This window comes from Cyrtonyx montezumae, unplaced genomic scaffold, assembly GCF_038088225.1.
Source record: "Cyrtonyx montezumae isolate F1298 unplaced genomic scaffold, pur_monq_1.0 scaffold_3, whole genome shotgun sequence".
In the NCBI taxonomy this organism is placed as follows: Eukaryota; Metazoa; Chordata; class Aves; order Galliformes; family Odontophoridae; genus Cyrtonyx; species Cyrtonyx montezumae.
This window is the reverse complement of record NW_027072034.1, coordinates 137,695,707-137,766,806: the sequence shown is the minus strand read 5'-3', so window position 1 is coordinate 137,766,806 and position 71,100 is coordinate 137,695,707. Positions and strand designations below refer to the sequence as shown.

The 71,100-nt window shown below is 40.5% G+C and overlaps 2 protein-coding genes across 2 annotated transcripts in view; both read left to right on the top strand.

The window, feature by feature from the left end:
* The window catches only part of LOC136051474 (ankyrin repeat domain-containing protein 26-like), a 50,477-nt gene extending 15,044 nt beyond the window's left edge, over positions 1–35,433 (top strand). The window contains 26 exon segments of the mRNA XM_065740913.1: positions 2,155–2,309; positions 5,012–5,062; positions 7,433–7,466; positions 7,547–7,619; positions 10,693–10,795; positions 11,877–11,962; positions 13,608–14,371; positions 14,877–14,886; positions 15,046–15,280; positions 15,995–16,130; positions 16,749–16,782; positions 16,990–17,128; positions 18,033–18,246; positions 20,232–20,415; positions 21,493–21,639; positions 22,231–23,187; positions 24,862–25,014; positions 25,832–26,007; positions 26,201–26,294; positions 26,398–26,407; positions 28,527–28,624; positions 29,342–29,623; positions 30,267–30,502; positions 30,910–31,156; positions 33,741–33,786; positions 35,285–35,433. Of these exon segments, the coding sequence (XP_065596985.1) occupies positions 2,155–2,309; positions 5,012–5,062; positions 7,433–7,466; positions 7,547–7,619; positions 10,693–10,795; positions 11,877–11,962; positions 13,608–14,371; positions 14,877–14,886; positions 15,046–15,280; positions 15,995–16,130; positions 16,749–16,782; positions 16,990–17,128; positions 18,033–18,246; positions 20,232–20,415; positions 21,493–21,639; positions 22,231–23,187; positions 24,862–25,014; positions 25,832–26,007; positions 26,201–26,294; positions 26,398–26,407; positions 28,527–28,624; positions 29,342–29,623; positions 30,267–30,502; positions 30,910–31,156; positions 33,741–33,786; positions 35,285–35,433 (4,813 nt within the window).
* Positions 35,434–44,790: 9,357 nt separating this feature from the next.
* LOC136051472 (ankyrin repeat domain-containing protein 26-like) lies at positions 44,791–70,651 on the top strand. Its single transcript, XM_065740912.1, has 26 exons — positions 44,791–44,996; positions 46,699–46,813; positions 47,052–47,225; positions 47,333–47,439; positions 47,856–47,993; positions 48,750–48,886; positions 51,261–51,294; positions 51,378–51,447; positions 53,736–53,859; positions 55,121–55,182; positions 56,221–56,323; positions 57,060–57,145; positions 58,797–59,551; positions 60,057–60,066; positions 60,226–60,460; positions 61,175–61,310; positions 61,930–61,963; positions 62,171–62,309; positions 63,213–63,426; positions 65,412–65,595; positions 66,682–66,828; positions 67,420–67,466; positions 67,570–67,579; positions 68,756–68,908; positions 69,490–69,771; positions 70,415–70,651. The coding sequence occupies exons 1-26, from the start codon at positions 44,791–44,793 to the stop codon at positions 70,649–70,651; spliced, it is 3,939 nt and encodes a 1,312-aa protein (XP_065596984.1).
* Positions 70,652–71,100: the final 449 nt, after the last annotated feature.

The following is a 71,100-nucleotide window of genomic DNA, read 5'->3' as shown; positions in this document are numbered from 1 at the left end:
TTGTGTGGCTGCAGTTTCAGCAAAAAGTTTTTTGTTTTTGTTTTTCCTTTTTCTAAATTATTATATTTTAGCTCTTCTAAAGAGACTTGTTTGCCAGCTCTCCCTTTTTTTAAGGAGCTGAGATGCAAGCAGGAGTTCCAAAACACAGGAAAAACTCGTGCTCTGAGGCCCCTATTAAATAACACCCACAGGGAGACCAAGAATGAGCCCTGCCGATGCTTCAGCAGCACCAAGCAGCAAAACCAGGACGGAAACGCCCACTCAGCTCCTGACGCGACTGAGTCTGCGCATGCGCATACTCTCCTGCTGTCTGCGGGCGCGCGCCCACTGGCACCGCGTAGCTCCGCTTCCCGCCTCTTTTTCGTGCTCGCGGCGTTGCCATGGGGATCAACGGTCGCCCGGACGCCCAACCGCTCATTTGGCTGCGGGTTGCTGTTCGTGCAGCAGGGTTTCGCGTTGTGCTCTGGGCTCCTCGTCCCGGTAGCCTCCTGAGACGACATGAAGAAGATATTCACATTCGGAAAGAAGAAACGGGAGCCGCCGCCGTCCTGCAGCGCCGCTTCTCCGTGCCCCGCCGGTGCGTACGAGCTCCGGCCGAAGAAGCTGAGCAAGCTGCACCGAGCGGCCGCTGCAGGAGTGCTGGTCCAGGTGCGGCAGGCGCTGAAGAAGTGCAGCATCGATGGACGTGACAAGGAGCAGCGGTGAGGGTGGCGGGACGGGATGGGACGGGCGCGGCTGTAGCAAGGAGCTTTTGGGTGATCTGCCTTGGAGGAACTGATCTTGTGGAGGAGGCTCATCAGCCTGCCCGTGATGGGATCTGCTAGGGCGGGAGGGAACGGCCTCAGATTGTGCCAGGGGAGGTTCAGGTTGGATGCTGAAGTCAACTTTTTGTTCAGAAGAGCGGTTGTGCACTGGCACGTGCTGACCAGGGGGGCGGTGAAGTCACCGTCCCTAAGAAATGTGTAGGAGTGATACTAAGGGACACGGTTTAATGCGCAGCGTTGGTGATAGGTGGACAGGTGGACTGGATATCTTGGAGGCCTTTTCCAACCTTTAATGATTGTGTGAAAAAGAAAAACACTCCCTATAAATTCTTGACGAGTTGCAGGATTTTACGTGACCTTGGAGGGAGAAAGATGCTGACTGCTTTCTAGCTCATCTGCTGCTCTGCTGGAGCAGGTGTCCCATGCAGGAGGAACTGTGCCTTCTGTTTGTGCTGCCTTGCCCTGTGTTTTTAGGGGGGAAAATGCATCTGTTCAGCCTTCATAAAAGAAGCTTCAGGGGGGATCTGAGCCATGTCTATAAGTATCTAAGGAATGGGAGGCAAAGGGATGAGGCTGTACTCTTCTCTGCAGTGTGTGGTGATAGGAATAGGGGTAATGGCCACAAACTGAAGCATAGGAAGTTCTGCGCAAATGTGTGTGGGATATTCTTCGCAGTGCAGTGCCGGAGCACTGGCACAGGCTGCACAGAGAGGCGGTGGAGTCTCCTTCTCTGGAGACGTTCAAAACCCACCTGGACGCCCACGTGTGCAACCTAGGCTAGGGAGCTGCTTTGGCAGGGGGTTGGACTCAAAGAGGTCTCTTCCAGCCCCTACAGTTCTGTGATTCGGTGAAACTCCTGCAGGTACTGTTCGGATGACTGCAGCTTTGGATACAAGCACACTGAGTAGTTGTCATCAGACCCTTAGCAGTTTGAAAAAGCCCCTTTCTTTCTGTCTTTAACCTGAAGAAAAGAAGTTTAATTTTCTCATGCGTATTGGAAACACAGCTTTCCCTCTCAGAAGGGGACTTCCTCTGTGATATCCCATTTATATCATAGCTGTAAGCACCAGGAAGGTCAGGTAATATTTGTTTTAGTCAGGATACCAGTGTTCTGCCATCTGCTCTGCCAGAAGTTGTCAGATGTAGAACACTTTTGCACCAAACTGGTTGCAGTAATAACCAAGCTAGTGCATGAATATTATTCCTATATTTTTACTTTAGCATGTTACAGTCAGGCAATAAGTAGACTGTGTTACCCTGACTGAATATATCAAACATTTTGGCTATGGATGTGTCTAGAGTGGATAGTAGGAGGCTCTTACTATTCCATTAAGTGTTGTGTGCAGGTATGGGATTATTTTTCTCAAATGCATTTCCTCTCTTTCTATAGTCTTAGTAAACAACTGGCAGATGGGGAGAACACAGGGGAAGCTTCTGCACGTGATAGCCAAGACATCGCAGTACCTATGACTCCTGACAAGTCTAGTGCTACTGGCTTTACCTTGGGTGCACCTGCTATGGACCGAGGTAGGATTTTTAACTGTGGTAGAGCTAATGAGAAAATCATGATGGTTTCTTCCTTAGGTTGGTTTGTATCTTTTTAGTTTACAGCGCTTAGTATTGATTTTGGTGGAAGCATCAGTTCGACTGTTGCAAGAAGTTTTATGAATGTGCTTGCTTGCGGCTACTTTGAAATTCATTTCAACAGATTGTGAGGACAGTTGTGATTTGTGTTCATTACATCTATCCACTCATACAGTTGTCACCTTCAGCCCATCAAGTTGCTCCATTATTTGAGTTTTCCTTTTGGCAAGGAGGAGAAGGGAAGACGGGGAACAAACTAGGTTAGAGTGACCTTGTTTATTCAGGTGTGCAGTTTTACTTAGAGATGCTCTTTCAGATCCTTGCTCAGAAGATCAGATTGCAACAGCTGTAGTTTTGTCCTGAATTGTTTTATCTTTTGTAGCAGTGAAGCAGCAGATGACTTGCAAGAAGATGCATGTTTTGTTGAGTTCCACAGGATTTCTGTCACTTTGTTTTAATTGTGATAGTCTCACCCGTACTAAGCTCCTTGTAGAAAGTCACATAACTTCTCACCTTCAATTACAGTTGTTTTTGTGCTGTGGAGACATTAACAAAAATTGTCTTGGACAGGTAACTCCATCAGCAACAATGGTACAGTGTTTGTGTATACTGCATCTTTTTGGACATGGTTTGGTTTATGATAAAAGTGATGCTTTTCTTCAGCTCCAATCGGTTTTATTTAAGGAAGACCACAGGACTTTGTGATCCAGAAATACTGTAGCCTTGGCTCGTTGCTTTGTAATTAAAGGAAGGGAACTCCTTTAAAATCCAGGCAGCGTTTATATGCTCATATTGCCCCAAAGGAATCTTAGAAAACCACTGTTTTAGTATAAAGGAAATGTTTACCTTGCCATTTACATTTCAGGCCCCCCTAACATAGGAGATTTTATTTATTCCTTATTTTTAAGGGCTTTGTGTCAGAGTTATGTCAAACACAATTCATTATCTATTACACTTGCTCATCATTTATTATTATTATTGTAAGGTGTTGGGAAGTATAAACAAAGAATACACGGCATATTTTTTCTTCCCAGACTCTTCACAGATATAATAGATTTTAGACCCAAGTGATGTTGTCTTTGACTTAGGAGCAGTTGCTTTGAAATCGACATTGGTTGGAAAAGTTTCTCGTAGGTTGGTTTTGCAGATTTGTTTGCTTGCTCTTCGGTGGGGCTTGATACAGTTGATTTAATCATCAAAATCCTGTTTTCATCCCAAACCCACTCAGTTGCTACCTTCTGTGCATGTAGATAGTTTCTCTTTTTCTCCACAGTAAGGGCTGACAGGCCTGGATCACTTTACAATATGAAGGATTCTTATTCTGAGTAGAAGGTAGACTAAATATTAGGATGGAATTGTTTACTGTGAGGGTGGTGAGACGCTGGTCCAGGTTGCCCAGTGAGGCTGTGGATGCCTTGACCCTTGAATGCCCCAGAGGCATTCAAGGCCAGGCTGGATGGCGCTTTGAGCAGCCTGGTCTAGAGGGAGGTGCCTGTGCCTAAAGCAGGGGGGTTGGAACTCAGTTTAAATCTTAACGGTCTTTTCCAACAGACTCTTAGAGGTGACCCAGCAGGTGAACTGGAGGGCACAGAGGGAAACTTCAGTAGCATAGTAGGAACAATATTGGAATTAATTTTGCTGTCTCTGGCTTGCATCCACACTCTGCATCATGCGATTCCTTTTAATATGCCACAGTTACAGTCCTCAAAGTGTTCGTTAGAGGAGAAGCTGGGATTCCAAGGCAGAGACCAGAGAAATGCCCACTTTGGAATTATTTTCTTTTTTTTTTTGCTTTTCTCTGTTATTTTTCTGCCATTTAAAATGTTGACCTTATTCTTTCTGCTACATTTGTACTTTCTAGTTAGAAGACTGTGAAGAATGTTGAACAGGTCAGCATCTTTGAGAAGTTCGCTCATGATTATTTGAATATCAGAACATGAACCTTTTTATTAATCACAGGCAAATTGATTTCCAGAACTAACGTATTGAATGACCGACCTCTTGGATTTTAAGTAGGAGTTTATTTTTAAGAAAAATAATAATGGTGAAGTTCTTATTTTGAGTTATGTCTTCAGTGACTGTTTTTAGCCACTGTAGCACGTACTAGTGTGCCGTTCCTTCACTGTTTCCCCAAGTTGTTAGAGAATTAGTCTCGGCATTGTAAAGCTCTTAGAAAAGTACATCAGCACTCCTGTGTGATTTATATCTCCTGAGGTCAGATAAAACTTTTCCTATATTCCCCCGTTGAGGAAACAGAGGAAAACAGAAAGGATGAGAAACCATCTTGAGATCTTTTCAACCCAAGCCCATTCTGTGATCCTTTTTATCTGTTTCATAAATGTATGTTTCTGATAATAGCTGTTTTTCCACATTATTGCATGTATTGTGATAAAATCAATATAAACAGGACGACCTTCTGCTCCAGAGAAAAGTGACAGCTTTGTTGTGAAAGAATTTGATGAAGGGATACGGTTCCATTACTTCTCTTTTGAAACACGGATGTATATATGCACACAAATGCACATCATAGTCACAGTGCTTTCTCCCAGTGCTGTAGCTTTGTCTGTGTGCTTTTTGTGTTTTCCAGTCTTCTAAGATTTTAAATTTATTCTGATGTCACTGTTTCGTCTGTGCTTTCCATGCCTTTCCCTTAGTGGATATAGGAATGCAACAATCTCCTAAGCAGACATCAAGAAAAGGAGAATGAAGGAAAGGTATTATGCACAGCAGTATTTTAAATATGAAACATGTCTTGTGATGCACAAACACATCGTAGGTTTATTATCTTGCAGATCCATATCTTGGTGGTTTAAGATCTATAAGTTAGAGTGAATTTGGGGCAGATTTATTTGTTTGCATGTTTTGCATGAGTTCATTATTACTGAATTCAGCATTTGCTTTTGTCGCTTGTGATAGCGTTTTGTTTTTTGGGTTGTATGTTTGTTTGCTTGGTAGTCTGTTCTTCTGTTGCTCAGAAATGGGGAGGGGATTCAAATAAAGTGGAAACAGGCAATCCCTAGGGACTAGATCTCATTTCTGTGTCAATGCATCATGGCTGTGACTTTGGTCTAGCTGAAAGGTATCTCGTGAAATTCTTGTCCTGCCTTGAAAAGGATAGTGTGACCTGGTTTTGATCATTGGTTCTATGTATTATATGTTGAAAGCAAAAGTTCAGATAAGTTAATGAGCTGTTTTGATTAATTCTAGCGATACTTAATGAAGTTGTAACTGAAGTCACCTGTCCAGTGTTTAACTGTTCTACACAGCAGCAATTTTCTGTTGTGTGTGTAAAGTTAGCAGATAGAGTCTTAGTACTGAGTTAGTTAGTTATATGTACTGCAGTATTCTGTTAGCGTTTAAGAATGTTCTGTGTTTGTCTGTAGAGGAAAACATCAAAAATCAGACTGTACGCATTTAACCCATTTAACGTTAGAACATTAACATTGGAAGTTTCAGCCTCTTGGTGAATCTCTCTACATGAGATTTCACTGATTGTGTATACTGTATTGCATCTTCAGAAAGCTGTGTTCAGATCAGGGAATATTCTCAGCTAATCTCTGTGTTTAGGAAATACAGAATTTGTACTCTCATTTGCCCTTCATTTTGTTAATGATCGTTAACAATTAGTTCAAGAACTTTGGGAATGCTGACTTCTATGTGGAGGTCAGATACGTTTGTTTTTCCTTGTTTGCTGGGAATCAAAGTCCTTCTATTTTGTCTTGGTTGTTAAGAGGACAAAAGTTGTTTTCCTACCGTGCAGTTTTCATCAGTACATCAATGACCCGAAGGATATATCTACTTAAAGGCACTTTCATAAAGTTTGCAAATGATCTGATATTAGGGAGATGGTTGGATATGCTTCAGCACAGAGCTGGCATGCAGAGGGACTTTGGCCAATTGGTGAAGTGGATTTGGCAGACACTGTAAGAAATCCATCAAAGGCAAATACCAAGACCCTCATGGTGAGGAACAATCCCTTCCTACAAAACATGGTGGGACTGTGTGACAGGGTGGCAGAAAGGACAGAGACCTGGCAGAGGGCGAGCTGAGCATGAGCCAGCAGGGTGCTGTGGCAGCTAAGAGCTGCAGCCTGGGCTGTTTTAAGAGCAGGAAAGCCAGGAGACGAGAAACGTGATTGTCTGCCCCTGTTTGGCACTCACTAGACTGTGCCTTGATCCTTGGTTGTAGTTCTGAGTTCCTGCTACAGGAGAGGTTGATGGTTCAGCAGTGAGCTAATTGTCTAGGGAGCCATCATTTTTGTGAAGGAGTATTTGCCCCGTGAGAGGGGGCTGAGAAAATGGGCTTACTCAGCCTGAAGAAGAGGGAGCTTTGAAAGGTCCTAACAGTGGCTTCTAATGCGGATCAAAAGACACAGCCAGGTGCTTCCCTGTGATACCTGGCAGGAGGTGGAAGTGCAAGAGCCAAGTGGAAATGGAAGCAAGAAAGTTTCTAACTGGAAATGAAAAGTGTTGCCATGATAAGGATGGCAAAAGAGAGAGGTTGGACCATTTCTCTTCTTGGAGGTGCTCAAGACTACACTGAATAAAGCCCTAACCAACTTTTCCTGACCTGAAAGCTGAGCTGGCTTTAAGTAGTTGGCTGATAGACTTCTGGAGATCCCTTCTGACGCGACTTACCGTATGATCTTAGGTGTGAATTACTACCTCCACTGGACTGATGAAAACTTGCAGTGTAGTATAGCATGCCCGGGTAATGCTCCTTTTGTCTCTTGTATATCCTTTGATGATTCACTGTGGAGAACTGCTGGTGATTCTTCTATCTAAGGACAGCCTTTAGCTCTCAAGTATGCTTTTTGATTTTCTTTATGTTTTTCAGAATAATCCATAGCTTGGAAGAGCAGCAAATAAAATGCAAATATCTCTCATCTGTTTTTATCATTTTATTTTTACAATATAGTTTGAAAAAGCACTGTTTTGTAGATGCTTTCCTTCGTGGTGTTTTTATTGAATTGGCCACTCCAGCTTCCATACTATTATGAACCGTTTTTCCGTGTTCAGTGTTGGTACTGATTAATTTTTACTATGCAAAATCTAATTTCCACTTTTCCATTTATATTTGAACAGCAATAGATGGCATTTCCGGAGGAGGTTCAATAAGGTGAGTCTTCTAAAAATACCAAACACTTACTTGAGAAATGATTTGAGAGAACCAGTATTTATTTTGCTTTGTTTTCTAAGAAGTTCTGAAAAAGAGGACGATAGTGACAGTTGGCATACTACTGACGAAGAAGAACTGAATTTTACCTCCAAGGTACAGTGCCTTTGTAGGAAAATGGCTATGTCAAGTAAGTTATTTTAAGGCAGTTCTCTATTAGATTGCAGTAAACTGCTTTTCCAGACAATTCAATTTTTTCTCCTTAAAAGGAGTCTCTGGTCTGTCAACCTTTCTTCAGCTCTGAGTTTTTCCAAAAAGAGATGTACCTTTGGCAGAACATGCAGTAGATTTATGGTCTGGGGCAAAAACGCAGTAGATACCAAGATAAAAAAACAGATTTTTGTAGCTGTTCATTGAGTCAGATTTGCAGACTTTAGGGGTTGTAAGTTAATAACCTATTTTGTTCTCTTTCAAACTTTGCTATGGTTTCCCCTAGTTTACATGGTAGAATGCTAACTGATAATCAGAAAGAATATTTATTTATCAAAATCTAGTCAAACTGTTCATCACCTGGTTCTCTTTTCTTTCTCACTAGGTTCCTTGAGTGCTTAATGCTTGAGCTGCTCAAATAAGGATTTTTTTCTTTTTTCCTTTCTCTGTGGGATGACATTCCGTGCTTGTACATAATCTCACGCTGCATTATTTTCTTTGGTTTTGGATACTTTGATTTTATTCTTTTTATAAGCTACATCTGCTCACTCCTACTGTTCTTATTGATGTTCTGAAGGATTGACGTTTTTTTCAGTGATGTCTGGAGTATGTAGTCAGTTGCACTGGGATTCTGCAATGATTAGGATTTGGTAGTTCAACACACTCTGCAATGCTGGAGATGGAAGCATGTGTACTTTAAACATCATTCCATTTGCTTACATTGATTTAAATTGAAGTGATGCATATTTCAAGCGTTGTTTTGAAATTTACAGATCTGTCACTGACTGATAGTTTTTTAAAAAAAAAAAAAAACATTTTTCTTGGGATTGTTATGCACCTACAGATAGCTTTGAAGTAAAATAGTCACTGACTTGTATACATGAAGAATGTTTGTGTAATTAAAATTGAAGGATCTAGAAAGCATATAAGTACTTTCAAAAGGAGTCAGCCCTTTATTTACTGTTCAAGATTTGATGTAGGTAAAAGATTTGTTTAAAAACAAACAAGCTAATAAAAATAGATCAAATAATTCTTTTAAAATGTATTTTCATTTGTAGAAGCCACAGAAGCCAAACTTGGCAGTGTGCATTATTTTCTTTGTTTTTGAATACTTTGATTTTACACTTTATATAAACTACATCTGCTCACTCCTACTGTTCTTATTAATGTTCTTATTAACAAAACTTAAGTACTGAAAGAAGGTAGTAGACGTGCAAAAAGAGTGGAGCCTGGGAGCAGAATGGCTGGTATGCTGAGATGCTCAACTGAGATGCTCCTCTCCATTGTGAAAGATTTTTGCAGAGTTAAGATGTGGAGAGAGAAAAGGGCCTGTATAACCAGTGTGAGAAGATCAATGGTCTTGGCCTCTTGGGACACCAAGGCTGCAGGCCTAATTCTGAAGGGAACACAAACCAAGGAGCATGTTGCAGGGACTGTGACACGTGATATGAGCAGTCAGCACCATTGAGGAATAGAGTGTGAAGTCAGAGCTACGAGGAGACTGCAGAGAGGATGCAGTTGGTGGGTTTGAGGCGTGGTACAGCTTTGGTAGATGTTTTGCTTTTTGATTTTTGGGCTGAGGGCAGGAACCAACAGGCTTTCCTAGTAAATATTTTTCTTGGAAGCTTGGAATGGAATTTAATAATTCTGACTCCGGGGAGCACAAATGATTGTAATGTAGCCAGTTCTCCTTGTGGTGGGTAGTAAAAAGCTTGTTAATCACTCACACTGTGTTAACACAGCTCTCAGGGTGTTGTAGACTGCCAGATAGTAGAAAGTGATGGAGGATGGGGAATTTAAGGCAGTTGTGTTCTACATTGTTGTTGATAGTTTTGTTGGTTTCTGTTTGGTCGGGTTTTTTTGTTGTTGTTGTTTTGTTTTCTTAAGTAGTGTACTAAAACATAAAGTCCTTTTAGCCTGCCTTCTCTCTATAACTGGTAAAAGCAATGCTCGTGATCAGAGAAATCTAAAGGAAGAAAAACCATTGTTTCTAAACTACATCCTTCTATTTCCTTCTTAAAATAAATAAATAAATAAGGTGATTCCCTTTGAATTGAGCCCTGCCTCTGATGAGGCTTGTTTACCTCGTGTTGTTGCTGCTCTATGTCTGTAACTGGGGGTCTTTGAAGTTCTTACACGGTAGATTGTGTGTTCAGTTGGTGGTGGGGCAAAGTTAGGTCAAACTGCTTACGTGGGCCTCCTAGCTACTGGCTTTGGAGTTGGTTTTCTAGCATGATGTTGATACAGCGTGGTTTACTGCACATAAAAACTTGTTAGCTGCTCAGGGGAGCTTGTGTGAGGATTGTTTTTCTCACTGTCCAGCTCTATTCTGCCGATGCAGTTGGAATTAAATGGTTGTCTCCCGAGTGAGCAGCACAGACATTTAGATTTTTCTGTATAGAACTTCTATCTTTTGTAGATACACTTAATCCATTTTTCAAAAGTGTTCAACAAATACCGAGTGTGTTGGCTGTTTTTATCCGTTCTGTCTGAGATAAGTAACAAGACAAAAGTGAGCAGGGTCTGTAGCTAGCCCTCCTCTTGGTTGTTCTTTTCTTGTTGTTGTTTTTGCTTTTTTGTGAGGAAAAACAAACTCATCCCCTACCCCTTTCTTAAAAATACAAGACTAAGATTTTCAAGGTAGCCTTAATCTCTGTTAGCTTTGCCTTGTTAGCCTTTAATAGCCTTTAATCAACACAAATCACACTTGTTTTCTTTTTGCAATGGAGTGATTGGTGCATTCTCTCACCACTGTGGGGTACAAGCCCCTCGAGCATAAGCTCCTTGTTTATTATCAACATCTTGATTTCCCATGTTAATTTCTTTTGTGGCTGTCTGGTTTGCCAAGCTTGATCAACATGAGAGAATAGTTCAGATGAGACGTGAGGATGTTTTTTCCCTTTTATTAGAGATATAAAAACCTTTGATACAAAGGTTAAATTAAAGATTGAAGATTAAATTACATTACAGAAAAAACAAGTTTGTACCAATTCTCATGCATGTGTTTTACATTGTACAGTCGGATTCCGAAAGCCTGAGAAAAGTATCACCTGGTGTGTTGCTCCCAGCTGCAGATGAACATGGAGCATGCTTGCTGAATAATTCAGGGGAGCACAACAATGGTAACTTTCTCATAGATTGGATTTGTCTGTGTTTATAGATGTAGAGTAAATAACTCCTAATGATGATACTCCACCAGGGAATAGTATAGAAGATGGTATATTTTAAGTAGTTCTATATAAACAGTTATACAGGTAATACAAAAGAGAAGATGGCTCACCTTTAAGATGACAAGGCTCGCAGAGGACTCCAGATGGGAGGGATCTCCAAGAAGAGATCCTTCCCTGGTGGTGGTCAGCCCTTAAATGGGGTTTGAGAGAGGAGGAACTAGGCTCCACCCCTTCCACCCACACAGGTATATCACCTTCACCTGTGCCCCCATGGCTGACTTGGTGCTCACCTCAGGTGACCAATCAGTGGTTCAGGCCGTGATTCAGCAGTTCCCATACAATAGACAAGTGAACTTTTTCTAGTGTTTTCCATAGGAGCCCTGTTGTGTTCTGGGTGTGTGCTTTAGCAGTGAAGAAATGCTGGGCTCTTGTTAATTAACACCAGTTAACACTGCTCTTGCTGGCCTGGAAGTTCTCGTGTGTGTTGTCTGGACATGTATGTATTTTTTTTGCTTTAATTTGCTGCTCAACGTGGTAAGAGTGGTGTCTGGTTGAGTTAAACTTGAGGATAAATTTAGGTTTTGTTGCTGAGGGTTTCTGCCTGCAGCTTGTGGCATTTACCTTATGACCATCCTGATTGAGCATGAGAGAGCAGGAAAGTTTTGTTATCGGAATAAAACTTGTCTCTTTTTAAAAATGATTTGGCAGTCCAGCTTATAATATGGGTACAACGACATAACTGAAAAGGCTAATCCAATTTTAGCTTAGTAGGCTGGAACCAGATCTTTGCAAGCTTCTGGGAGCTCTAAATCAGCTTTTCAATTGTCTTGAAAGTCTGCTTCATATGATTCAGCTAAGTTAAGTTTGAAATCAGTATGGAAAGGGGGAAGAGGTGATTATGGTGATCCTTCTATGGTACATCTGTGTTACTTGACCACCAAGTGAACTAAAATCAAATCTTGATGTTTTTTTGTTGTTGTAGTAAGTTGTAATAAGTCATGTTCATTACAAAAATGTGATTTCTTCACTGTAGATGAGTGCTCCAATTCTGTCTTTCATGCGCCATCATCATCTGAAGAAGAGATTGTCATGGAAGCCATTGAAAGCTGTGGGGAGCAGGTATGTGAAAACAGATATTATGAGTTATAGTCTGAATTAGTGAACTGTGTTATGCCTTTAGGTAAAAGAAAGCTTACCTCTCAGTAAATAGTTCTGAAAAGAGAGTCTTGTACGTGAGGATTTTATCATCTGAAGTTAGATACTATCTTCTTAGAGTTGTGTAAAATGCTTGCTGCTGCGATGGATACTTGACATCGTCCTGATATGTTTCCAGCCGGTTTGCTTAAACACTGCAGTGTTTTTCTTTGTGTGCAGTGCTGAGAAACAGTGCAGTTGTGATTTTTTTTTCCTATCCAAAATATGTATTCAATTGGGAGCAAGATTTTTCTATTGTCTGATTGTTTCTTTGATAAAATATGCCATATTTTCCTCTTTGTAAGAGAAAGATCAAGCAAAAACCTGAAATATGATGATCTGTCAATGCTTTCTCTGCTTCTGCAAAAGGTAGCCTTGTGTGATCAAGTTAAAAAGTGTTTGAAAATAATTTTTGGAGGCCATTATGGAGGAATATAAAGCAGGCATTTCGTTTGCATTGGGCATACAGGACAGGACTGGGTAGGGATCTCCAGTGAGTGTCTAGAGTCTTCTGTAATACCTCAAGGGACAGTGGAGCAAGTATTTTCAACCACATGCCCAGGCACCGTGGAAGAGGGATGTGAATTTCAAGAGGTAGAGAACAGAACTTAAGTACTGAAAGAAGGTAGTAGACGTGCAAAAAGAGTGAAGCCTGGGAGCAGAATGGCTGGTACAAGCGTTGGCCGACTGAGATTCTCCTCTCCATTGTGAAAGATTTTTGCAGAATTAAGATGTGGAGAGAGAAAAGGGCCTGTATAACCAGTGTGAGAAGATCAGTGGTCTTGGCCTCTTGGGACACCAAGGCTGCAGGCCTAATTCTGAAGGGAACACAAACCAAGGAGCATGTTGCAGGGACTGTGACATGTGATATGAGCAGTCAGCACCATTGAGGAATAGAGTGTGAAGTCAGAGCTACGAGGAGACTGCAGAGAGGATGCAGTTGGTGGGTTTGAGGCGTGGTACAGCTTTGGTAGATGTTTTGCTTTTTGATTTTTGGGCTGAGGGCAGGAACCAACAGGTTTTCCTAGTAAATATTTTTCTTGGAAGCTTGGAATGGAATTTAATAATTCTGACTCCGGGGAGCACAAATGATTGTAATGTAGCCAGTTCTCCTTGTGGTGGATAGTAAAAAGCTTGTTAATCACTCACACTGTGTTAACACAGCTCGCAGGGTGTTGTAGAGTGCCAGATAGTAGAAAGTGATGGAGGATGGGGAATTTAAGGCAGTTGTGTTCTACATTGTTGTTGATAGTTTTGTTGGTTTCTGTTTGGTCGGGTTTTTTTGTTGTTGTTGTTTTGTTTTCTTAAGTAGTGTACTAAAACATAAAGTCCTTTTAGCCTGCCTTCTCTCTATAACTGGTAAAAGCAATGCTCGTGATCAGAGAAATCTAAAGGAAGAAAAACCATTGTTTCTAAACTACATCCTTCTATTTCCTTCTTAAAATAAATAAATAAATAAATAAGGTAGTTTTTTTATTTTTGTGGCATGATCGGATAAGTCTGCAACATCATCACTTGGCTTAACCGTAATTTCCTTTTTCTTGGTAATTTGTCTATCTGCTTATTTAAGGTTAAATGTATTTTAGAAACTACTAACTTGGTAGAAAGGACAGCACATGTAAAGCAGACTGACAGAGCAGAAATTTCTCCTCAGGAAGCCCTAGCAAAAAACAAGGAATCCCACAGTGCTGACAAGCAGTTAAATCTAAAATCGTGGGAAGGAAGATATGAAAGAATGTGGCTTGAAAATGAGAAAATGGAATTGAAAGCAATTTTTAAAAAGGTTACAGCAAAGCTGAAGCAGCTGTTTGGTGAAATTGATGAATCTGAAAAAACTACGTCCCTTGCGGCAGAAGTGGCAGAAGATGACTTCAAGGAAGAACTGGAGAATTTTTGTGTTTCATCTTGGGAGACAGAATCAAGTAATAAGTTAGAAAGTAAAGGTGAATTTGGAGTTACGAAACTTAACGCAGACCTAGAAGAACCCAAATTGGAAATTGTCATTTCAAATTGTGCCGTCCTTCCTGATCACAGTAATTTAAATGCAAACATGGACAATATCTGGAGTGCAGATGAAGAAGACTGTGCTAAGTGCACAGATAATACAGAAGTACCTCTAGCAAAAGGAGAGGAAATGGAAGAGAATGAGAATGGGATTAGTAGGAATGTAGAGGTAAGTCCTGAATATTCCCTGAGACATTGTCTAGAAACAAATATTTTGGATGGCATTTCTAATATTCCCCCTAAAATAAGACGGATTTCCACAAATGATGAAAGTACACTTGGTTTGATAAGAGAGAGGAAATTTGACAAGGATTTCCAGAGACTGCCTTAGTGAAATCAAGGAAATGGGAGGAATGGAAATAAAAAACTAGAGACTAGAGTGGTACTTTTCTCAAAACCTTCTAATTACGTTGTGGGGAAAACAAAATGTAGTGTTTCTGTTTAACAATAGGTGGCAGTCAGTTCCAGTGTAAGTAGTGATCACCTCACTGCTGTAAAAAGAAATGCATACAAGTACACCAATTTTGATTCTCAGTCAAGGAATGAAAATAGCTTCTGAACAGGGTCTTGACTAATCTCTTCGTTTGCTGTGATTTGTGCATGGTGTGCCTTCATTGCCTTTCACTAAAACTCCTGATTGCTGTGAAACTTTCTGCTTGTGAGTTTGGGGTTTCTTTTTCCTCGTCATTAAGGAAGTGCTCCGTCATACATGCGCTCTTTATTTTGTGTTTCTACAAGTAATGGTGTGTAGTCCATCTAATTCCTTATCCATCAGTCATGACTTATTGTTTCTGTCCTAAGGGCTGTGTTTTTTTGTGATACTTTAAATCATGAGTGAAATCAGAGTATTTTCAATGACTTCATACATTTTGTGGAGCAATTTTTTGTTTTTTGTTTTATTTTTCATTATTTCAGAAGTCAGCCTTAGATTCTTTGGTCTTACATACAGTTTTTATCGCCTTTAGGAACAAAAAAATACATGAAGCTTAACTTTCTCTTCGTAGGTTGAGAAGGAAGAAGGGAAGCAGAAACATTTCAAAATGCAAACAATGGAGAAACAAGATCTTGATAAATTCAGTACACCAGCAGGCGATATTACCAGTCAACCAGTGAAAGAAAAGCTTGCTCTAAGGAAGAATGAAGAAAAAACTGAGAGTGAAAAAATGATAGAAGAAGAAATGCACACAGAGAATTCTTCATCTGAAGAGAGATTAAAATTAACAGAAATGCCACTAAAAAGGTAAACTAATAAAATAATCTGTAATTTTTATTTGTAATATTTAGGGGTTCTAGCTTCAGGGTTTTTCTGGTCTTGTGTTTGAAGCACTTTCCTCAGTGAAAGCTATGCCGAGTTGTCCCATGATTCTCAAGCTTTTAAAAATATGTTTTTCTAAGAACTGAGTGCACATTGGACGTTCAATTTTATTTCACTGGAGGAGATAGAGATCTTGTGAATTTCTTCCTTAAAACGGACACTAATGGGGTCTTCAGAATCTTAGCTGGAGATTGAGAAGAAGCTATTTTCCTAATAAATAGCCACTCAGAACAGAAAAGCAGAAACTTAATTTATTTTCTCCCTTTTCTAGGAGATGCTAGTGTTCCTCGTGTACTTGTTTTCATTAAACTCAGATCCCCTTTGTCAGGAAAAAGGGAAAGATAATATTACCAAACAGGTCTAAAAAGTTTGAAGAAGACACAGATGCTTTTGCATAACTCTAGGCAGGATTTTTTTATCTGTGTCTTCTTGAGGAAAATCTGTGCTCTATGTGCATCCCCTGATTGGGACAGAGAAGCGTTACAGCTTGAATGTTTTCCAAGATCTTGGGAATCAAGTCTGTGTTTTATCGCAGACATCTTTAGTCTTGTTTTTGTTGTGTTGTTTTTTTTCCTAGAGTGTTTCTTTTTTTATATAATGTACGCAATTGGTGATTTTTTTTCTTTCTGTTCAATGCTGTAAATCTGTTCTGAATGCAAAAAGGAAGAAGAAAAAGAAGAAGAAAAGGCAGTCTTCAAAGAAGAAGGCTAAGCAGAAGATTCAAGGATTAATGGATGATAGCACTGTCAGTGAAACATCTCAAGATGAAGAAAGGTACTAAATATAAGGAATATTATAAATAATTTAATAATTACAAAAATTGGCCTGAAAACGAAAGGTAAGATTTATAAACTGAATGCATAGGGATTGTTCTATGCCAAACAAGACCTGGGGGTACAGGTGGTTGGCGAGCTGGATGTGAGCCATGTGGAGAAAACAAGGTACAGTGGGTACAGGCTGCACTGGGAGAAGTATCATCTTGGTATAAAAGATGTTTTTGAAGGAGAACAGTCAATTCCTGGAACAGTCTTCCCAGTGACATGATAGAATTTCCTGTGATTGGAGATCTTCAGGGCACAGTTGGACTGGGTGCAAGATAGTCTCCTTTAGGCTCCCTTTCCCCACGTGGACCTAATGACCCTTTAAGGTCCCTTTCAACCTGAACTGTTCTATAATTCCTAATACCATGCAGAAAACATAGCCATTCAGTACACATAAAGAGGTGTTTTTGTTGTTTCTTTTTTTTTTTTTGCCTTCGACTACATGTAAAAAAGTTTTGTTATTAAACTGTAGTTTAATTTTCTTCTGAAACTAAGTTTTCAGAGCAATTTCAGTTATTGTTTGTAATGCAGTATAAGCATTCCAGTACTGAAGTGTCTTTCTGTTTTCCAGACGTGCAACAAGAACAGGGAGCAAGAAGAAAAAGGTACTGTAAAATTACGTTTTTATCAGCTTTTAATCACTTAAAGGGTAATAGCTTTTACATCAAGTTCAAGATGCAAACGATTTCTGCTAGTATGCAACTTTGTACTGTTTTAGCCAAATCTCTGAGTGAGAAGATGAATTGTTCTTGCATTTATAATGATCTGCAATAATATAGTGTTGTATACTTACCACACTGTATTGTCCGTAGGTCAGCACACAGATGGCTGTTACTGATGACCTTGATTTAACACAGTCCTCTGACACAACTACATGGGATGCTGAGTGGACAACTTCAAACTGCAAAAAAGCTATGTTGCTGTTAGAACAGCTTAGTGCGGTTTATGCAGGTAAACTTCTAAATCACTTTGTTTTCTGTTACAAGTTCCTCTCTTTTTTCCTGCTTGTACCTCTTAGTAAGTCATGACAAATTGCTCCCCAAAATATCTTTGCCAAAAAAAAAATATACATAATCAAATATGCTTGCATGTATACACATAGCTTGATATAAATATAAGCAGCACTAATTTTCTTAATCTTTTCTAATAATTCAAAATGCACATATGGATTACCTGCCCTCTCACTTCTATTCTTCAGCAGGACAGGAGGTGAAAATAGAATTTAAAAAGTTCAAGAACTGACACAAAGGCAGGGCCATCACTAATTGCTGTCATGGGCAAAACAGGCTCCACTTGGGGAAAATTGATTTCATTGTTTGCCAATTAAATTTGGTAGTGGGAAAGATAAAAAGAAATAAATGAAACACCTTCCACCCACCACTTTCACACACTTAATTTTGCTCCTTCAGCCTCTTCATGCTTTTCCCCTGCTCTAGCATAAGTCCCTCTACAGGCTGTAGTGCGGGCTGCAGGAAAACACCTGCTCCATTATGGTCCTCTCCACAGGTTGATTAGGAATCTGCTTCCACACCTGGAGTGCATCCTCCTTCCTCTCTCTCCTTCATCTTACCTTTACGTTACCACTGCTATTATTTACGCTTTTTTTTTTTCCTCCTTCTCTGTCTATGTGGTATTTTTTGCCCTTTCATATACATGCTTTCTGGGAGGTACCATGAGCTTGGCTGATAGGCTAAACTGTGTCCTGCAGTGGGTCTGTTGGACTCGTCTGTATTTGGCACGGTCTTCTCTGTCTGTCTTACAGAGACTTGCTGAAAACCTTGCCACCTAGCCCCAGTACAGCAATGAATTAAATAGATTGTACGTGCAATCTCGTGTATTTTTTTCCTCCATATAGGTTCTGCTGTGCCGCTGAAAATTCAAAACATACTCCTTGAATATGAACAGATGATAGGTCGTGAAAAAAACCACCATACAGCTGTCCAGAGCAAAGCCTGGAAATTGGAAAATGAAAAAGAGGAGTTGCAATTAATAGCAGAAGAGACTAAAGATTTGAAATCCATGTTGGCTCACCAAGAAGTTGAATTCAAAAGTGACATCCAAAGCCTTAAGTATGCGATCTTGTATTTGATCATGTGTGTTATCCTGATCACGTTTTAGAAGATGCTGACGGTCTAGCCACCAACAACGTGCCATGTCCCCTAGTGCTACATCCATGTATCTCTGAAGTACCTCTATGGATAGGGAAGTACAAGTATTTTTAAGAGTCGCGCTTCACAGATTTTGTCTTTGTACCTTCCGTTTTTATATAAAATTAGGAACTGTGGCAACTCCACAGACTGCCAATTGAAGCAGTTTAGTGGGTGTGTTTGACTGAAGGTCAAATTTGAGATCATTCCCTTGTCCTCATCTGCTAGATGCAGATGGTTTATAATTACTGTTTACACTATTTCAGGGGAGTGGCCAGCAGGCATTATACAAAATACATCAAGAACGAATTCCAAGCCCTGCACATGGGATGGAGGGATCCCTTGTGAGGATAGCCAGGGAAATGCTCGGGTTTGTGAACTGCTTTGCTGAGAAGGCCCTGGGAGCTTTGGCAGATTTAAGCCTCACAAAAGCCAGAATGATCTCACAGCCCTGTAGGCCGAGAGTATCCTGGCTTCTGTTAAGAGGAGCAGAGCGTCAAGAAGCTGAGGGGAGTGATAGCTCTTGTTGGTCTTTTTTGCTGCACCGAGTCCAACTTTTGGACTCTCCATACATGAGATCATAATCAGCATGTGTGAGTGCAGCGGAGGCATTCTAGGCCGATCACAGAGCATGGAGCACTTCTCTCTGTGAGAAGAAGTCGAGGAGGTGTGTCAGAAGTCTCCCAGTGTCTGGAAGGGGATTATGAGTAAGACAGAGCAGTTCCTAATTTGGCCTGGATTTGATTCTGAATGTTTTTCAAAATTCCCAAACATCTATAAATTGCAAGGAATTAATTTTTTTTCTATATGAAATCTCAAAACTATTAGCTATACATTTGTAAAAGCTGTACTTTTTGAGAAATTAAAGCAATAATTATAAGCCATTTAAATCCTAATGTTACAGCCAATCTTTTGAGCTATTTATTAGTGGTCACTACTAATGAAGCAGATTCATTTTCCAGACTTAGTAAAGCGGATTTTTTGGGGCACCTCTTTATGTTCATAGTTGCTTTCTTATTTGTTGACAAAGATATTGGAAAAATATTCAAAATAACTACCAAATACGAACATACTTTCTTGTTTACTTACTGTGGACACGCAGTGAACAGTTTTAACCACATCAGTGAACAGTTTTAGCCAATCAAACTGCTGATGGTTTCAGTTATTAAAAAAAATAAAGCCTCACATTCTCCAAGGCTTTTTTTATCAGATTGAAAATCAAGTTGCTGATATTCCTCCTACATGTAGATCCAATGACTTTTAGAACTGTGCTTTTCAATCATTCTGAGCTTAACATTTCTAAATCTGTTTTTGGAATACTGTCCTTACTCTTTCAGAATAAAAATAAAAAGGTTACTCTACACGTGGTGAACAGTTGTTGTAGTCTTAGAGGAGGCTTGCTTAAAAGTTTTTGGATCTGTCTTAGGTTAAGTGATGTGCTTTTTTGTTAGCACTACTTGCAGTCTCCATGAGTTCTCACTATGTAGATGATGTTCACTACATCAAGAACAGTTTATTTTGATATTAAAAGTTTATGGTATTTTGATCTGGTGAGACAGTGAGCTAATTTTGAATGAAGTGTGCACCTGTAATGTGAAGTTTTGGGGTTTTTTTTTAAAATTTTAGAAGTGTACATTCTTCATATCTGCCTACATAAACTGGAAAATACATGATGAATTTTATACGTCACTTAATGGCTTATTTGTCAGTCTTGTACAGCTCACGTACAAGATGTCTTCCACCACTAATGGGTTGAAATTGGAATTTAAAAGTTTAAAATTACAGCAAAAATATTGCATTTGAAAAGATGTGGCATTTTTACAGTTTGTTTCTGCGAGCTCATAATGTGGCATATTTACTTTTTTGTCAGTGCTTTAATTCCTCAAATATTCTCTTTAAAATCCCAGATTTTCTTTGAAACAAGAAGAGGAAAGGAGGCTTAAAGCTGAAATGCAAAATGAAACAATGAAAGAACAACTGAGGAAGAAAGAAGATCAGTATTATAGAGAGACAGAGAAGAAACAACAACTTGAATTGCATGCAAGGAATTTAGAAACAGAGTTAATATCGCTGAGAAAACTCTTGAAGCAGGTATATTAAACATTCAGTTTTTCTGTATATATAATACTGTATTCTGGGATGTCCACTGAAAATGTACCTTGTTTGTGCAACAGGCATTAGGTAATTATCTTGGTACATTTTGAGGACATATTACAAACATAGTAAGAGCACATGAAAATGGTCCTTAGGGATCTTCAGTGGCCACACTGTTCTGGCAGGTGCAATAAATAGTTAGCATCACCTCTTTCAGTTTGCCTGAATGTAATGGCAGTGTGGTTTGCATTAGTTTGCCTCCTGGTCTGTTTGTTCAGTTGGTCAGTCCTCTTCTGGGTCTCACCTCATTAGTAGTCTTCGTAAATCTCGTACAGCTCAATTTGTACAGCAGTATTGCTAGCTTTTGGTAAACTGAAAATATAATGACATGTTCTGAAGCATTTCTAAATGTTAGCACTGAGTTACAGATGTAGGCTTAAGCCCTTGCAGTAGCATATAGTTAATGGAATTAGTGTGCTTTTGGAAATGTTACTTGTTGGCTTTATGCTGTTCTTACAGGCAGGTCTTTGCCTGTAAGCATATAAGTGTACATCTCTATTTTCAGTGTGTATATATAGTATGTTAGAAAGATAACTTGGGTTTCTGCTTAAACTCTGTACATTTCCAAGAAAGGTAGTTTTACCTTTTTCTTTTGTTACAGAGAGTGATTCGTTAAGTATAAAACTTTAGAGCGCTAATTTTTTGCAACAGGTTGGAAAAGACCTCCAAGATCATCAAGTCCAACAGCAACCAAACCATACTACCCTAACTCTAACAACCCACTGCTAAATCATGTCCCTGAGCACCACATCCAGATGGGTTTTAAACACATTCCGGGATGGTGACTCAACCACCTCCCGGAGGAGCCTATTCCAGTGCTTAACCAGTTAACATGCAGTGCTTAAACATGTTTATTTGCAAACATGGAAGATTGATGTTCAGGCCGTTCTATGATTTTATGATAAACAGCTCTTATTAGAATTAATAGAACGTAAGAATGCAAAGAATGAAACAGGAAGGTATTGCTAATTGTGATTTTGCTCAGGATTCACAAGTTTCATTATATTGCTGTAGACTGAAGAAGAGCGTGATGAAATACAGATGCAGCTCACTCAGGAAAAGAGTGCTAGAGCCCTACAAGAAGGAATTTTGAACAGCCACCTGCAGAGGCAGAAGGATCTGGAAGTACAGTCAAGGAAGACTATGGAAAAAAATTCAGAGGTAAGCAGTTCCATTTCTAATGCATGTGATTATATTTCACTGTGCTCATTCTAAAGTCATAAGAAAAATAACTCTTTGTGCCTGTTGGTGGATTATCTACAGTTTATCACTATGACCTGGTTTTGTTACTGCTTTCTTTAAAAAACTCTGGATAGCAGCATCAATCCCATATATACCTGAATTGCATGTGGAAGTAGGAAGCCACTGGAAAATAAGATGCTGTTTACCCAGTTTCTTAAGCTATCTGCTGTTCTTCATTGTGTAGTTGTTACCATCATTTTTAAGGTTTTTAGTTGTGAAACACACAGATATTTTGGGATTAACTAGGAAAGAACTTGGTTGAGGCTGTTTGTGATCCCATTGCTTGGGTTTTGAAATGATTATTATACTACCACCACATTTTTGTTTCCATTTTTTTTCATCATTTGCCTGTATCAATTATTTTTATCTCAACCCATGAGTTCAATTTTGTTTCCAGATCTCTCCCTCATCCCACTTAGCGGTGAGGAGTGAGCAAATGACTGTGTGGTGCCTGGCTGCCTGCCAGGTTAAACCACAAGTGACTATTTATTCATGTCCTTTATCACTCAGGAATCTGACACTAGTGAAAGAGAAAAGGATCTGTTGTACAAAAATCAGTTACTGCAAGAAGAGATTGCTATGCTAAGACTAGAGTTTGATCAAGTAAAACTAAGGCACCAGGAGGATGAAGGAAAATATGTAGTGGACAATGAGACTATGAAAGAAAAAAATGAAGATCTTAAGAAGGAACTTAAACTGAATGAGGAAGCCTTAACACAGACAGTACTTCAGTACAGCGGTCAGCTGAATTTCCTCAGAACAGAATCTGCAGTGCTAACTTCCAAGCTTGAACAGACAAAAGAAATCAAAGACAGACTGGCAATAGAGATTGAATCATTCCGTTCTCGCTTGAACGCTGCTGTCCAGGATCTTGAACGTCATCAGTCATTGAAAAGTGATGTCGAACGAACATTTCAGAGAGAACGTGAAGAGTGGCTTCGTTTACAAGACAAGCTCCATCATGAGCTCTGTGATATGCGAGAAGCCACCAAGGGCTTGACTCAGCAGCTGAGTAAAATGGAAAGCAAAGCTAGTAGCCTAGAAAATGAGCTTCACCGTTTGAAACAGACACTTCAAGAAGAAACACTGCTTCTAGAATTGACACAAAAAGAATTAAATCAAGCCCAGTGGCAGGCAAAGGAAAGTCATCATGCTTGGCAACTTGAGAAAGATCAAGTCAGCAAATTTATGATAAAGCAGGAATCTATGCAGGAGCGATTGGCTCAGTTCCAAAGTGAAAATATTTTACTCCATCAGCAGCTGGAAGATTTGCAGAACAAGGGGATTATGAAAGAAAAGGCTGTGAACGATGTCCAGGACAGATTTAATGATACTTTCAACAAACTCAGGGCTGATACTGAAAAGCAAGTTTACCTCGTGGAAGAGAGAAACAAGGAATTAAATACCGAGTGTACTGATTTAAGGGAACAAGTCTTTAAACACGAGACTGACAAAGTAGAAAGAGAGGTAAGCTATACAACTAGAATAAATTAAAATGCTTCAGTTCATAAAATGACTTTGTATTTCTAAAACGCATCAGGTATGTTATATGCATAGGACTGAATTTTGTAGTTTTGTTCTGGTTCATTGTTTTTCTCTTGGAGTTAAGGAAGACTTTGGTAAATGGTCACTGCTCAGATCTGAGCAGAAATTAGAGAAATACAGGGCTTGGTCAAGAAGATGATCCTTCAGAATTTTTTCATCCTTTCTCCTTAGTCCCCTGTAGAGTGCTGCTTTTCTACACATATTGCACTGTTAACACAAAAAAAAATAGTATTAGAAGAACCATCCAATATTCAAAGGTTGAGAGGTGAACATGCAGATAAGTGAAGTGATGAGGGATGGATTTATAGTATGTTCATGCAGAAGAAAGAGTAGGAAAAAACACTTCTTCTTAAGATGATAGAAAATTGAAGTGTTAGTGTTATGCAGTTATTAATTTATGTGTGTGTTTTAGGAGTTCTGAGGCATGTGCCAATCCTCCAAGAAGTTGATTTCAGACACTGATTGAAGTATTACGTATTTTCTGATGTGTAGACTTATGTAAATGTGTTCATTCTTTATGATTCTGCAAAAATCTGTTTAGCCAGATGGAAGAAAGACTAATTAGGAAATAAGTAAATCTCCTCCTGAAAATTGATTGAGTGCATGAATATGAAATGTGCTGCCATGCAGATTACTAGCATTCTTGGTGTCTTGAATGTGCAAGGAACAAGTATTGCTCCCATATCTGCATGTAGATTACAGAAAATGAGAAAGACTGGAACATAACAGGGATGGTAGGAGCAAGGATTTCCTTGTACCTTCTTCAGCAAAGGGGTTGGACTCAGATGATCTCTTGAAGTCCCTTCCAATGCCTGCAATTCTGTGATTGTGAGCAGTTATACAGCTGTAGGTAATGGGAGAATACATTATGAATGTTCTTAGAAGTAAAGTATTCTCGATTCCAGGTAGGGTAATGATTAAGAAGTTGGCTTAACCATTTTGGTTAATCTTTCTTTCCTTTCTAGAGAATAGGAAATGATCACATTCAGTTTTTAGATGCCTTGATAATAAAGTTTGTGTCCCCCAACGATTTGAGTAGTGAGCTGAAATTACTCTTCTGTCAGATAGATGCCTTATTTTTGTTTATTTTTAAAGGCAACATTGGAAAATAACTCTTAGAGAGTTGTCAGTTGTCTTAACTTGTGAATTGTTTTATATTCTTCCTCCCCCCTTTTGAAGTTCCTAGATACAGAACATATTAATCCACAGTGAACTCAGTAAGAAGGCTCTAAGAGGATGTGATTCAGCATCTTCTTAAAGCTTCAGAGGAGATTCAGGAACACATGTGGATTTAATTATGCCTGCATAGTGAAAGAAAAGCACAATGAATGGTCTAATATAAGGTCACACCTTTGATCATTGGAGTTACATCTGCAGTCAAACATTGCAGCAGAGTTCTTTGTGTTTTCTTAGGGGAAAAAAATACATGATGGCAGTGTGCTTGTGTGATAAAGGTTACTGTGTGCAAGTGCCTGCTGGTGGAGACAAAATTTCTTACCTTTCAATTCACTCTGAAGACTGAATTATATCATCTAGACAGTTTAAAGAAGTAAAGTGATATGTCATGCATTTCCTCCTGTTCTTCTGTTTCTTCAGTGTACGGTCAGACAGCTGCAGCAGGAGCTTGCTGAAGCTCTTAAGAAGCACTCTATGTCAGAAGCATCACTTGAAGTTACTACACGGTGCCGCAGTGATCTTGAGGAAGACAAATTGCGCTTGCAAAAGGAATTGGACAGGGTGAAAACCAAGGTACAGATAAACTGTAACTCATACCTATAAATCCGAGGGTGTTTTTCCCTGTTTCTGGTGTAGAAGAGAAAAATTATGTTCTGAATGTGAGTAGCAGAGAGGTTAAGAGGTTAGCAGTGATACCCTGTCATAATTCATGAAGCCATTGAAATCTTTGCCAGCTGGCCTCCTTCCTTTGTAGTGCAAGAAAAGAGTTACTGGAATCATGAAAAAAACCCCAACTATTTTCTTTTGCAAGTAGGGGACATTCTTCAGCCCCAAAGCTGAAGCTCTTCTTCAGACTGCAGGGTATTGCAGCAGCGTTCTTTCTTCTCCCTACTTGCTCCCCCCTCCTGGTGTCAAACACAACTTAACAATTTGTTTGTGAGTGGGATGTTCCCACTATTTCAAGCAACATCTCACACAGTTGCTCTAAATTTACAAATTATTGCTCTGTATCTTATAAGGTTGGTTGTAAACACTGTAAGCAGGTCCTTAGAAATTAATATTTTCTACGGAATAGCAGGCAAGTAGCTACATAGTGTCACATGTCACTGAGAAGACAGGATTGACCGTGTCAGTGCTCATAACGGTGTCACAGAAGATCCTTTGGATGGATGGTAGAGGCCAGTGTAACAGATGATGAAATATCTCTACAACCATCTGTTGTTGATTGTTTGCTAAGAGAAATGAAAGTTTGACTGACTTGTAAATGATTACAGTACTTTGGGTAGGGGGTGTATGTAGGTATGTGCAATATTCAAATTCTGCAGCACCCTCTGAGTTCTCTGTAGAGAAACTAACCTGGCTGCTGCAGATTCTCAGTGTTACTTTACAGTTACAGGAGTCCGAAGAACAGCGTATTCAATCTGAGCATTGTGTTCATGACTTGAAGGCTGTCTTAGACTATCAGGAAAGAGAAATATCAGCTTCTTCCCAGAAACTGCAAGACCTTCTGTTAGCAAATTCTGGAACTAATATTACTATAAAGCAACTGGAAGAACATGTGCAGAGGTAAGAAAATAACCTAGCGAAGCAAGGTTTTGCTTTCTGGAAGTCTGAAAACATCAGGATTGCCTTGTTGCATTGCCGTGGTAATACGTGATTTTGAAGGAAGCTCTTGCTTTAGATTGCATTCTTTCACATTGTTCTTTCACAATTTGTGCTATTATGGATCTCTCTAATATGATCTCTATTTCTCTTTAAGACTTGAAATTGAAAATGCCAGACTGGAAGCCACAAGCAAACAACAAACCAATAGAATTGAAGCTCTTCAGAAGGATCTGCAAGCCTCAGCCTCAGTAAGCCAGTCATAAAGTTGCTTTTTTTTTTAGGGGGTGGTGGGGAGCCTCTGAGCCTAGCTGGATATTTTTCATGGGAAAGTTATATGATTTTCCTGGACAGTGCAGAGGAGGTGAGTCACCTGAGCTCTGCTGACTGTAGGGTACTTTGAAAATCCTGCTGGTCCATTCCCCAGCTTTCTGGTTTTAAGAGTTTTCCTGTAATAATATATCAAGTCTACTGAACGCTGAGGTTTTGACATTAATTTGCTGGTTTAAATATTTTATTCTTTATACCATTCATGACATTACATGACAGACACGTATTGGAATGTGCATCTTGAAAGGAATTCTGCAGGTTTCTTTAGGGAAATTTCACATGTGTGTTGGTTCCAAGAGCTTCATGCTCGAGGCCTGACTGACATCATCAAGCTGGGACAAGGATTTTGCTGTGTGGAATTGCTTTTCCATTGGCTGCTTGATGTGTATTTGTTTCCATGAAGCAGTAGAGAGAAATCCCTGTGGAATTATTTTCTGAACTTGGTGAAAGGTTTGGAATTTCCCCCTGTTCAGTGGCAGCAGCATAAATAAGGTGATTGATATTAGCATAAATAAGGTGATGTCACCTGTGGTTTATATAAAGCAAATTATTTATGTATTCTAAGCAGTGAACTGTAGGCCTTGTTATACCCGTGGTTGTCAATTAATGTGGAAGTGGTTCTGAAAATAACTATGTGTGGAAGTTGAACTTTGTGCTACTGACTCAAGAAGACACGTGTGCCTGCTCTTTCCCCCTTGGTTAAGACAGCATTGTTTTCAAATGTATGGTGGATGAGAGAAGCTCTTTTGCGTGTTCATTGTTAAGAGTTAGAGTAGTATGGTTAGGTTGTGGTTGGACTTGATGATCTTGAAGGTCTTTTCCAACCTGAGCAATACTATGATTCTGTATTTGAAGTTTCTTTGTATTCTTCATAGTTTTCTTCCAGAAGCCAAATGGCAGAGGTGATAATTGCTAACAATTTTATATGTTTTTTTAAACAATTTTTTCAAAAACAGATGATCTCTAACACCTAGCCAATACCCAGACTTATGCTGCTATTTTCTTGAGTTCTCACATACTCAGCTTTTTGTATCCCTGCCACTCAGGCCCTGAGTACTTTTGTGATTTGGGAATCGTGAAGGAATTGAATAGAAGCCAACAGGGTACATCTCTGTAAATGCTAGAGTTGTCCTGTCAGGAAGATGGTGTGGTTTGATACCAGTAGAGCACATGGAGCAAGGCTGCAGTTCCTCAGTTCTTTATTTGGTTTCCTTCTGGTTGTTGTCTGACCCCTTGATTTCTGGGCAGGGTTAAAACCCCTTATTTTCAGTGCAGCTTTTGGAGGAACTGCTGCAAGTTTTCAGAACAGCAGGAGCTTAAAACCCTTGCAGAATAAATAAGGTGCGAGTGCAAAGTACTAAACTAGTTGCCACCTCTCCTCTGGTTTGTCTGAGAAAACACCACGAGGAACAAAACCAGAATTAGTAAACAGCCACACACAAGATGTGGAGGTCGTGACAGAGGAGACACTGATGAATTTCAGAAGAGCTGACTCTTCCACAAGAGCCTGCTGGTCGTTGGAAAATCCATGAATGCTCTAGACTGTGAGGTGTTCTCCTGGGCTGTGGCTACCTATGTGAGCTGACCTATTAGCAGAGGGACTGCAGAAGCTGTTCTTCTACATCTTTTTCCAGCTTTCTGGGATGAAACCCATTAAGAGGAGGGCATTTGCTTCAGTGGGGGCATCTGTTAGTATCCACAGGTATCAGCCTGTTTGTGTGGCATCTGAACTGATTAAATGTTCACAAGAATCATGTGCCCCAGTGTTGTGCTGAACTTGGCAGAGGGACAGATATGTGCTGTCTGCACTTGCAACATGTACTGGCCTGTGCTGAGGCTCCCCATGAGCCAGCAGTATGCTCTGGTGGCGATGAAGGCCAATGAGATCCTGGGGTGCATTAAAGAGTGTGGCCAGCAGGTCAAGGGAGGTGATCCTCCCACTCTACTCTGCCCTGGTGAGGCCTCACCTGCAGTACTGTGTCCAGTTCTGGGCTCCTTGGTACAAAAAGACAGGGATCACCTCAAAAGGGTCCAGTGGAGGGCTACAAAGATGATAAAGTGCACGGAACACCTCCCTTATGAGGAGAGGCTGAGAGACCTGGGTCTGTTCAGCCTTGAAAAGAGTCAGAGGGGATCTCATCCCTGTCCATAAGTATCTAAGGAGCGGGAGGCAAAGGGACGTAATTTCCAAGAACAAATGAAGCAAAGGTATTCTGAAATGGTGAATGAAGTTGACAGATTAAGAACAAAGGCAAGTTCTGGTTGTTTCTTTGTTTTGTTTTTTTGTTTGTTTGTTTGCTTGTTTGAGTTGTGTTAATTTCTGGAAACTTGTAATATGCTTTTCAGGAGGTACAGAAAAGTTATATTTCTGGGGGAGGAGGGGAAATTGGCTTCACAGTTGACCTTGGAAACTTCTGGAACTTCTCATATTTCCTAACGTATTCTAGCAACCAGACAGCGGATTTGACCTAGAGAGGAAGTAACCTCCTTTACCACTGCTGTGGAAGCTGCTTTCTGAAGCTCTGTTTACAAAGCTTTCAAGAGCAATGGCAGGAGGAGCACTTGTTTCCCGTGCCCACTTAGCTCTGTACTGAAGCGCTTCCCTGAAGCACAATGGACATTCTTTCTGATATCTGGGTTGAGTTTGATTTCCATTGAGCAGAAGAGCAGCCCTAGCACCTTTCAGCCTATTCCCACAAGTTAAATTCTGCTAGTTTGGTATTTGTATTTGGAATTTGGTGCAGAATTTGGAATACTTGCTGCAGAAGAGCTGAGGAAGGCTGGAACTCGAGGAATCCTATTGGCAACAGTTTAAAAGCTGTTCTTCCTTTAAAAGATGAGCTTGACTTTCCTTCGGCTTTGATACTGAGTCAGCAGATGACAGTTCCAGTCCTGAAGGTATTCCCCTTTATGAATTTTTAAAGAATAATTTTACACCCCTCTGAGTTCATTTTATTACTGTCTGTAGGTTACTGAACTTTCTCAGAAGCTGGAGTTAGAGTCTAAAAAATGCATCCATCTGGAAGCACAAAACCAGGATTTGAAAGAAGCGCTGCATACTCTGCATGAGAGCCATGAAAAACTGGAGAAGAACAAACGCCAGCTTAAGGAAGAAGTGGCAAAACTCAGACATCACTTGGAGACTAATACAGTGAATCTCATCCAAATAGAACAGTATAAGAAAGAGATAGATGAACGAGCCGCACAAGAAGTCAGACAAAAACTACAAGAAGTCAATGTTTTTTTGCAGGTAAATGAATTTCTTGAGTCTGTCTGTCATTTTTATTAAGCATATATATATTTTTCATTTTTTTTATTTGATGCTTAGTGCTGTGCGTGTGTCTTTCCTGTACAGGAGAATGAAAAATTGTTGGGTGAACGTGCTTTTGTGTGTGCAGTGTGCCTGTAGGTTTCCAACATAATAGCATTCCTGTGACAGACTTCTGTTTTGCAGTTCTTAAAGGGTATTGCAGACTGGTGATCTTGATATTGCTGCTCATCAGCACGGGAATATTGCAACCTAGAGATGGTTTGGCCATAGATACAGGTCACTGTACAGGATAAAATGCTCAGGGAATGAGTCACTGAAGTTGCCATGGGGCAGGAAGAGAGGGGAGGGCAATTCTCATCATTTCTTTGTAGAATCCTTTTTGTGTGCCCCGTCCTACAGAGATATCAGAGCAGCTTCTAAAAGAAGGCTAAGTAATATTGCTAAGAGCAGATCTCTGTTTAGATGAAAACAGTTATGTAATGTGTTGGTTCTGGGCTTCTGCCTTGATTTCCTGATGGTAGTGAGTAGGTACAGTTGCCTCAGCTGTGTAAAACTGTGCCCTGGGGGGGAAAGATAGTTCACTTTTTCTCTGCAGTGCTTGAAATTGTGTTATCTGCTTCAGGCCCAGGCAGCCTCCCAGGACCGTTTAGAACCAATTAGAGCCAGTCATCGTGCCTCACTGACAAACCAACTAAAGCACAGAATTGAAAGTCTCGAATATGAGTTGGACAGAATAAAGAACACTCAACAAGACAATGTTTTTCAACAAGAATCCACAAAGGCAGAAGCAGAAAGATACAAAGAAAGGTACCTGGAAGAAATGAAAGCTAGAAAATGCCTAGGAAATAAGCTGGAAAGGTAAGTCCGTGCCTTTTTGTAGTGGTAATGAAATGTGAATTAGTAGTAGCTTGCATGAAAAACCTTGTTCAGTTTCCTCGTAAAATCCCTCTTCTATGTCTTGTCAGTATTACAGACATAAACCTAAGATGATGTCTTTATGAATGAGCCCTCTGAAACCTTCCCCTTTATTTTTGCAACTGCTGTGATGTCACTTCAGTGTTCTAGCAGTAACACCACTAGCTGTGGCATCACTAGAGTGTGTTTGAAGTTGATAGCATTTTAATAGGCTGCCTTTTGGCCCCTCTCATTTTGGACTCTTAATGCTTTCTGTTTTCTGAAGATGGATAACAGTCAAGGACCTGGAAAAAGTGACATTGCAAAAACATTACCAAAGATGATTCTTTATGTGTTTTTGAATGTTTCAGGGCTAATGAGAAACTATCAGATGCCAACACTAAGCTCCTTCAGGCGCGCCAGAGAAGCAAATCTTTAATTGCAAGCAGCTTTGTCGGTGGAGGTCTGCCCACAAGCCCAGTTCTGTATTCGGCTGAACTGGGACATCTTGACAACCACGTGGCCCTGAACAGAAGTCTTGGCCTAGGAGGAAGCTTCCTAGGCACAGCTGGGAATGTGCTATCACCGCAAAGAAAGGTTGAAGCCTACATGGCTAAGGTAAGCATTGTGAAATACTCTTAAGTGGTGAAGAGTTTTGGGCATCAAGATTGTAAAAAATTCCAGGAGTGCTCAGACACCAGAAATACTGGCATCTAACTAATGAACTATATAACTATACACATACAGAACTATATACATATAAGGTTTTCATGTTTTTTCTTTTAACAAGAGAAAATTTAATAAGCAGTGCTGTGGCATCGGAAGTTCTCAGCTATTTACTAAACTGATGTATAGTATGAAGATAAGTGTCTGACATACTTAAAATGGGCAACTTGATATCTTAGCGATGCCTATCAGACATCCCTGGTCAAGCCACTTCTTCTTTCCTTGCTGATCTGCATCTTGATACTTTCTTTTTGTACGTTAATACTAACGAAGACATGCTTCAAAACTAGGACGGTATAAGTATGATTGCTTTGCTTCTTCCTACACTACTGTGGGATGCATGCTGTGCCTAGGCAACACTGCTTTTTGTGCTTCCTGCCGTAGGGTGGATAACCCAAAAGAATAGTATCCACAGAAAATAACAGAGGTGGATGGTATATTTTGTGTGATTTATCTGGATAGCATACAGACAAGCAGTAAAAATATAAATAAAGAAAAGCTGATGGTCAAGACGCGCCCAGGACTCCACATGGGAGGGATCTCCAGCAAGAGATCCTTCCCCAGTGGTGGTCAGCCCTTAAATGGGGTCTGGGAGAGGTGGAGCTAGACTCCACCCCTTCTGGTCACACAGATACATTGCCTTCCCCTGTGGTCCTGTGGCTGACTCAGTGCTCTCCTCAGGTGATCAATCAGTGGTTCAGGCCCTGATTCGACAGTTCCCATGCATCTGCTATGTACTGTTACCTGAAGAAAGAGTGGCCTACTCTTCAGGAAGTCTTCACAGCTTTCTAGTATTTTGCAGCAATTTATATATGATTGCAACACAGCAGTAACTCTGAAGTACTCTACCAGTTGTGCTACTTAGTACTTGGCCTGTTCACCAGACTACTTAGAAAGACAGGAGTTTATACGACACTCAGCCTTTTCTTTCCTTCAGTATTAGCTTCAGTTAATACCTCAGATTTTTCCAGTAATCTGTTCCCTTCCATTGAAAAAAAAAACAAAAAACCAGCAGCAAACAACACCTCTGTATTGCCATTAAATTCAAGCTAAGTGCTGCCTTCTTGGCCGAAGGAGATCACAAGTACTCCTGACAGTAAAGCTCATAATGACAGGGAGTTAAGGAGCTTAAATTGCATCGTGCCTTATGTAGTCGTCTTGCACGTGGGTTTTTATTTAAAGCTCTCTGTGCGCATTTTTTTTCAAAGTAAGGGAGGTTATCTGAAGAAGAGTGTATGCATCTCCTGGGAGAAGGAAGCTTGTTTAGATTTTGACTTTGATTTGTGCAAAAGCTTTGAAATAGCTTCAAGGACAAGAGGTTGAAAATATTTCACACTGCCATCCTCCAAATTGCTGGTATTGATTCCTCTGTCCATGCAGCTATTAGAAAAAACAAACTGTGCTGATTACAAACAAAAGGAAGAAAGGAGCACAGGAAACAAAGGTGAACTCTACTAGCTGCAACCAGTGTGAGTGCATGGATTCATGCTACCAGTTTTCCTACTGGTAGCGTAAGAGGGAACACCTTCTTCCCATTCCATCTCTGTTTCTGTTCCCCTTCTGATTTTATTCCGTCTGCACTCTGCTTTTGTAGCAGTCTTAAGAATTTCCTCTCTTTTGACTTCTGCCTATTCCTCTTGTTCTTTCTCTGGGCACCAAAAAGAGCCCAGCTTTGTTATTCTTTACACTCCATCCCACAGGCAGATGGTTGCACCCATGGGTGAAACCCCCTGAGCCTTCTCTTCCCCAGGCTGACCAGGCCTGGTGCTCTCAGCCCCTCTGCGTAGGCCACGTGCTCCAAGCACGTCGTGTATTTGCAGAGGACATAAGCCAGGAAGCTGTATGCTGACGATCACTTCTGTGTGTTACAGACCTGGTGGAAAATAATGCAAGAGTCACAAATACCATCAAATGCTAATAATAGCATAGAGTGTTTGGACTGTGGCCCTTGAAAAGGTCTGATTTCTCCTTATGAAGACTTTTCATTCAGAATAAATCACAATAAATAACCAGCTCTGGGGGGACAAGGGGTAAATGCTCTTTTCTAGTGATCCAAGCTGGTTTCTGTTACATAATAAAATCTGCAGTACTTGCTTTGTAAGGAAGCTAACAAGAAAGTTAACAAAGGAGTAATGTGTTTTATATGTGTTTGAAGATAGATATTAACCATATCTACATTTTTATAAATCCACTGTGCTTTCTTCCTGTATTTTTATGCCCTGTTATGGTCCAGCTGGTGAATTCTGTATTGTTATGTGCCAAAGTTAACATTGCTCAGCAGTGAGAAAGCTACAGCCTCACTCACCAAGAGACTGTCTTTGTGAAAACTCAAACTCCAAACCAAGATGTCCCCATTTGGGACGATATTTTTGGTTTCTAATAGGCCATTTATGTGTGGGTTTTAAAATTGTTTTGTAAGTTTTATGATACAAAAATGTAACTTGAAAATTCAATTATGTGTTATGTATAATTCTAGATATGGAAAGAACTGGATGAAAAAATCACTAAAGAACTTGAACGAGGTAATGTAGTACTCTGCTATCAGTGTTTTTAAGGAAGATTATGACTGTTTGTAACTTTTGTGTAAAAAAGAGAAAAAACACAGAGACCAAACCACCTCCCCCACACAGACACACTTGGCTTAAGCTGAAGTCACCTTTCATCCTCAGGCACAAACATCAAACATATAAAACACCCTGAAGTAAGATTTTTATGGACTTCAGTCATCACTTCTCTTTCTGCATACATTCATTGCACTCAGTGTTGTTTGTGGATTCTCTGAAGAGGAGAGTTGCAGTCAGAGACTCGGTGTCCCAAGTGGGGACCAGTGACAAGTGGTGTTCCTCAGGGATCTCTGCTGGCACTGGTGCTGTTTTAACATCTTTTTAAGTGACACGGACAGTGGGATCGAGTGCCCTCTCAGCAAGTTTGCAGATGACACCAAGCTGGGTGGTGCAGTTGAGGTGCTAGAGGGAAGGGATGTCATGCAGAGGGACCTGGACAGGCTCGAGAGGTGGGCCTTTGCCAAACCCGTGAAGTTCACCAAGGCTGAGTGCAGGGTTCTGCTCCTGGCTCGGGGCAATCCCAAGCACAGATGCAGGCTGGGCAGAGAATGGCTTGAGGTCAGCCCTGAGGAGAAAGATCTGGGAGTGTTTGTTGATTAAAGACTCAACGTGAGCCAGCAGCGTGTGCTTGCAGCACAGAAGGATAACCGCATCCTGGGCTGCGTCAAGAGAATTGTGACCAGCAGGTCAAGGGAGGCGATTCTGCCCTTCTACTCTGCTCTCATGAGACCCTACTTGGAGAGCTGCATCCAGTTCTGGATCCCCCAGCACAAGAGGAGGGCCACAAAAATAATTAGTGCTGGAGCACCTCCCCTGTGGGATCAGGCTGAGAGAGCTAGAGCTCTTAAGTCTGAAGAAGAGAAGGCTCCAGCGGGACCTTATAGCAACATTCCAGTAGCTGACGGGGCCAGGAAAGCTGGGCAGGGGCTTTTTATAAGGGCATGAAACAGCAGGATGAGGAGAAATGGCTTTAAACTGGAAGAGGGTAGATTTAAACTAGGTTTTAGGAAGAAATTCTCTACTCCTAAAGTCAGGGTGCTGAAACGCTGGCACAGGTTGCTTGGAGAGGTTGTGCGTGCTCCCACCCTGCAGGCGTTCAAGGCCAGGCTGGGATGGGGTTTGAGCAGCCTGGTCTAGAGGGAGGTGTCCCTGCCTATAGCAGGGGGGTTGGTACTAGGTGTTCTTGAAAGGTCCCTTCCAGCCCAAACCATTCTATGATTCTAAGACCTCTGGAATTTCTTTCTGTAGTTTTAGAAGTTGTGTTGATTGATTACTGAATGTGAAAAAATGTTTCTTCCTTTGTGCCTGTCCCTTTTGCTTTTTGTTTCTCTTGGAAGTTGTTAAATCTGTCTCCAGAGCGTAACCTGTTCAGCTACCAGTAATGTTTTTACAGTGACTTATTTCACTCAGTCTACTGTAAAAGTAACATCATGAATCTTGCTTCTTTTCTCTCCAGCCACTGCTGATCTTGGAACTAGATCTCCTCAAGGTTCTCCAATGGTCTCTATTAATGGATCTTCAAAAAATCTCAGTGTTGACCAGGATCCCCATTGCAGAACAATACAGGAGTACCATGATGTCTTAACCAAAAATTACCTGATCTAAATAAAAATGCAAAGGGAAAAGTACTGGGAATTATTTTGTTTACACAGCATGTCTGTGGTTTCCCATCCTGTAGCTTAGATATGGAAACATCTTTATTGCGTTTTGAGTATAAGTTCTAAATGTACTAAAAAAAATAGCACTCTGCACTTCCCTGTTGGTTACTGAGGTACAGCTGATATGTTTTGCACTCAGGAAAAGAACCATATCTATTTTTTCTTACTATCAGATTGAGTAATGTTGGTTCTTGAACTTGACAGAACTGTCTTAAGTGCCTTTGATTACAATAGATGTGTTATTTTGTTCCACTTGCGTTCCTTGTTTTAACAAAAGCATTCCCTTTTCTCTGTTTAAATCCTTTCATTCTTCGTGTTAATGTTTCTAGTGTTATTTTAATGCACAGGAGGTTATTGTTTGGCTTTCTGCCAGCTGTTTCAGTTCTGATACTGTGAATATTTGTGCTGATTAAGTGATAAAGTTTTACCGACGTTTAAGCTGGAAAACACTGCACTTTACATTGTTGTGTCACTTTTACACACCTTGGGTCTAAAATTACTGTGAGCGTGTAGCCGTGCCAAGAAAGCTTTAATGTGATCTCTTTGACATGTTTGATTTGGTATCCATGTTGGACTTTGTATTAGAATTCGATTCAACTGTAGGCATTCACAGCTGCTAGATCAACTGATGAACCTGAAGCAGTTAATGCTGGGAAGATGGAAAAGCAGTATTTCGACCTTAAGTCCTGTCGGTACTTAATACTGCTGTGTGACAGGATGACTTTTTGTTGCTGCCAACAGCTGGCAATGCAGTAACTGCAGCTCAGGTGGAAGGTAATGCCATGGGACTTTGTGTCTATAAGACTGGTTAGAGGGATGCTGAGAAGGTGGAGATACTGAATGCCTTCTTTGCTTCCAAGTGTAGTGTCTTGCAGCTGGAGAGGAATAACCACATGCACCAGTACAGGTTGGGGGACGACCTGCTGGAAAGGAGCTCTGCAGAGAAGGAAAAGGAGGTTCTGGAAGACAACAGGCTGGCCATGAGCCAGCAGTGTGCCCTGGTAGACAAGAAGGCCAGTGGCACCTTGGGATGCCCCCTCTCCTCTGCTCTGCTGTGGCCACGCTTAGAATTCTGTGTCCAGTTCTGGGCTTCCCAGTTCAAAAAAGACAGGGATCTCATAGGAGTCCAGCGGAAGGCCATGAAGATGATAAAGGGCCTGGAGCATCTCCAGTGTGAGAAAAGGCTGAGTAACCGAAGTCTGTTCAGCCTCGGGAAAAGAGGACTGAGGAGGAATCAGATTAATGTTTATAAATATCTAAAGGGAGATGGAAGGCAAACGGATGAGGCCAGGCTCACCCTTTTGTGTGCAGTGAGGAGATTGTAGACAAAGAGCAATGGTCTAAAACTTGAACACAGAAAGCTCCGTAAAAACATGTGGAAGATCTTTGTGGTAAGGGTGACAAGAGTCCTGGAACAGGTTGCCCAGAGAGGTTGTAGAATCTCCTTCTATGGAAGCATTCAAGACCCTAAGTACACCTACCCATGTGATCCATTGTAGGGTACCCGCTTTAGCAATGGGCTTGGACTCAGGGATCTCTTGAGGTCCCTTCCAAATCCTGTAGTGCTGCGATTGGCTCTTGCACCTTTTCTGTACTTTATGCCCAGATTATCTTCACTGAACAAGTCTTTCTTGGTACTGCAGAAGAGTCATCTTAGAACTTCCTGGCTTCCTCAGTTACTAAGGGTCAGGAGGCCCATGGCAGAACGCAACAGAGACTTTTATAAATGTTGGAAGTTGGAGCATAAAATTCAAATGACTTGATCAATGTTGTGAACTATGTGGGATGTTAAACAGTCTCTGGACAAAACAGGAAGCTGTCCCCTGTAGCCACACGACAAACAACACTTAAATCATAACAGTAGTGGACTCCTTCAACCATTTTATTTCATTTCACATGAAAGACTGTTTCCACTCTCATCCTAACAATTTGAATCGAAAGAATCATATAGCTGCCTTTTCAAAGCCCTTGAGCATTTCCAGCTCCTGAGCTTAATCATGGAATCATAGAATCACCAAGGTTGGAAAAGACCTACAAGATCATCTAGTCCAACCGTCCACCTATCACCGATAGTTCTCACTAAACCATGTTCCTCAACACAATGTCTACATGTTCTTTAAATACCTCCAGGGTAGGTGACTCCACCACCTCACCGAGTGCCCATTCCAGTGCCTGACCACTCTTTCAGAGAAGTATTTCCTGACATCCAGTCTGAATTTCCCCTGGAGCAACTTGAGGCCATTCCCTCTCGTTCTATCACTAATTACAAGAGTGAAGTGAAAAGTGAAGAGTGCATGTGTACCTGACATGCATGCAGGATGAGGAGGAACAAGCTGTAGAAGAAACATGGTGAGAAGCAAGAAGGCAGTTTCTGTGTATTTGATGAGTGCATGCTTTGCACTTGCGGTTTAATCATGGGAATCATTCGCTGTGCTTCTGGCACTAATGAGCTGATTGTTTGCAGCAAGGCAGGACCCGCTCCTATTGACTGTTCATATCTTCGTGTGCCCGTGTATTTGAAATCCAGTTCCAAACTAAATGAGGTTCCATCGTGCGACATTTCCTCCGTAGCATCACACGTTTTCAATCAGCATCAGCTCCTCAGCCATAATCACTTCCTCCTTGGCTTCTGCTCAGCGCCGCAGCGTGCCTGGCTGCAGAACAGTGCTCCCATGGGCTGTGTGTCAGAGCAGCAGGATAGATAAAATGGTGTTTGTGTTGCAGTGGGTTAGAAGAGATTTTAATTACAAGAAACAGAAATGGGAACTACATGTAGGTGCGCGTTTTTGCTGGTCTTTCGCCCTCATATTGCTTTTAAAGCAATTCTGGGCACCTGTTGCTGAGGACATTACGTCATCCACACGTTGCATCAGTGCAGAAGCTCACCATAACCCCGCAGAATCTCTGGTTGGTTTGTTAGCAGAAACGTTGCAGTGTTTATCTGCATGCACGTTTCTATCCGCATCATAAGCTGAGCTGAAGTTTGAAATTATACAGAACTTCTGTTTCTGTTTTTCCCACCTGTACAATTTCCATTGCAGTTTCCACGTCATGCACTGAAATCATCACTACTGGCAAAATGTACACTGATGTCAGGAAAAGATAAATCAAGAGTAGAAAACAAAATGACAATGAGGAGGAGGTGGGGGAAGTAACAAACAGGGTTTATGTCAAAGTGCAAGCGGCGGGCGAGGAGTTCAGTGTGGAGTGACACTTCTTGGCAGCCATTCAGGAGCAGCATTACTGATGTCAGAGTAACAGCAGCCACACGTTGTTCAGCACAAGTCCCCGAGTTCCTGGAACGTGCTGCGAGCTCCAGGAAGGAAGATATCACCGCCTGGATAAGGTCAGGCTCGCAGTGCAGGCAAGTGGCTGTTGGCAGAAGTCTGAATGCTATTGTTTTCACCTTTGCTCACTACCTTCGTCAACGGAGCTTTGATTTTCTTCAGGGAAGATGCTACTACTGGAAGGAATATCACCATTTATAGGTTCATAGGTTCATAAGGTTGGAAAGGACCTACAAGGTCATCTAGTGCAACCATCCTCCTATCACTATCCCTACCCAACTACTACGAAATCAAATCCCTTAGCACCTCATCTAAACGCTTCTTGAACAGCGCTAGGGACGGTGCCTCAACCACCTCCCTAGGCAGGCCATTCCAGTGCCTGACCACTCTTTCAGAAAAAAAATGTTTCCTCAGGTCTAATCTAAATCTTCCCCGGCGCAACTTGTGGCCATTCCCTCTCGTCCTGTCGTTATTTATCAGGGAGAAGAGGCCCACCCCCTCCTCACCACAACCTCCCTTCAGGAAGTGGTAGAGTGCAATAAGGTCTCCTCTGAGCCTCCTCTTCTCCAGACTAAACAATCCCAGCTCCCTCAGCCGCTCCTCATAAGACTTGTGCTCCAGACCCCTCACCAGTTTTGTTGCCCTTCTCTGAACACGCTCCAGGGCCTCAATGTCCTTCTTGTAGTGAGGGGCCCAAAACTGAACACAGTACTTGAGGTGCGGCCGTACCAGAGCTGAGTACCGGGGGATGATCACCTCCCTGCTCCTGCTGGCTACACTATTTCTAATACAGGCCAGGATGCTGTTGGCCTTTAATTTTTGTCATTACTTTAAAAATTACTGAAAAAAAATTTGTATCTCATGCAGGTACGGGATTTTCAAGGCAAACACCTGACTTACTACTGCCTCCTGACACATGGAGTTAAACTAAACCCGGTGTAAGTTCCCCCTACCTCAGCTCTTGGTCCGTACAGATACCGCCTTCTGACACATACAGCTCTCATGGATGCTTTGCCTGTGAATACCCAGTACACAAAGTGTGCCTTTAAGCAAGGGACAGCTGAGGCTGATGGATGTGACAGCAACTGAAACTGAGGTACCCTCTTCCACTCAAAATAAGCTCATGCATTTTTATTTTCCCATGGTTGTATGCACACAACTGGAAAGCAGGAATGAAAACGATGCAAACAGGTTGCACACACTGCTGTCTGACACGGAGGCAGAGCTACTGCTGTGTGGCTCCTCGGCTCACGCTTCCTTTGGTTGGCACTGTGGCTCCTTAAACCCACAGCCTGAACGATGCACAACAGGCAAATGTTTCCAGGAATAGGCATTACTCATATCCGGAGTTTCCCAGTCTCTTCTGAAAGGCTTTTCCCGTGCTGAGAAGCACCTTCACGGTCACTGCCATTTAATTCCTAAAGGAACACGACAAACACCAACTGTCAGCTGTGCAATTGCCTAAGCCCTCTTTCTGCAAGGCACTGAGAATGCCCACTGGGTATTTAGGATCATTTCCACGTGAACATGCAAAGTAAAGCTCTCAGTGGAGCACAGCTTCACCCAGCAGAGGCTTTTCACACCTACAGAACTGGTATGTTCACTGGGAAAGCAGCACGCTGATGGAATTGTACCAGGTACATCACACAGCCCGTCCTATCTCCAGATCTAGCTCAGTGTGTCTGATACACGTCTTAGTTACTTTATTTACAGAACGCACAAAGTCCAAGGCCTAAGGATAACGGGCCATAGTTGATAGCAAGGAGCTGGACAGAAAGCCTCCCTCAGCAGTGAGGCCTCAAAACAGAATCCATGCTCTTTGAACCCAGGAATCTGCCAATACACCATGGAATGTTTGAAGAATGTTGCAGGTACGTGGACATGGAGGCACCACACACGGATTGCAGGTAGGGAAGGTGCTCCTTGACCACAAAGACAGCTACTGTTTTGCTCCATACACACCAAATGAATTCAACACACCTTTTTATAAGCCAGCTCAGTCACTTCATGGGAGACATCCTTTCCCAGATTTGTCCTTTAACTCCAAGATGTCTTTTAAATAAACAAAAGGAGGAAGTGACCAACGTCAGGCAACGCAGGAAACCTAACGGATTATGACAATTACCTCCAATTCAGTGTTACTTCCTTTTATCCTCAGCATCACCTTTCTCTGCCCTGCTCATTTTTGTAAAATCAGTTTGCTAATCTATCATTCTGATTTCAGCTCTTGGCAGGAAAAACTAGCTTTCAAGAACACCGTGAACTGACACCTTTGTATTTCGGTAGGGCTCTCCACATACCCTGAGGAACCACGTGACACTCTAAGACCAGCACTCAGTACTCACTGAGAGCACCTTCAAGCCTGAGAAGGGAATTGTTCTTCTTTGCTGAGGACTTTTCCCTCCAGCAAGAAAGAGACTTCTGGGAAACATCTCTTGTAACCAGTCATCAACTGGATTTATATCCAATAGCAGTGACCATTTGGGACTAACCATCCAGCCAGTTTTTTATCCAGCACTATTTTCGCTCTGTACTTTATGGCTGAGATTTTATAATAGAGTTATACCATTTAATAGTGTCTCTTATGAAGCCTGCTCACAAACTCACCATGTGAAACTATTAACTTATTTCCGTAAACAAATTACCTTAATCTCAAATTTTACATCCTCTGGTCTCTTGGTATGTGGATGGCATAGACAATGGAAGCTTTTGTCATACTTAAGTCATTTTAATTGGAAACCTTCCTGAGTCATGAAACTACAACGTTCTTCTCATGTTTGCATTGGCCCCGGTAGCTGATATGAGCCATAAACTTAGAAGAGCTAACTCTAGGGGAACAAACTAAATCTGTCAGATTTAGCAGGCACATGTGATTATACAATAATTTAAAACCTTATTTATTTTTTTCTCCTCTAAATCCTAGGTCTTATGGTATGGTAGCAACAGGAACACGCTAAAAAGACTAAAAAACTTTCCAAAATAATATGCATTTATTATATTTAATATAATAAAATATTTATTTTTTGGAATTTCAATTATGTTTGTTTTCTATATAGTATTAGAAGTATTAAACTCATTTAAAATAATCGGAAGCTTAATAGTGCATAGATTTTCTTTAACAAGAACAGTTCCAGGATCAAAGTACATACAGAGTACATTATCCTTTAATAAATAAATGCCTGAGCAGTCAGAACTCTCATTTGCTCATAAGGATGTATAGGGCAAGAAAAAAATCTCGGCTTTCTAAATTCACCATTCATTGTTAATTCAAGAACAATAGCTTACTAGCCCCCCAAAACATATTTTCTTTTCTACTCTCTATTGATTAGTTTCTGCTACCTTTTGCTAAATACGTCAGGATTTACCGTATAGAGTAGTCAATAGTTTTTCAACTTCATTCTTTGCCTAGAAGAATGGGGAAGACCAAAATATCGGATGAGAACTGTAATTTGGGCAAGAGAATGCAAATTTAAAGAAACATTATCAAACTTCGTAGGAACACTTAATTAAAAAGATGTAAAGCTTACATGTGAATTCCAGGTTTTGCTGTTTCCTCTAGGACACAGAATACAAGTTAAAAAAATAAAAAGGAAACAGAAACGTGTACCTCAGGAAAGTATTAGCCAAATTTGAAACTATAAGCAGTCATATAAAGTGAGTAACCATGCAAGAGAACCTATTTGTATGAAAGCAAGTTGAATTCATGAAGTAAATAAGTATGTAAGTAAACAATTAAATAATTAGCAAGCACTTGATGCCTCCAAATCTTTGGTTTCCAGGAAAAAAAAAAAAAGATAGATAGATAGATGATAGGTAGATAGATAGGTGCCAAGATGTCATTAATAGTTATCCAGCTGGGCTGGTTTTTAAAGAATAAAATTTAAACCTCCTTCATAATGCAAAACTCACAAAGACTATTTCAACAGTCTCTAAAGTTATGATCAAACAACCACCACGAGAAAACACATACCTTCTGGAAAAGTATTTCCTGCCTGCTACAGCTACAAGGATGTGAGTTTTCTTCCAGACTGGCTTTCTAATTGGTAGCTTTCAGTAACTTCCCTAGTCAGTCAATCTTTTTTGTCTACTTGAATGGACTACATCATTTCTTTCCTTAACTAACAAGGGCAATCTGTAAACCTGACCTTTGCTGCCTTACCAACCAAGCAAACAGTCTCTCCCCAAAAGGGCCTGATTAGCTCATTACAGCAGGGTAAAACCAGCCTTGTCTTCAACTGCCCCCAGTTTTTCTGAAATGACATAATAAATAGGAAACTGCATATTAGCAAGTTAAACATCTCTATTTTTATTCAGTCTTTCCCTGGGTTCCATCTACAGTAAATGACAAGAGATGAATTTTGCAAGATGTCTCAGAACATTTATGATAGACACCTGCCCTGAAACTTTTCCTGAAAGGATCCAGCCTTATTTGCCGACTATGGAGGCATCAAGGCAAAACTCCCTTAGCTGGTAAATGTTAGCTTACCAGGCTCTGCCTATGGAGCTAAGAGCAAATTCCTTCTGTACTGGTCTTATACTGGGGGTGGGTCTGTAGGCTGAAAACCTGACTGCTATATTGAGAAATCCGAAGACTTTACAAATACCACATTAAGTATTTAAATAAAATTTAGTATAGAACAAACATTGTTCTTTTCAAAGTCCAAATCTCACTGTACACGGAAAACTTCACTACTGTCATTGCATCTATAATGTAGAAAAATATGATAAAGCGTGATTAAAAACTTTAATTAGTTATAAACAAAAGGACTAAAACAAATGGTCACATCCAGAGGATTGTGGTCCATAGTTATATGTCCAGGTGGAATACAGTACTGAGGGCTGTCTTTCAGGGGTCTGTCTTGGGACTGGTCTTCAAGATCTTTACCAATGACATCGACAGTGGGATTGAGTGTTCCCTCAACAAGTGGTGGCACCAAGCAGAGTGGTGTAGTTGACACAACAGAAGGAAGGGATGAAATCCAGAGGGACCTGGATGCATTTGAAAAGTGGGCCCACAAGAACCTAATGGCATTCAGCAAGGTCAGGTGCTTAGTTCTGCATTCGGGATGGGGCAATCTGAGGTATGTGTATGCAGACAGGGAGAAGAAATCATTGGGAACAGCCCTGTAGAGAAGGACTTGAGGATGTTGATGGACAAAAAAGCTGGACATGAGCAAGAATTGTGTGCTTGCAGCCCAAAAGTCCAACTTACGCTGCTTCAAAAGAGGAGTGACCAACAGGGAGAGGAAAGAGATCATTCTCTACACTGCTCTCATGAGGCCCCAGGTGGAACACGGCATCAAGCCTTGGGCCCAAAACACTGGAAATACCAGAGCAGTTGGACTGGGTCTAGAGGAGGGACATAAAATTGATCAGAGGTCCGGAACATCTCCCCTCTGAAGAAAGGCTGAGGGAGCTGGGCTTGTTCAGCCTGGAGAAGAAAAATTTTATACCTCATTGTATCCTTCAAGTACTTGAAGGGAGCTTACAAGCCAAAGAATGAATGACATTTTATGTGTTCCGGTAGAGATTGAACAAGGGGGAATGGTTGTAAACTAAAAGAGGGTAGATATAGGTTAGATGTTAGGTGGAAATTCTTTGCTCAGAGGGTGGTGAGGTACTGGAACAGGCTGCCCGGAGAAGCTGAGGATGCCCCACCCCTGGAGGCATTACAGGTCAGGTTGATGGGACCCTGGGAAACTTGATCTGGTGGGTGGCAACCCTACCTATAGTAGGGGTGTTGCATCTTAAAACCAAGCAGCAAAACAAGGACAGAAACGTCCACTCCTGACGCGACTGAGTCTGCGCATGCACATACTCTCCTGCTATCTGTGGGCGCGTGCCCACTGGCACTGCGTAGCTCCGCCTCCCGCCTCTATTTTGTGCTCACAGCGTCTCCATGGGGATCAAGGGTCGCCCGGACGACCAACCGCTCATTTGGCTGCGGGTTGATGTTCGTGCACCAGGGTTTCGTGTTGTGCTCCGGGCTCCTTGTCCCGGTAGCCTCCTGAGACAACATGAAGAAGATATTCAACTTCAGAAAGAAGAAGAAACGGGAGTCGCCGCCGTCCTGCAGTGCCACTTCTCCGTGCCCCACCGGTGCGTACGAGCTCCGGCCGAAGGAGCTGAGCAAGCTGCACCGAGCAGCCGCTGCAGGAGTGCTGGTCCAGGTGCGGCAGGCGCTGAAGAAGTACAGCATCGATGGACGCGACAAGGAGCAGCGGTGAGGGCGGCGGGACGGGATGGGACGGGCGCGGCTGTAGCAAGGAGCTTTTGGGTGATCTGCCTTGGAGGAACTGATCTTGTGGAGGAGGCTCATCAGCCTGCCTGTGATGGGATCTGTTAGGGCGGGAGGGAACGGCCTCAGATTGTGCCAGGGGAGGTTCAGGTTGGATGTTGAAGTCAACTTTTTGTTCAGAAGAGCGGTTGTGCACTGGCACGTGCTGACCAGGGGGGCGGTGAAGTCACCGTCCCTAAGAAATGTGTAGGAGTGATACTAACGGACATGGTTTAATGCGCAGCGTTGGTGATAGGTGGACAGGTGGACTGGATATCTTGGAGGCCTTTTCCAACCTTTAATGATTGTGTGAAAAAGAAAAACACTCCCTATAAATTCTTGACGAGTTGCAGGATTTCACGTGACCTTGGAGGGAGAAAGATGCTGACTGCTTTCTAGCTCATCTGCTGCTCTGCTGGAGCAGGTGTCCCATGCAGGAGGAACTGTGCCTTCTGTTTGTGCTGCCTTGCCCTGTGTTTTTAGGGGGGAAAATGCATCTGTTCAGCCTTCATAAAAGAAGATTCAGGGGGGATCTGAGCCATGTCTATAAGTATCTAAGGAATGGGAGGCAAAGGGATGAGGCTGTACTCTTCTCTGCAGTGTGTGGTGATAGGAATAGGGGTAATGGCCACAAACTGAAGCATAGGAAGTTCTGCGCAAATGTGTGTGGGATATTCTTCGCAGTGCAGTGCCGGAGCACTGGCACAGGCTGCACAGAGAGGCGGTGGAGTCTCCTTCTCTGGAGACGTTCAAAACCCACCTGGACACCCACATGTGCAACCTAGGCTAGGGAGCTGCTTTGGCAGGGGGTTGGACTCAAAGAGGTCTCTTCCAGCTCCTACAGTTCTGTGATTCGGTGAAACTCCTGCAGGTACTGTTGGGATGACTGCAGCTTTGGATACAAGCACACTGAGTAGTTGTCGTCAGACCCTTAGCAGTTTGAAAAAGCCCCTTTCTTTCTGTCTTTAACCTGAAGAAAAGAAGTTTAATTTTCTCATGCGTATTGGAAACACAGCTTTCCCTCTCAGAAGGGGACTTCCTCTGTGATATCGCATTTATATCATAGCTGTAAGCACCAGGAAGGTCAGGTATTATTTGTTTTAGTCAGGATACCAGTGTTCTGCCATCTGCTCTGCCAGACGTTGTCAGATGTAGAACACTTTTGCACCAAACTGGTTGCAGTAATAACCAAGCTAGTGCATGAATATTTTTCCTATAAAACCCATCTCCTGCATCTATGATATGAGTCTGCTGCGTGAATGATCCTGGGAGAACCTAGAATTTTACATGCCACCACAGCTCTCAGATTCCCAAGCTTTAGTCTCCCTTACTGTACCACAAGCAACTTTCTGTCAAAGGCAGCAGCCAGTGCCTTGACACAGGAATCTTTGTGAAAGTTCAGTTTTCCAGTGGAGAAAATGTTGTCTCATTCAGCAGATGCTATGGAAGGTCTTTCCTAGCCCTCCTCAGGCTTTGGGTGTACAACTTCTGTTACTCGTAATGGAACGAGCTTGGGATTTTTAATTTTATTGTGTTTAACATTTTGGGAGGTGATTGGGATGGAGAAATTAAATTTGCCCTATTTGTGTACCACAGACTGAAATGATTTATTTAGCTATCAGTTTCAATTTACACATTTAATTTTCAGGACAGCACTGCATCTTGCTTGTGCAAATGGACATGCGGATGTCGTTACGTTTCTAGTAGAAAACAACTGTGAGCTCAATCTTCCTGACACAGATAACAGATCACCGCTGATGAAGGTAGGTAGAACATGTTATGCTCCGTATGCAAGTAGGAATTATTGATTGTGTTTTAAAAGATGGATGTCTTACCAGATTCTTTATGTAAGTCTGTTTAGAAACATGCAAGCTGTAATTGGCGTGGGATAGCTCATCTTGGAAAATGATTTTATATTCCAGGATTGAGAAGTTGTAGTAGTCGTGACACGGTGAAATATGACTGCTGGAAATTTTACCTTTTTTTGTGTGTTGTTTCCAGGCAGTACAATGCCAGCAAGAAAAATGTGCGACAGTCCTGCTGGAGCACGGTGCTGATCCAAACCTGGCCGATGCTAGCGGCAACACTGCCCTTCACATGGCTGCTGTAGCTCCTAACACATCTCTAGCAAGGATGTTAATTGAGCACAGTGCCCATATTGATGCTAAGAATAAGGTACATTTTGAGATTCGGTAGGGAAGATCTTCCAAAAAGTTGCATTTATTGAAGCTTCTTCGTTTGTTTCTTTTGATTTTTAACTTGAGTTATTTCTGTCCTCTCAGGAGGGATGTACTCCCCTTATTCTCGCTGTCTCTGAACATCATGAAGAGATGGTAGCGATCCTCCTTAAAAAAGGAGCTGATGTTCACGCTCGAGATAAAGGTGAAAGGTGAGGAGGTGATCTAAACTCTGTGGGTCACCTAAATTGTCTTCAAGTTGGACTGATGAGAAGTATGGGATTGAGTGTTGAAGCAGAAAGGCACACAGAGAAGAAGTTCCCTGAGTGACTGGTGAAAGCAGGTCTGAAAGCTGGTGTCATGCATTACTGCATGTTTTCTGCATTGAGAACTGCAAGAAAAGTTGCAGTAGCCACTGTGGCAGGAAAGTGCTGTCGTGCCAGCAGCATTGCATTTATGCCCTAGAGGGTTTTTCAGATTGTCACATAGCTTGTACTCAAGCGTTGTCAATGTAGAAGCTCTTCTGTTCATAAAGTGATTTTATTTTTCTTTGAAAGTGAGCAAATGGGGATTAAAATAATTACAATGTCTGAGTAAAGTTATATATTTTGTCTTTTTGATGCTTCAGAACCCCTCTTATGACTGCTGCGGCTGGTGGGGAGCTTAAGTTGATAAAACTTCTTCTTTGCTATGGTGCTGATCTTTCCCATAAAGACACTAATGGATGGACAGCTGAGGATTATGCTATTATTCACGGACATTCTAGGTAAGCTTTAAATTTATTGCTAAGTTTTCAGTTATCGGTGTTGGATTTGGACCTATGTAATAACAGGACCAAGGTTTAATTGTGTGTTGAGTCCCCTCTTGAAGATGTATTCAGGGACATCTTCTGACATGTACTGTTCATGTGTCCGGTGTTGATTTGAAAGTTGAAGAGGGCTTCTGCTCAAAATTCTCTAGAAGATTTCATGTGTTTGTTGCTAAGCTCATATCTGCCTAGTATTCACTCTTTATTAAAGTGTCTGTAGCCCGCAGTTATTGAGATGGAACTTGAAAAACTGAAATGTTTTGAGAAGAGTTTACAAACAGAACCATTGCTATTACCGTCTTCACTTCCCCTGCTCAGTAACCATCTACCTTCTGTTTCAGAAAAGATCTAGCTGTTATTTCTTTTGTTAAATTACTGAGCAGTTTTACTTACTCTTATGCGTGAGCGTTTAACCCATGGCATTCGTTCCTAAGAGTGTGGTTGTATTTGTAAAAACTGGACTGCAAAAATGTGCCAAGCAGAAGTAAATAACTTCATAGATATGGATGTGCATGTATAGAATGGTCATGTCTGGAATACTTTAGCATGTTACAGTCAGGCAATAAGTAGACTGTGTTACCCTGACTGAATATATCAATCATTTTGGCTATGGATGTGTCTAGAGTGGATAGTAGGAGGCTCTTACTGTTCCATTAAGTGTTGTGTGCAGGTATGGGATTATTTTTCTCAAATGCATTTCCTCTCTTTCTATAGTCTTAGTAAACAACTGGCAGACGGGGAGAACACAGGGGAAGCTTCTGCACGTGATAGCCAAGACATCGCAGTACCTATGACTCCTGACAAGTCTAGTGCTACTGGCTTTACCTTGGGTGCACCTGCTATGGACCGAGGTAGGATTTTTAACTGTGGTAGAGCTAATGAGAAAATCATGATGGTTTCTTCCTTAGGTTGGTTTGTATCTTTTTAGTTTACTGTGCTTAGTACTGATTTTGGTGGAAGCATCAGTTCGACTGTTGCAAGAAGTTTTATGAATGTGCTTGCTTGCGGCTACTTTGAAATGCATCTCAACAGATTGTGAGGACAGTTGTGATTTGTGTTCATTACATCTATCCACTCATACAGTTGTCACCTTCAGCACCCATCAAGTTGCTCCTTTATTTGAGTTTTCTTTTTGGCAAGGAGGAGAAGGGAAGACGGGGAACAAACTAGGTTAGAGTGACCTTGTTCATTCAGGTGTGCAGTTTTACTTAGAGATGCTCTTTCAGATCCTTGCTCAGAAGATCAGATTGCAACAGCTGTAGTTTTGTCCTGAATTGTTTTATCTTTTGTAGCAGTGAAGCAGCAGATGACTTGCAAGAAGATGCATGTTTTGTTGAGTTCCACAGGATTTCTGTCACTTTGTTTTAATTGTGATAGTTTCACCCATACTAAGCTCCTTGTAGAAAGTCACATAACTTCTCACCTTCAATTACAGTTGTTTTTGTGCTGTGGAGACATTAACAAAAATTGTCTTGGACAGGTAACTTCATCAGCAACAATGGTACAGTGTTTGTGTGTACTGCATTTTTTTGGACATGGTTTGGTTTATGATAAAAGTGATGCTTTTCTTCAGCTCCAATCGGTTTTATTTAAGGAAGACCACAGGACTTTGTGATCCAGAAATACTATAGCCTTGCCTCGTTGCTTTGTAATTAAAGGAAGGGAACTCCTTTAAAATCCAGGCAGCGTTTATATGCTCATATTGCCCCAAAGGAATCTTAGAAAACCACTGTTTTAGTATAAAGGAAATGTTTACCTTGCCATTTACATTTCAGGCCCCCCTCACATAGGAGATTTTATTTATTCCTTATTTTAAGGGCTTTGTGTCAGAATTATTTCAAACACAATTCATTATCTATTACACTTGCTCATCATTTATTATTATTATTGTAAGGCGTTGGGAAGTATAAACAAAGAATACACGGCATATTTTTTCTTCCCAGACTCTTCACAGATATAATAGATTTTAGACCCAAGTGATGTTGTCTTTGACTTAGGAGCAGTTGCTTTGAAATCGACAATGGTTGGAAAAGTTTCTCGTAGGTTGGTTTTGCAGATTTGTTTGCTTGCTCTTCGGTGGGGCTTGATACAGTTGGTTTAATCATCAAAATCCTGTTTTCATCCCAAACCCACTCAGTTGCTACCTTCTGTGCATGTAGATAGTTTCTCTTTTTCTCCACAGTAAGGGCTGACAGGCCTGGATCACTTTACAATATGAAGGATTCTTATTCTGAGTAGAAGGTAGACTAAATATTAGGATGGAATTGTTTACTGTGAGGGTGGTGAGACGCTGGTCCAGGTTGCCCAGTGAGGCTGTGGATGCCTTGAACCTTGAATGCCCCAGAGGTTGATGGTTCAGCAGTGAGCTAATTCTCTAGGGAGCCATCATTTTTGTGAAGGAGTATTTGCCCCGTGAGAGGGGGCTGAGAAAATGGGCTTACTCAGCCTGAAGAAGAGGGAGCTTTGAAAGGTCCTAACAGTGGCTTCTAATGCGGATCAAAAGACAAAGCCGGGTGCTTCCCTGTGATACCTGGCAGGAGGTGGAAGTGCAAGAGCCACGTGGAAATGGTAGCAAGAAAGTTTCTAACTGGAAATGAAAAGTGTTGCCATGATAAGGATGGCAAAAGAGAGAGGTTGGACCATTTCTCTTCTTGGAGGTTTTCAAGACTACACTGAATAAAGCCCTAACCAACTTTTCCTGACCTGAAAGCTGAGCTGGCTTTAAGTAGTTGGCTGATAGACTTCTGGAGATCCCTTCTGACGCGACTTACCGTATGATCTTAGGTGTGAATTACTACCTCCACTGGACTGATGAAAACTTGCAGTGTAGTATAGCATGCCCGGGTAATGCTCCTTTTGTCTCTTGTATATCCTTCGATGATTCACTGTGGAGAACTGCTGGTGATTCTTCTATCTAAGGACAGCCTTTAGCTCTCAAGTATGCTTTTTGATTTTCTTTACATTTTTCAGAATAATCCATAGCTTGGAAGAGCAGCAAATAAAATGCAAATATCTCTCATTTTATCTCTGTTTTTATCATTTTATTTTTACAATATAGTTTGAAAAAGCACTGTTTTGTAGATGCTTTCCTTCGTGGTGTTTTTATTGAATTGGCCACTCCAGCTTCCATACTATTATGAACCGTTTTTCCGTGTTCAGTGTTGGTACTGATTAATTTTTACTATGCAAAATCTAATTTCCACTTTTCCATTTATATTTGAACAGCAATAGATGACATTTCCGGAGGAGGTTCAATAAGGTGAGACTTCTAAAAATACCAAACACTTACTTGAGAAATGATTTGAGAGAACCAGTATTTATTTTGCTTTGTTTTCTAAGAAGTTCTGAAAAAGAGGACGATAATGACCGTCGGCATACTTCTGACGAAGAAGAACTGGATTTTACCCCCAAGGTACAGTGCCTTTGTAGGAAAATGGCTATGTCAAGTAAGTTATTTTAAGGCAGTTCTCTATTAGATTGCAGTAAACTGCTTTTCCAGACAATTCATTTTTTTCTCCTTAAAAGGAGTCTCTCGTCTGTCAACCTTTCTTCAGCTCTGAGTTTTTCCAAAAAGAGATGTACCTTTGGCAGAACATGCAGTAGATTTATGGTCTGGGGCAAAAACGCAGTAGATACCAAGATAAAAAAACAGATTTTTGTAGCTGTTCATTGAGTCAGATTTGCAGACTTTAGGGGTTGGTAAGTTAATAACCTATTTTGTTCTCTTTCAAACTTTGGTATGGTTTCCCCTAGTTTACATGGTAGAATGCTAACTGATAATCAAAAAGAATATTTATTTATCAAAATCTAGTCAAACTGTTCATCACCTGGTTCTCTTTTCTTTCTCACTAGGTTCCTTGAGTGCTTAATGCTTGAGCTGCTCAAATAAGGATTTTTTTCTTTTTTCCTTTCTCTGTGGGATGACATTCCGTGCTTGTACATAATCTCACGCTGCATTATTTTCTTTGGTTTTGGATACTTTGATTTTACTCTTTTTATAAGCTACATCTGCTCACTCCTACTGTTCTTATTGATGTTCTGAAGGATTGACGTTTTTTTCAGTGATGTCTGGAGTATGTAGTCAGTTGCACTGGGATTCTGCAATGATTAGGATTTGGTAGTTCAACACACTCTGCAATGCTGGAGATGGAAGCATGTGTACTTTAAACATCATTCCATTTGCTTACATTGATTTAAATTGAAGTGATGCATATTTCAAGCGTTGTTTTGAAATTTACAGATCTGTCACTGAGTGGAGTTTAAATATAACCTATTTATGCTTCAAGCTTAAGGAACACTTAAGTTACGTGAGTTGTGTTCACATACAAGTAAGCAACCAGACTGCAATCCCAAGTGTAGATGTATTTTACTTATGTGTAAAAAAAAAAAAAACAAAACATTTTTCTTTGGATTGTTATGCACCTACAGATAGTTTTGAAGTAAAATAGTCACTGACTTGTATACATGAAGAATGTTTGTGTAATTAAAATTGAAGGATCTAGAAAGCATATAAGTACTTTCAAAAGGAGTCAGCCTTTTATTTACTGTTCAAGATTTGATGTAGGTAAAAGATTTGTTTAAAAACAAACAAGCTAATAAAAAATAGATCAAATAATTATTTTAAAATGTATTTTCATTTGCAGAAGCCACAGAAGCCAAACTTGGCAGTGTTAATGAATGTTTCCCCAAAGTTCCAGAATAATAGTAAGTTATTTGGAAAAGACTTCATGATAGAATGACATACAAATGAAAGCTTGCTAAGTAATTTCATTTTGTGTGGTTGTTTTTTGTTGGGTTTTTTTTCCACTTGGCTATAGTAAACGAAGAAGGTAGTATTATGAGAACAGAACAAATAGTCATTTCAGGGTAAAATAAGTCAGATAATGAAAATGAAGATACTGAGTCCCCTCCTAATCTTTTGTCTGTGATAAGTATTTCCCCCACCCTGCCCTTACCTGGCTTCTTGTCCATACTGTCCCAGAGGAGTCCTCTCCTGTGTTTTAAATGGGTAAAATGCCTGTTGCTATTTGTATAACTCATTTGATTCATACTCCTTTTTCCTGTCATGGATGATGAAGATGCTGAAGAAGAGCAGTGTAAACAAGTAGATAATAAATTCCATGAAGTGCTGAAACAAGGAAGTGAAAACTTGTGTCTAAATACAAGGGCAGCATTTACCTCGAGCACAAAAGTAAGTGTACTGCGATGATTCAAGTGCAAGGGTTTATTAAGGGCAATACAGATAAGCAACAGTAAACAGTGTTCCTGTTAATACTTTGCCATGTATGCATACTTTCCTATTTTGATACTAAAAATATCTTACTCGTAGCCAAAGACATTTCTTATACATAAGAATAGTATCAGACATCATTTTCAATATTTTTAATATGTGATTACAAGGACAAAGATGAAGAAGTTCATTTTTTCTGGAAACTGTGGTCCTGAGTAATATAAGTGAAGCTGGAATTAGGCTGCCACAAGGAAGTGCTTCAGGGCTTTGCCTAACCAGGGATGAAGTTTACAGCATGAGGCATTGCTGTTTAATCATACAGATTCATGTAATTGAAGGCCTTTAGAAACTTAGTTGAGCTTTGCTTCATTTTAGTCTTACTCGTGAAAAGTGTTTTCCAAGTTGTTGATGAATGGTGAAGAACATATTTGTTTCTGTCCTTTCCAACTGTTTTGGTCAATCTCTTTCAGGAAGAAAAGTCAAAACAGGAGAAGGAAGACACTGGTGAAGAGCTGCTTACTGCAGTTCTTATGGGTGTGGAAAACTCTGTTTGTAGTAATACCCGTCAAGTCCAAGATGCTGCTCATGTGAGAAGTGAGTTAATTAAATACTGATCCCGATTATTCCTCTATAAGTATAGTTGCTCCATTAAGGAATTAAAATGGTCATTATCCTCAAAGATGATAAATGCTGCTGTTACCAGTGAACCCTAGCCAGCAGGGGTAGAGGTGATTTGAAGAGGTGCTTCATCTTGTTCAGTTTTAAGATGTAGAAGGTCCCTCCAGTGCTACTCCTCTGTGTGCTTGAGCAGCTGAGAGTATGGGTACTTTGGTACTCCCCTCAGGGTCTCAGAGCAGGGGAAGATACCGTTTCCATAGTCTGTCTCCAGAGCAGAGCTTGCGGCAGCAGTATATGTTTTCAGAGCATGTGTAGCTATCTATTGGTCAGATGCTGCACAGAGGGTCTGGCAGAAGCACTCGAGGTACGTGCTCTTCTGTCTTTGCGCATTTTCCCCTAAGCAAGCATTTGGCAAACGATAAGTAGTCAGCACCCGGGCTGGAATTAACAATTATAGTTTCCCAGAGTGGAGACCATCACTACTCTCTGCCTCTTTCCTGCAAATGTTCCATGCATTTCTGTGTGAATGAATCCTGAGTTTATTTAACATAAAGATGTAGCTTAAAACAGAGAAATGAAGGTGGTCTGTTCTGGCCAGGAGTTTGGTAGTGACACTCAACATTATGCTCTGCTGGCAGAGAAGAGACTAGACTGGTAATTGCTAAACTGAAAAATGCTTGCAGTTGTGTGGGCTAAGTACTGGAACGGTGAGCTCCTACTCCATTTTTAAATGGCAGTCCTTAAGTATCTACCTTCTTGGAATCTTAGTCAGGGGAGGACTTGCTTGATAGCATTTAACAAGGAGCTGTGTGTGGCGGCAGCTTCCTCTTAGTGTGACAGTTTTTTGCATCATGCTTGTATGGCATGTCCTGTACACCGGGAAGTGATCATAAATGCCAAATGCTGGAGGTAGGCTAGAGGGAAGATGACTCGAGCTCTGTTTTTGCTGAGACTGCAGCATGCTGGAGTGTTTTCCTGAACATTATCCAAATGTGAGGAATATGGCCATATCAGCTGTCATCCTCAGGCATCTTTTGTTGTAAAAGAGATAAGAGGAGTAGAGGAACACTGTGATGTGACTGGGTGTGAAGATACCCATGAATATAACTCATTTCTTGGTTGGTTTGTCCTCTGCTGTAGAACCGTTACTCTTCTTTCAGATCCTGGGTTTGACTGATGGGTGATAAAAGTGGGGTGCAGTGAACTCTCAATGTCTCTCTTTGTCCATCCTTTGTAGGTGCCCTGCCAGCAGTAGGAGCAGAAAAAGAGCAAGAGTCTGAGTCTCCCTTGGATTCTGAGGTACTTCCTGTGAAATGTGTATCTCCCCAGTGTAGGGGAGAGTCAGATGAGAGCTACTTGAGAGCTTCCCTTTGAATTGAGCCCTGCCCCTGATGAGGCTTGTTTACCTCGTGTTGTTGCTGCTCTATGTCTGTAACTGGGGGTCTTTGAAGTTCTTACACGGTAGATTGTGTGTTCAGTTAGTGGTGGGACAAAGTTAGGTCAAACTGCTTACGTGGGCCTCCTAGCTACTGGCTTTGGAGTTGGTTTTCTAGCATGATGTTGATACAGCATGGTTTACTGCACATAAAAACTTGTTAGCTGCTCAGGGGAGCTTGTGTGAGGATTGTTTTTCTCACTGTCCAGCTCTATTCTGCCAATGCAGTTGGAATTAAATGGTTGTCTCCCGAGTGAGCAGCACAGACATTTAGATTTTTCTGTATAGAACTTCTATCTTTTGTAGATACACTTAATCCATTTTTCAAAAGTGTTCGACAAATACCGAGTGTGTTGGCTGTTTTTATCCGTTCTGTCTGAGATAAGTAACAAGACAAAAGTGAGCAGGGTCTGTAGCTAGCCCTCCTCTTGGTTGTTCTTTTGTTGTTGTTTTTGCTTTTTTGTGAGGAAAAACAAACTCATCCCCCACCCCTTTCTTAAAATACAAGACTAAGATTTTCAAGGTAGCCTTAATCTCTGTTAGCTTTGCCTTGTTAGCCTTTAATAGCCTTTAATCAACACAAATCACACTTGTTTTCTTTTTGCAATGGAGTGATTGGTGCATTCTCTCACCACTGTGGGGTACAAGCCCCTCGAGCATAAGCTCCTTGTTTATTATCAACATCTTGATTTCCCATGTTAATTTCTTTTGTGGCTGTCTGGTTTGCCAAGCTTGATCAACATGAGAGAATAGTTCAGATGAGACGTGAGGATGTTTTTTCCCTTTTATTAGAGATACAAAAACCTTTGATACAAAGATTAAATTAAAGATTGAAGATTAAATTACATTACAGAAAAAACAAGTTTGTACCAATTCTCATGCATGTGTTTTACATTGTACAGTCGGATTCCGAAAGCCTGAGAAAAGTATCACCTGGTGTGTTGCTCCCAGCTGCAGATGAACATGGAGCATGCTTGCTGAATAATTCAGGGGAGCACAACAATGGTAACTTTCTCATAGATTGGATTTGTCTGTGTTTATAGACAAGTGAACTTTTTCTAGTGTTTTCCATAGGAGCCCTGTTGTGTTCTGGGTGTGTGCTTTAGCAGTGAAGAAATGCTGGGCTCTTGTTAATTAACACCAGTTAACACTGCTCTTGCTGGCCTGGAAGTTCTCGCGTGTGTTGTGTGTGTTGTCTGGACATGTATGTTTTTTTTTTGCTTTAATTTGCTGCTCAACGTGGTAAGAGTGGTGTCTGGTTGAGTTAAACTTGAGGATAAATTCAGGTTTTGTTGCTGAGGGTTTCTGCCTGCAGCTTGTGGCATTTACCTTATGACCATCCTGATTGAGCATGAGAGAGCAGGAAAGTTTTGTTATCGGAATAAAACTTGTCTCTTTTTAAAAATGATTTGGCAGTCCAGCTTATAACATGGGTACAGCGACATAACTGAAAAGGCTAATCCAATTTTAGCTTAGTAGGCTGGAACCAGATCTTTGCAAGCTTCTGGGAGCTCTAAATCAGCTTTTCAATTGTCTTGAAAGTCTGCTTCATATGATTCAGCTAAGTTAAGTTTGAAATCAGTATGGAAAGGGGGAAGAGGTGATTATGGTGATCTTTCTATGGTACATCTGTGTTACTTGACCACCAAGTGAACTAAAATCAAATCTTGATGTTTTTTTGTTGTTGTAGTAAGTTGTAATAAGTCATGTTCATTACAAAAATGTGATTTCTTCACTGTAGATGAGTGCTCCGATTCTGTCTTTCATGCGCCATCATCATCTGAAGAAGAGATTGTCAAGGATGCCATTGAAAGCTGTGGGGAGCAGGTATGTGAAAACAGATATTATGAGTTATAGTCTGAATTAGTGAACTGTGTTATGCATTTAGGTAAAAGAAAGCTTACCTCTCAGTAAATAGTTCTGAAAAGAGAGTCTTGTACGTGAGGATTTTATCATCTGAAGTTAGATACTATCTTCTTAGAGTTGTGTAAAATGCTTGCTGCTGCGATGGATACTTGACATCGTCCTGATATGTTTCCAGCTGGTTTGCTTAAACACTGCAGTGTTTTTCTTTGTGTGCAGAGCTGAGAAACAGTGCAGTTGTGATTTTTTTTTTCCTATCCAAAATATGTATTCAATTGGGAGCAAGATTTTTCTATTATCTGATTGTTTCTTTGATAAAATATGCCATATTTTCCTCTTTGTAAGAGAAAGATCAAGCAAAAACCTGAAATATGATGATCTGTCAATGCTTTCTCTGCTTCTGCAAAAGGTAGCCTTGTGTGATCAAGTTAAAAAGTGTTTGAAAATAATTTTTGGAGGCCATTATGGAGGAATATAAAGCAGGCATTCCGTTTGTATTGGGCATACAGGACAGGACGGGGTAGGGATCTCCAGTGAGTGTCTAGAGTCTTCTGTAATACCTCAAGGGACAGTGGAGCAAGTATTTTCAACCACATGCCCAGGCACCGTGGAAGAGGGATGTGAATTTCAAGAGGTAGAGAACAGAACTTAAGTACTGAAAGAAGGTAGTAGACGTGCAAAAAGAGTGGAGCCTGGGAGCAGAATGGCTGGTACAAGCGTTGGCTGACTGAGATGCTCCTCTCCATTGTGAAAGATTTTTGCAGAGTTAGGATGTGGAGGGAGAAAAGGGCCTGTATAACCAGTGTGAGAAGATCAATGGTCTTGGCCCCTTGGGACACCAAGGCTGCAGGCCTAATTCTGAAGGGAACACAAACCAAGGAGCATGTTGCAGGGACTGTGACACGTGATATGAGCAGTCAGCACCATTGAGGAATAGAGTGTGAAGTCAGAGCTACGAGGAGACTGCAGAGAGGATGCAGTTGGTGGGTTTGAGGCGTGGTACAGCTTTGGTAGACGTTATGCTTTTTGATTTTTGGGCTGAGGGCAGGAACCAACAGGCTTTCCTAGTAAATATTTTTCTTGGAAGCTTGGAATGGAATTTAATAATTCTGACTCCGGGGAGCACAAATGATTGTAATGTAGCCAGTTCTCCTTGTGGTGGGTAGTAAAAAGCTTGTTAATCACTCACACTGTGTTAACACAGCTCGCAGGGCGTTGTAGAGTGCCAGATAGTAGAAAGTGATGGAGGATGGGGAATTTAAGGCAGTTGTGTTCTACATTGTTGTTGATAGTTTTGTTGGTTTCTGTTTGATTGTTTTTTTTGTTGTTGTTGTTTTGTTTTCTTAAGTAGTGTACTAAAACATAAAGTCCTTTTAGCCTGCCTTCTCTCTATAACTGGTAAAAGCAATGCTCGTGATCAGAGAAATCTAAAGGAAGAAAAACCATTGTTTCTAAACTACATCCTTCTATTTCCTTCTTAAAATAAATAAATAAATAAATAAGGTGGTGTTTTTATTTTTGTGGCATGATCAGATAAGTCTGCAACATCATCACTTGGCTTAACCGTAATTTCCTTTTTCTTGGTGATTTGTCTGTCTCTATCTGCTTATTTAAGGTTAAATGCATTTTAGAAACTACCAACTTGGTAGAAAGGACAGCACATGAAAAGCAGACTGACAGAGCAGAAATTTCTCCTCAGGAAGCCCTAGCAAAAAACAAGGAATCCCACAGTGCTGACAAGCTAAAATCGTGGGAAGAAAGATATGAAAGAATGTGGGTTGAAAATGAGAAAATGGAATTGAAAGCAATTTTTAAAAAGGTTACAGCAGAGCTGAAGCAGCGTTTTGGTGAAATTGACGAATCTGAAAAATCTACGTCCCTTGCGGCAGAAGTGGCAGAAGATGACTTTAAGGAAGAACTGGAGAATTTTTGTGTTTCATCTTGGGTGACAGAATCAAGTAATAAGTTAGGAAGTAAAGGTGAATTTGGAGATACGAAACTTAACGCAGACCTAGAAGAACCCAAATTGGAAATTGTCATTTCAAATTGTGCCGTCCTTCCTGATCACAGTAATTTAAATGCAAACATGGACAATATCTGGAGTGCAGACGAAGAAGACTGTGCTAAGTGCACAGATAATACAGAAGTACCTCTAGCAAAAGGAGAGGAAATGGAAGAGAATGAGAATGGGATTAGTAGGAATGTAGAGGTAAGTCCTGAATATTCCCCGAGACATTGTCTAGAAACAAATATTTTGGATGGCATTTCTAATATTCCTCCTAAAATAAGACGGATTTCCACAAATGATGAAAGTACACTTGGTTTGATAAGAGAGAGGAAATTTGACAAGGATTTCCAGAGACTGCCTTAGTGAAATCAAGGAAATGGGAGGAATGGAAATAAAAAACTAGAGACTAGAGTGGTACTTTTCTCAAAACCTTCTAATTACGTTGTGGGGAAAACAAAATGTAGTGTTTCAGTTTAACAATAGGTGGCAGTCAGTTCCAGTGTAAGTAGTGATCACCTCATTGCTATAAAAAGAAATGCATACAAGTACACCAATTTTGATTCTCAGTCAAGGAATGAAAATAGCTTCTGAACAGGGTCTTGACTAATCTCTTCGTTTGCTGTGATTTGTGCATGGTGTGCCTTCATTGCCTTTCACTAAAACTCCTGATTGCTGTGAAACTTTCTGCTTGTGAGTTTGGGGTTTCTTTTTCCTCGTCATTAAGGAAGTGCTCCGTCATACATGCGCTCTTTATTTTGTGTTTCTACAAGTAATGGTGTGTAGTCCATCTAATTCCTTATCCATCAGTCATGACTTATTGTTTCTGTCCTAAGGGCTGTGTTTTTTTGTGATACTTTAAATCATGAGTGAAATCAGAGTATTTTCAATGACTTCATACATTTTGTGGAGCAATTTTTTGTTTTTTGTTTTATTTTTCATTATTTCAGAAGTCAGCCTTAGATTCTTTGGTCTTACATACAGTTTTTATCGCCTTTAGGAACAAAAAAATACATGAAGCTTAACTTTCTCTTCGTAGGTTGAGAAGGAAGAAGGGAAGCAGAAACATTTCAAAATGCAAACAATGGAGAAACAAGATCTTGATAAATTCAGTACACCAGCAGGCGATATTACCAGTCAACCAGTGAAAGAAAAGCTTGCTCTAAGGAAGAATGAAGAAAAAACTGAGAGTGAAAAAACGATAGAAGAAGAAATGCACACAGAGAATTCTTCATCTGAAGAGAGATTAAAATTAACAGAAATGCCACTAAAAAGGTAAACTAATAAAATAATCTGTAATTTTTATTTGTAATATTTAGGGGTTCTAGCTTCAGGGTTTTTCTGGTCTTGTGTTTGAAGCACTTTCCTCAGTGAAAGCTATGCCGAGTTGTCCCATGATTCTCAAGCTTTTAAAAATATGTTTTTCTAAGAACTGAGTGCACATTGGACGTTCAATTTTATTTCACTGGAGGAGATAGAGATCTTGTGAATTTCTTCCTTAAAACGGACACTAATGGGGTCTTCAGAATCTTAGCTGGAGATTGAGAAGAAGCTATTTTCCTAATAAATAGCCACTCAGAACAGAAAAGCAGAAACTTAATTTATTTTCTCCCTTTTCTAGGAGATGCTAGTGTTCCTCGTGTACTTGTTTTCATTAAACTCAGATCCCCTTTGTCAGGAAAAAGGGAAAGATAATATTACCAAACAGGTCTAAAAAGTTTGAAGAAGACACAGATGCTTTTGCATAACTCTAGGCAGGATTTTTTTATCTGTGTCTTCTTGAGGAAAATCTGTGCTCTATGTGCATCCCCTGATTTGGACAGAGAAGCGTTACAGCTTGAATGTTTTCCAAGATCTTGGGAATCAAGTCTGTGTTTTATCGCAGACATCTTTAGTCTTGTCTTTGTTGTGTTGTTTTTTTTCCTAGAGTGTTTCTTTTTTTATGTAATGTACGCAATTGGTGATTTTTTTTCTTTCTGTTCAATGCTGTAAATCTGTTCTGAATGCAAAAAGGAAGAAGAAAAAGAAGAAGAAAAGGCAGTCTTCAAAGAAGAAGGCTAAGCAGAAGATTCAAGGATTAATGGATGATAGCACTGTCAGTGAAACATCTCAAGATGAAGAAAGGTACTAAATATAAGGAATATTATAAATAATTTAATAATTACAAAAATTGGCCTGAAAACGAAAGGTAAGATTTATAAACTGAATGCATAGGGATTGTTCTATGCCAAACAAGACCTGGGGGTACAGGTGGTTGGCGAGCTGGATGTGAGCCATGTGGAGAAAACAAGGTACAGTGGGTACAGGCTGCACTGGGAGAAGTATCATCTTGGTATAAAAGATGTTTTTGAAGGAGAACAGTCAATTCCTGGAACAGTCTTCCCAGTGACATGATAGAATTTCCTGTGATTGGAGATCTTCAGGACACAATTGGACTGGGTGCAAGATAGTCTCCTTTAGGCTCCCTTTCCCCACGTGGACCTAATGACCTTTAAGGTCCCTTTCAACCTGAACTGTTCTATAATTCCTAATACCATGCAGAAAACATAGCCATTCAGTACACATAAAGAGGTGTTTTTGTTGTTTCTTTTTTTTTTTTTTGTCTTTTGACTACATGTAAAAAAGTTTTGTTATTAAACTGTAGTTTAATTTTCTTCTGAAACTAAGTTTTCAGAGCAATTTCAGTTATTGTTTGTAATGCAGTATAAGCATTCCAGTACTGAAGTGTCTTTCTGTTTTCCAGACGTGCAACAAGAACAGGGAGCAAGAAGAAAAAGGTACTGTAAAATTACGTTTTTATCAGCTTTTAATCACTTAAAGGGTAATAGCTTTTACATCAAGTTCAAGATGCAAACGATTTCTGCTAGTATGCAACTTTGTACTGTTTTAGCCAAATCTCTGAGTGAGAGGATGAATTGTTCTTGCATTTATAATGATCTGCAATAATATAGTGTTGTATACTTACCACACTGTATTGTCCGTAGGTCAGCACACAGGTGGCTGTTACTGATGACCTTGATTTAACACAGTCCTCTGACACAACTACATGGGATGCTGAGTGGACAACTTCAAACTGCAAAAAAGCTATGTTGCTGTTAGAACAGCTTAGTGCGGTTTATGCAGGTAAACTTCTAAATCACTTTGTTTTCTGTTACAAGTTCCTCTCTTTTTTCCTGCTGGTACCTCTTAGTAAGTCATGAAAATTGCTCCCCAAAATATCTTTGCCAAAAAAAAAATATATATAATCAAATATGCTTGCATGTATACACATAGCTTGATATAAATATAAGCAGCACTAATTTTCTTAATCTTTTCTAATAATTCAAAATGCACATATGGATTACCTGCCCTCTCACTTCTATTCTTCAGCAGGACAGGAGGTGAAAATAGAATTTAAAAAGTTCAAGAACTGACATAAAGGCAGGGCCATCACTAATTGCTGTCATGGGCAAAACAGGCTCCACTTGGGGAAAATTGATTTCATTGTTTGCCAATTAAATTTGGTAGTGGGAACGATAAAAAGAAATAAATGAAACACCTTCCACCCACCACTTTCACACACTTAATTTTGCTCCTTCAGCCTCTTCATGCTTTTCCCCTGCTCTAGCATAAGTCCCTCTACAGGCTGTAGTGCGGGCTGCAGGAAAACACCTGCTCCATTATGGTCCTCTCCACAGGTTGATTAGGAATCTGCTTCCACACCTGGAGTGCATCCTCCTTCCTCTCTCTCCTTCATCTTACCTTTACGTTACCACTGCTATTATTTACGCTTTTTTTTTTTCCTCCTTCTCTGTCTATGTGGTATTTTTTGCCCTTTCATATACATGCTTTCTGGGAGGTACCATGAGCTTGGCTGATAGGCTAAACTGTGTCCTGCAGTGGGTCTGTTGGACTCGTCTGTATTTGGCACGGTCTTCTCTGTCTGTCTTACAGAGACTTGCTGAAAACCTTGCCACCTAGCCCCAGTACAGCAATGAATTAAATAGATTGTACGTGCAATCTCGTGTATTTTTTTCCTCCATATAGGTTCTGCTGTGCCGCTGAAAATTCAAAACATACTCCTTGAATATGAACAGATGATAGGTCGTGAAAAAAACCACCATACAGCTGTCCAGAGCAAAGCCTGGAAATTGGAAAATGAAAAAGAGGAGTTGCAATTAATAGCAGAAGAGACTAAAGATTTGAAATCCATGTTGGCTCACCAAGAAGTTGAATTCAAAAGTGACATCCAAAGCCTTAAGTATGCAATCTTGTATTTGATCATGTGTGTTATCCTGATCACGTTTTAGAAGATGCTGACGGTCTAGCCACCAACAACGTGCCATGTCCCCTAGTGCTACATCCATGTATCTCTGAAGTACCTCTATGGATAGGGAAGTACAAGTATTTTTAAGAGTCGCGCTTCACAGATTTTGTCTTTGTACCTTCCGTTTTTAAATAAGATTAGGAACTGTGGCAACTCCACAGACTGCCAATTGAAGCAGTTTAGTGGGTGTGTTTGACTGAAGGTCAAATTTGAGATCATTCCCTTGTCCTCATCTGCTAGATGCAGATGGTTTATAATTACTGTTTACACTATTTCAGGGGAGTGGCCAGCAGGCATTATACAAAATACATCAAGAACGAATTCCAAGCCCTGCACATGGGATGGAGGGATCCCTTGTGAGGATAGCCAGGGAAATGCTCGGGTTTGTGAACTGCTTTGCTGAGAAGGCCCTGGGGGCTTTGGCAGATTTAAGTGCCACAAAAGCAGAATGATCTCACAGCCCTGTAGGCCGAGAGTATCCTGGCTTCTGTTAAGAGGAGCAGAGCGTCAAGAAGCTGAGGGGAGTGATAGCTCTTGTTGGTCTTTTTTGCTGCACCGAGTCCAACTTTTGGACTCTCCATACATGAGATCATAATCAGCACGTGTGAGTGCAGCGGAGGCATTCTAGGCCGATCACAGAGCATGGAGCACTTCTCTCTGTGAGAAGAAGTCGAGGAGGTGTGTCAGAAGTCTCCCAGTGTCTGGAAGGGGATTATGAGTAAGACAGAGCAGTTCCTAATTTGGCCTGGATTTGATTCTGAATGTTTTTCAAAATTCCCAAACATCTATAAATTGCAAGGAATTAATTTTTTTTCTATATGAAATCTCAAAACTATTAGCTACACATTTGTAAAAGCTGTACTTTTTGAGAAATTAAAGCAATAATTATAAGCCATTTAAATCCTAATGTTACAGCCAATCTTTTGAGCTATTTATTAGTGGTCACTACTAATGAAGCAGATTCATTTTCCAGACTTAGTAAAGCGGATTTTTTGGGGCACCTCTTTATGTTCATAGTTGCTTTCTTATTTGTTGACAAAGATATTGGAAAAATATTCAAAATAACTACCAAATACGAACATACTTTCTTGTTTACTTACTGTGGACACGCAGTGAACAGTTTTAACCACATCAGTGAACAGTTTTAACCAATCAAACTGCTGATGGTTTCAGTTATTAAAAAAAATAAAGCCTCACATTCTCCAAGGCTTTTTTTATCAGATTGAAAATCAAGTTGCTGATATTCCTCCTACATGTAGATCCAATGACTTTTAGAACTGTGCTTTTCAATCATTCTGAGCTTAACATTTCTAAATCTGTTTTTGGAATACTGTCCTTACTCTTTTAAAATAAAAATAAAAAGGTTACTCTACACGTGGTGAACAGTTGTTGTAGTCTTAGAGGAGGCTTGCTTAAAAGTTTTTGGATCTGTCTTAGGTTAAGTGATGTGCTCTTTTGTTAGCACTACTTTCAGTCTCCATGAGTTCTCACTATGTAGATGATGATCACTACATTAAGAGCAGTTTATTTTGATACTAAAAGTTTATGGTATTTTGATCTGGTGAGACAGTGAGCTAATTTTGAATGAAGTGTGCACCTGTAATGTGAAGTTTTGGGGGTTTTTTTTAGAAATTTTAGAAGTGTACATTCTTCATATCTGCCTACATAAACTGGAAAACACATGATGAATTTTATACGTCACTTAATGGCTTATTTGTCAGTCTTGTACAGCTCACGTACAAAATGTCTTCCACCACTAATGGGTTGAAATTGGATTTTAAAAGTTTAAAATTACAGCAAAAATATTGCATTTGAAAAGATGTGGCATTTTTACAGTTTGTTTCTGCGAGCTCATAATGTGGCATATTTACTTTTTTGTCCGTGCTTTAATTCCTCAAATATTCTCTTTAAAATCCCAGATTTTCTTTGAAACAAGAAGAGGAAAGGAGGCTTAAAGCTGAAATGCAAAATGAAACAATGAAAGAACAACTGAGGAAGAAAGAAGATCAGTATTATAGAGAGACAGAGAAGAAACAACAACTTGAATTGCATGCAAGGAATTTAGAAACAGAGTTAATATCGCTGAGAAAACTCTTGAAGCAGGTATATTAAACATTCAGTTTTTCTGTTTCTTGATACTAATTGATACTGTATTCTGGGATGTCCACTGAAAATGTACCTTGTTTGTGCAACAGGCATTAGGTAATTATCTTGGTACATTTTGAGGACATATTACAAACATAGTAAGAGCACATGAAAATGGTCCTTAGGGATCTTCAGTGGCCACACTGTTCTGGCAGGAGCAATAAATAGTTAGCATCACCTCTTTCAGTTTGCCTGAATGTAATGGCAGTGTGGTTTGCATTAGTTTGCCTCCTGGTCTGTTTGTTCAGTTGGCCAGTCCTCTTCTGGGTCTCACCTCATTAGTAGTCTTCGTGAATCTCGTACAGCTCAATTTGTACAGCAGTATTGCTAGCTTTTGGTAAACTGAAAATATAATGACATGTTCTGAAGCATTTCTAAATGTTAGCACTGAGTTACAGATGTAGGCTTAAGCCCTTGCAGTAGCATATAGTTAATGGAATTAGTGTGCTTTTGGAAATGTTACTTGTTGGCTTTATGCTGTTCTTACAGGCAGATCTTTGCCTGTAAGCATATAAGTGTACATCTCTATTTTCAGTGTGTATATATAGTATGTTAGAAAGATAACTTGGGTTTCTGCTTAAACTCTGTACATTTCCAAGAAAGGTAGTTTTACCTTTTTCTTTTGTTACAGAGTGTGATTCGTTAAGTATAAAACTTTAGAGCGCTAATTTTTTGCAACAGGTTGGAAAAGACCTCCAAGATCATCAAGTCCAACAGCAACCAAACCATACTACCCTAACTCTAACAACCCACTGCTAAATCATGTCCCTGAGCACCACATCCAGATGGGTTTTAAACACATTCCGGGATGGTGACTCAACCACCTCCCGGAGGAGCCTATTCCAGTGCTTAACCAGTTAACATGCAGTGCTTAAACATGTTTATTTGCAAACATGGAAGATTGATGTTCAGGCCGTTCTATGATTTTATGATAAACAGCTCTTATTAGAATTAATAGAACGTAAGAATGCAAAGAATGAAACAGGAAGGTATTGCTAATTGTGATTTTGCTCAGGATTCACAAGTTTCATTATATTGCTGTAGACTGAAGAAGAGCGTGATGAAATACAGATGCAGCTCACTCAGGAAAAGAGTGCTAGAGCCCTACAAGAAGGAATTTTGAACAGCCACCTGCAGAGGCAGAAGGATCTGGAAGTACAGTCAAGGAAGACTATGGAAAAAAATTCAGAGGTAAGCAGTTCCATTTCTAATGCATGTGATTATATTTCACTGTGCTCATTCTAAAGTCATAAGAAAAATAACTCTTTGTGCCTGTTGGTGGATTATCTACAGTTTATCACTATGACCTGGTTTTGTTACTGCTTTCTTTAAAAAACTCTGGATAGCAGCATCAATCCCATATATACCTGAATTGCATGTGGAAGTAGGAAGCCACTGGAAAATAAGATGCTGTTTACCCAGTTTCTTAAGCTATCTGCTGTTCTTCATTGTGTAGTTGTTACCATCATTTTTAAGGTTTTTAGTTGTGAAACACACAGATATTTTGGGATTAACTAGGAAAGAACTTGGTTGAGGCTGTTTGTGATCCCATTGCTTGGGTTTTGAATTGATTATTATACTACCACCACATTTTTGTTTCCATTTTTTTTCATCATTTGCCTGTATTGATTATTTTTATCTCAACCCATGAGTTCAATTTTGTTTCCAGATCTCTCCCTCATCCCACTTAGTGGTGAGGAGTGAGCAAATGACTGTGTGGTGCCTGGCTGCCTGCCAGGTTAAACCACAAGTGACTATTTATTCATGTCCTTTATCACTCAGGAATCTGACACCAGTGAAAGAGAAAAGGATCTGTTGTACAAAAATCAGTTTAAAAATCATTTTTGTTGTACAAAAAACCACTTCTTCTTAAGATGATAGAAAATTGAAGTGTTAGTGTTATGCCGTTATTAATTTATGTGTGCGTTTTAGGAGTTCTGAGGCATGTGCCAATCCTCCAAGAAGTTGATTTCAGACACTGATTGAAGTCTTACGTATTTTCTGATGTGTAGACTTATGTAAATGTGTTCATTCTTTATGATTCTGCAAAAATCTGTTTAGCCAGACAGAAGAAAGACTAATTAGGAACTAAGTAAATCTCCTCCCGAAAACTGATAGAGTGCATGAATATGAAATGTGCTGCCATGCAGATTACTAGCATACTTGGTGTCTTGAATGTGCAAGAAACAAGTATGGCTCCCATATCTGCATGTAGATTACAGAAAATGAGAAAGACTGGAGCATAACAGGGATGGTAGGAGCAAGGAATTCCTTGTACCTTCTTCAGCAAAGGGGTTGGACTCAGATGATCTCTTGAAGTCCCTTCCAATGCCTGCAATTCTGTGATTGTGAGCAGTTATACAGCTGTGGGGTAATGCGAGAATACGTTATGAATGTTCTTAGAAGTAAAGTATTCTCGATTCCAGGTAGGGTAATGATTAAGAAGTTGGCTTAACCATTTTGGTTAATCTTTCTTTCCTTTCTAGAGAATAGGAAATGATCACATTCAGTTTTTAGATACCTTGATAATAAAGTTTGTGTCCCCCAACGATTTGAGTAGTGCGCTGAAATTACTCTTCTGTCAGATAGACGCCTTATTTTTGTTTATTTTTAAAGGTAACATAGGGAAATAACTCTTAGAGAGTTGTCAGTTGTCTTAACTTGTGAATTGCTTTATATTCTTCCTCCCTCTTTTTGAAGATCCTAGATAAAGAATGTATTAATCCACAGTGAACTCAGTAAGAAGGCTCTAAGAGGATGTGATTCAGCATCTTCTTAAAGCTTCAGAGGAGATTCAGGAACACATGTGGATTTAATTATGCCTGCATAGTGAAAGAAAAGCACAATGAATGGTCTAATATAAGGTCACACCTTTGATCATTGGAGTTACATCTGCAGTCAAACATTGCAGCAGAGTTCTTTGTGTTTTCTTAGGGGAAAAAAAATACATGATGGCAGTGTGCTTGTGTGATAAAGGTTACTGTGTGCAAGTGCCTGCTGGTGGAGACAAAATTTCTTACCTTTCAATTCACTCTGAAGACTGAATTATATAATCTAGACAGTTTAAAGAAGTAAAGTGATATGTCATGCATTTCCTCCTGTTCTTCTGTTTCTTCAGTGTACGGTCAGACAGCTGCAGCAGGAGCTTGCTGAAGCTCTTAAGAAGCAGTCTATGTCAGAAGCATCACTTGAAGTTACTACACGGTACCGCAGTGATCTTGAGGAAGACAATTTGCGCTTGCAAAAGGGATTGGACAGGGTGAAAAACAAGGTACAGATAAACTGTAACTCATACCTATAAATCCGAGGGTGTTTTTCCCCGTTTCTGGTGTAGAAGAGAAAAATTATGTTCTGAATGTGAGTAGCAGAGAGGTTAAGAGGTTAGCAGTGATACCCCGTCATAATTCATGAAGCCATTGAAATCTTTGCCAGCTGGCCTCCTTCCTTTGTAGTGCAAGAAAAGAGTTATTGGAATCATGAAAAAAAAACCAAACAAACAACTATTTTCTTTTGCAAGTAGGGGACATTGATTTCCATTGAGCAGAAGAGCAGCCCTAGCACCTTTCAGCCTATTCCCACAAGTTAAATTCTGCTAGTTTGGTATTTGTATTTGGAATTTGGTGCAGAATTTGGAATACTTGCTGCAGAAGAGCTGAGGAAGGCTGGAACTTGAGGAATCCTATTGGCAACAGTTTAAAAGCTGTTCTTCCTTTAAAAGATGAGCTTGACTTTCCTTTGGCTTCAAAGTACTGAGTCAGCAGATGACAGTTCCAGTCCTGATGGTATTCCCCTTTAAGAATTTTTAAAGAATAATTTTACACCCCTCTGAGTTCATTTTATTACTGTCTGTAGGTTACTGAACTTTCTCAGAAGCTGGAGTTAGAGTCTAAAAAATGCATCCATCTGGAAGCACAAAACCAGGGTTTGAAAGAAGCGCTGTATACTCTGCATGAGAGCCATGAAAAACTGGAGAAGAACAAACGCCAGCTTAAGGAAGAAGTGGCAAAACTCAGACATCATTTGGAGACTAATACGGTGAATCTCATCCAAATAGAACAGTATAAGAAAGAGATAGATGAACGAGCCGCACAAGAAGTCAGACAAAAACTACAAGAAGTCAATGTTTTTTTGCAGGTAAATGAATTTCTTGAGTCTGTCTGTCATTTTTATTAAGCATATATATATTTTTCATTTTTTTATTTGATGCTTAGTGCTGTGCGTGTGTCTTTCCTGTACAGGAGAATGAAAAATTGTTGGGTGAACGTGCTTTTGTGTGTGCAGCGTGCCTGTAGGTTTCCAACATAATAGCATTCCTGTGACAGACGTCTGTTTTGCAGTTCTTAAAGGGTATTGCAGACTGGTGATCTTGATATTGCTGCTCATCAGCACGGGAATATTGCAACCTAGAGATGGTTTGGCCATAGATACAGGTCACTGTACAGGATAAAATGCTCAGGGAATGAGTCACTGAAGTTACCATGGGGCAGGAAGAGTGGGGAGGGCAATTCTCATCATTTCTTTGTAGAATCCTTTTTGTGTGCCCCGTCCTACAGAGATATCAGAGCAGCTTCTAAAAGAAGGCTAAGTAATATTGCTAAGAGCAGATCTCTGTTTAGATGAAAACAGTTATGTAATGTGTTGGTTCTGGGCTTCTGCCTTGATTTCCTGATGGTAGTGAGTAGGTACAGTTGCCTCAGCTGTGTAAAACTGTGCCCTGGGGGGGGAAAGATAGTTCACTTTTTCTTTGCAGTGCTTGAAATTGTGTTATCTGCTTCAGGCCCAGGCAGACTTCCAGGACCGTTTAGAAGAAATTAGAGCCAGTCATCATGCCTCACTGACAAACCAACTAAAGCACAGAATTGAAAGTCTCGAATATGAGTTGGACAGAATAAAGAACACTCAACAAGACAATGTTTTTCAACAAGAATCCACAAAGGCAGAAGCAGAAAGATACAAAGAAAGGTACATGGAAGAAATGAAAGCTAGAAAATACCTAGGAAATAAGCTGAAATAAACATCTTTATTGCATTTTGAGTATAAGTTCTCAATAAGACCAAGTGCCGGGTCCTGCACTTTGGCCACAATAACCCCATGCAATGCTATAGGCTTGGGGCAGAATGGCTTGAAGAATGTAGAGAGGAAAAGGACCTGGGGGTGTTGGTTGATGCTCGGCTTAACATGATCCGGCAATGTGCCCAGGTGGCCCAGAAGGCCAACAGCATCCTGGCCTGTATTAGAAATAGTGTAGCCAGCAGGAGCAGGGAGGTGATCATCCCCCTGTACTCAGCTCTGGTACGGCCGCACCTCGAGTACTGTGTTCAGTTTTGGGCCCCTCACTACAAGAAGGACATTGAGGCCCTGGAGCGTGTTCAGAGAAGGGCAACAAAACTGGTGAGGGGTCTGGAGCACAAGTCTTATGAGGAGCGGCTGAGGGAGCTGGGATTGTTTAGTCTGGAGAAGAGG

Bases quoted from the DNA above. Each gene is read 5' to 3' on its own strand.
- LOC136051472 (XM_065740912.1), top strand. From the start codon at position 44,791: ATGAAGAAGATATTCAACTTCAGAAAGAAGAAGAAACGGGAGTCGCCG. The intron at 47,440-47,855 runs GTGAGGAGGTGA...TTGATGCTTCAG, and splicing joins GCTCGAGATAAAGGTGAAAG to AACCCCTCTTATGACTGCTG. The intron at 68,909-69,489 runs GTACAGATAAAC...TACTGTCTGTAG, and splicing joins TGGACAGGGTGAAAAACAAG to GTTACTGAACTTTCTCAGAA.